Source organism: Lactuca sativa, chromosome 4 (assembly GCF_002870075.4).
Source record: "Lactuca sativa cultivar Salinas chromosome 4, Lsat_Salinas_v11, whole genome shotgun sequence".
Taxonomy (NCBI): domain Eukaryota; kingdom Viridiplantae; phylum Streptophyta; class Magnoliopsida; order Asterales; family Asteraceae; genus Lactuca; species Lactuca sativa.
The window spans coordinates 185308090-185380178 of record NC_056626.2 but is presented as its reverse complement, the minus strand read 5'-3'; the positions used below and the strand labels follow the sequence as shown (position 1 = coordinate 185380178).

General features: G+C 35.7%; 1 protein-coding gene across 1 annotated transcript; it reads left to right on the top strand.

Annotated features, from left to right (window-relative positions):
* Positions 1 to 31873: 31873 nt before the first annotated feature.
* LOC111886964 (golgin candidate 5) lies at positions 31874 to 61670 on the top strand. The gene is made up of 18 exons (XM_023883198.3): positions 31874 to 32030; positions 32204 to 33102; positions 33306 to 33377; positions 33625 to 33699; positions 45472 to 45586; positions 45701 to 45762; positions 45863 to 45910; positions 46795 to 47079; positions 47475 to 47534; positions 47638 to 47721; positions 47791 to 47856; positions 47945 to 48043; positions 48111 to 48329; positions 60236 to 60341; positions 60516 to 60733; positions 61231 to 61290; positions 61376 to 61489; positions 61590 to 61670. Exons 1-18 carry the CDS (start codon positions 31874 to 31876, stop codon positions 61668 to 61670), a joined length of 2820 nt encoding a protein of 939 aa, XP_023738966.3.
* The last annotated feature ends 10419 nt before the right edge of the window (positions 61671 to 72089 follow it).

The window sequence follows — 72089 nt, the reverse complement described above, 5'->3', positions numbered from 1 at the left end:
ACGATTTGGTTATACTTCACGATATGTTTCCTCTTGTTCCACACTCAAACATAGTTAGATGTATGTCTGTGCTTGTATAGATGCATATAAATAATGGTTGAAGGATTTAGGAAGGTTTGTCCGCCCTATTTCCTTTTCTTCGTTGAGATGTGGTCTGGTGGGATCGGATGTCCGTCCGAAGGTCGTTTGATTCATTAGTTATATATTATGTACACAAGCATATACATATAGGTTCACATTAGTCAGTTCAGTTATGAGTCTCTACCACTCGTTTAACACTTGTATTGGAAACCTACTACCCACTATTTGGGATGCATCTTCGGGACACGGCATTCTCCTTCGTCTAGTTGGTAACTAGAGTCTCCTATAGGGAGAGCGGACATTGTATGTATAGATCTATACGGGATTGACACCCCCGCACCCTGACTGCTAGCTAAAGTCCACGGCCTACCAAGCCTAGGGGTGACAAATGTCACATTTTATAGACGCTTGTAGGGCGTCAGGTACTCTAGTGTCGGTTAGTATGGTTACGAGTATCCCAGGTTACCTTGTAATTCATGGACTTAAGGTAATGGTATTTTACCAGCAATTTACACTGTATGCTGGGAACCCACTCTCAGAGTCACACTGTTTTTAGACCTTGCTAGTTGTATCTTTCATTTGATACTGTCTGGGGTCTGTATCCTCTGTTTTAGACCTTAGTAGCTGTATCTTTCATTTGATACTGTCTGGGGTCTGTATTCTTTGTTTTAGACCTTACTAGCTGTATCTTCCATTTGATACTGTCTGGGGTCTGAATCCTCTGTTTTTAGACCTTGCTAGTTGTACCTTTCATTTGGTACCGTCTGGGGTCTGTGTCTCTATTTGTTAGACTGAGTCAGGCATGTTGTTTGTTCGATACTCTCCTGGAGTCTATGATTCCTTTGCCTTAGCCAACAGTCTTCACTGCTCAGGCATATGTTATTTCCCTGATTTCTCTTGCTTTCTTTAACAATCAAATTCTGTATTTTGATAATGATAGAGATCAAGGGAAAACTACTTTTTAGCACATAAATCCGTCCAGTCTTGGTCGAAGACTGCTTTTATTAAAGATAATATAGGATTTTCTGGAAAAGACACTAATGTAATGGACACTCTAAAACTACCACTTTTATTAAAGTTATTTGAATAAAATGACACTAAATACTTATGAACTCACCAGCATTTGTAAAAATGCTGATACTCGCTTTTCAAATAACTTGTATTCTCAGGTCAGCATTAGACAGGTACATCCCCGAAGCTGTTGATGAAGATAGCTTAGTACCATGCTGTACTTATTATATTTACTTGTATTACCTTGATGTATTTTAATGTAAACCATGTAAAAATATTACTATTAATGCAATGTTTTGTTGTACTTTGATTACTATAATGCATGTGTTGTGATACTTGACATGACATCATCCACCCCAGAACGTTTCTGTCGTTCCGGTTTTGGGTTGTGACAAAACCTGACCTAAAATCAAATCAACCTAGACGAAAATCAAACGACCCCAACTTGGACTCTTCACAATAATCACCACTAACAAAATTACCCTAAACGATTAAATATTCGACTTCGTCCCCAGTATCCCATTTACTACATCCCATTTAAATTAAGACTTTGAATTTTATTCTCCCTGAACATTGAATTGCTTGGTACTCTCTACCACTGGAGCTTACTGCTAGAGTCGGTGGCTCGCTATTACATGAAAGCTTTGACTCCTAGTCTCATCGTTAAACATATAATCCATGCCCTATATTTCCTTGTCTTCTTCACAGACAACATCACATGATTCCAGTTAAACCTACCATCTGAAATCATTCCATCGTCCATTCTAATAGACTTCTGTCTGTCCAGATCTGGAGTTAGGGTTGCCGAAGAAAAGGCTAAATGAAGATGAGGAGGATCGAATAGCAGAGAAAAGTTGGAACCACCTTTCATCGTCAGCGGAACCACTAGATGATGATGAGTTCATTTCCTGTAATATCTAGCATCTAGGGTTTGATGGCAGCGGTTTAAGAGTCTCCGAACTCAAATCGGACTCGGATACAGAATAATTAGGTAGTTTCTTTGATTTTTATTAGGTTTAATTCATTTTCTTCAATTTTTATTTTTAGTAGTTACTTGCTTTTGTGTACAATCTACAAAATGGGTTGATTGAATTTCTGAAAAGGGTTTCATTAGTTTTCCATTTTTGGTTCATTATTCTTTTCCTTTGTTCTTTTTGTTTCCTCTGGAAATCGTTGAAGAACAGGATGCTAGTCTTTAAAGAAACCGTTGATTCTCTTTAATCAGATGACTTGGCTTCATTTCATACTTGCGATTTTGTAATTCTTTTCTGATTCTTGTCTTCTGGTATTCTTTTGCTCGATTGGGATTGAATTTGTGATCAATTCTTTTATTCAACTTGATTTGGTGAGAAATTTAAGAAAACGATTAGTTGATGAATGGTTTGTATTTTGAATAATACGATATATGTTGTGATTTTGTAAAAATAATTTGTATGTACAACCCTTGTGTTGCAAATCAATGTTTTGTTTGATATGTGTTTACTATTCTGTTTAATTTTGAATTTCGATGTTTGAATTTTGTATTCTTATATTCCAAAGGATAACGAAGGCTTGATCAATAGAAACTCCATATAAGAACACATGTTGATATTTGTTTGTTTTTTATTTTGATTTTGATTTTGGACTAAATGTATAATTTAAACCAAACTATAAAGACAATTTTTGTAATTTAAAGGAATGACCATGTTTCCTATTATAATTGGTACTCATCAATTAACATTAAGTATGCATTTTCAACTTTTATAACTTACTTTTATCAACAAAATAAAAAAAATACAAAAATTGATAACATTTTATGCTTTTTTCAATGATATCAAATTCAATAAAAAAAACTACCTTTTTTTCGTCAAATTCACAATGTCAATCTGAATTCACACGGTGTATCCGAAAAATAAATAATTTATTTTTTATCATTCACAATGTGAATATATGAATTTAGATATTTTAGTTTTTATTTATTTATTTATGATTAAGAATAAACTCTAAAACTTGAAAAAATATTTGGTTCCTTGGAGAACCATTAATAATGGTTCTCTATTGAACTTTTAGAAAACCAAATATTTTTTTTCAAGTTATAGAGTTTATTCTTTATTGGAAAAAAAATATATATATATATATCTAAAGTCATAGTTTACATTGTGAATGCTAAAAAATAAATTATATATTTCTCAGATTCACCGTGTAAATTCTGATTGACATTGTGAATCTGTACAGATTCACACTGTGAATTTGATGGAAAAAAAAAGTAAATTTTTTATCAAATTTGATATAAACGGAAAAAAGATAAAAAGTTATGAAGTTATGTTTTTTATTATAAAAAGTAAGTTTTAAAAATTGAAAAACAATTCGTGCCTTGGTTCCATGGTTAATATATATATATATATATATATATATATATATATATATATATATATATATATATATATATATATATATATATATATATATATATATATATATATATATATATATATGGTGAGGTTCAATAGACAACCATAATTAATATGGAACCAATGAACCAATCGTGAGCGTCGAAAATCACGAGTGTCGAAAATCGTAATAATCAACGACCAAAGAAATAGGTGTACATTTGTACATTGGACGCACCCACACCAGATTATACCAAAAAAATTTATCTTCTTACCAAAAAACCCAACTTTTTTTTTCGTTTTAATTTTTTTTAGGCCACATTTTTTATCGAAATAAAAAGTGAATATATCGTTGTTGTCGATTTTTCGTCCTCTTTCCATAGAGATACATGTTGATATATAAAAAATGATTTTTTTTGAAAAAAAAACCTACTTCATTTTATTAGTTTTTCAATATTTAAGTTTATTTTTATAAAAAAAAAAACTAAATATACTAAAAATATTAATTTTTTGTACTCTATTAATAAACATCAACACCGACTAAAAATAACATCGATTAGTGTAGATTTACACTGTGAATCTAAACTGTAAATGTTTCAATTTTGAACATTCACAATGTGAAAAGGTTGGATCAGCTCAGATTCACATTGTGAATTTGACTTACTATTATGTACACTGTGAATCTGAGAACGTTCACAATGTGAATCAAAACTGAAATATCGATTTCTTTTATTTTATTTTATTATTGTTTTAACATCAATATAAATCTATGTTTAACGAATACCAAAAAGTATGAATTTTGATATATTTATTAATTTTTTTTCTATAAAGAAATAGACATAGTTTTCAACAAACAAAGAAAATGAAGTAAGTTTTTTGAAAAAAAATCATTTATATATATATATATGAATATGGATCTCTATGGAAAGAGAACGAAAAATCACGAAGAATGGTATATTCGTTTTTTTTTTTTTTGGATAAAAAACTGGCCAAAAAAAATTAAACTAAAAAAAGAAGTGAGTTTTGTTATAATCCGGTGCATATGCGTCCATTGTAAAAGTCTACAAGCCTTCCTTTTTGCCGTTGATCGCTTTAAATTTCGACGCTTTGGATTGGTTCCTTGGTTCCTTTGCGCGGATAAACGGCTAGTGTGTGTGTGTGTATATATATATATATATATATATATATATATATATATATATATATATATATATATATATATATATATATATATATATATATATATATATTATTTGGATGTAGAAATGATTGTGAGCTAATCATTTCAAAAACCTAATTAGGGGTAGATTTGTAATCTTAGATGTTAATTAATAATATCAATTAACTAAATTAAATATTTATTCCTTGTAATTAAGGATACTTACCTATATTTTCTCTATTAACCTATGTTATCTTTCTCACCTCTTTCTTTAAAATCATCGGTCGAACATCCGCCCCATTTGTTACTACAGTCAATCGATCACCACATCTGATGAACCAAAGATCCAACATGCGATGTAGATCCTTCACGAAGAGATTAAGATGACCTCATTGATTTCAATAAACCATTTATTTGCTGGGAATAAACCATTATGCGTCATTTTTGCTTCTCAAAAATCGAAACATACCCATCTTCTTGCACTCGATTCAGGAGTGAATGCACAAGTGAATAAAGACGAGGTACAAGTGTGTGCGAATCATTTCTATCAACAGTTGCGATTACTTCTTCATCCATTAAAAATCATATGGTAGGCTTCACATACCCATCCAATAATCTAAGTTTCTCATAAGGGCACATTAAAAATCAATCCATTGACATTTGATTTGCGTTTTTATCAACTTTTTTTTTTCACATTTTTATACTTTAGAATGTAAATTGACTTCTCTTAGCCCTAATATTGTTTAAGAGGTATTCATATTGTTGATTTGAAGTCTATATAGTATGACTTACAATCAATCTAACTTTGCATCAAAACTCAACTGGTTGACCTTTTTCATTATTCAGATTTATCAGTATTTGATTTTTTTTTTCAGGTTCCATTGAAATATGGTGCAGATGATAAAAAAAAAAAGACACCACACCTTGTTACTCTTGATGGAGCTATAGAAAGGCTCGCATTTTTAAGTTTTTGGGCCACATGTTATTTTTCCTTCTTTTTCTCTAAATTGTCAAATCTTACATGTTAACTTTCCAAATGTTATCAACATAGACTTCTAGTGGAGACCCTCTTGAAGTCGATGTTATATATATATATATATATATATATATATATATATATATATATATATATATATATAGAGAGAGAGAGAGAGAGAGAGAGGTAAATTCAAATGTTTTTCATATCTATTGTATGCTAGAATGCACCAATAGGAATTTAGTATTAATTGTATGTATATTAAATGTTATCCATACTTATAACTCATTTTTATGGAAACTAATTAAATTTATCATTAATGTCAACAATAATATTCTTTCAGAATAATTTCATATCTAGAAGAATGAGAGTGTATTCTATTAGAATACACTCTCGTTCTTCATATTCTATACAACTTTATTGTATTTTAAGTGATTGAGTCTTGAAACAAAGTACGAACTCATATATAAAAACCTAGATGTAAATTCATTCTGAAAGAATGTTATTGCTGGCATTAACGACCGATTTAATTAGTTTCCATAAAAAGAGAATTATAATTATGGATATCATATAATATACATATAATTATGGAAATCATTTAATATCTATAATTATTTAATTTACTAAATTTCTATTGGTGCATTCTAGCACACAATAAATGTAAAAAACAAAATAACCTAGCCATATATATATATATATATATATATATATATATATATATATATATATATATATATATATAAGTTGAAATTTATGTGTTATTTGAGTGATTAAGTTGTAGAAAACTTGATTTTTTTTGTTTGAGATGTGTGGTGATAATCCTTGCTTTAGTAAATCTTTAAATCTTTTGCTACTATTGTACAGGTTTGACAAGTTTAACCAACTTTTTTTTTTTCTAAATCCATTTCTATCTCATTTTTCGGTTCCACAACGTTACATCAGTGGATTACTACTTCATCTCTACAAAATGGGTTGTGTTCTCTCTCTCCCATGCTTCTAGTGACGCCCCTCATCTACATAGAAATGCTATTGGATTATTGTTGCATCATAAGACTCTCAAGGTTCATCAAAATTTATGTTTATTCTATTCCTTTTTTTGATTTTTGCTTGATCTGTGGGTTTTATTTTTCAATTCAGCTCTAAAATTTTAAGTTTCTTGATTTGGGTACCATCAACTCCTTTTCTTTCTCTGTATGTTGCATTTCATCAACAAGTGTTCTATTCTTTAAGAATATTCTGCAGTTAATGTATTCTTCGATTAGAATAATTTGTAGAAAGTATTATATTATGCAGAAAGTATTATATCTGACCATGTGGTATGAATTCTATTAGAATTACTAAAGCTTGTTTTATTATTTTTCATATAAAAGCATTATGACAGAATGTTATTATTACATAACCTCATTTCATGGAAGTTATTCTCATAGAATGAGTGAAAGAAACATAGTGATCAAGGACACAAAGGTTGAATGTTGGTGTGTATAATGAAGATGCACAACGGTCACCAAAGAAAGCACTATTCATCATCATTATATTTTGGAAGAATAATCTACAATAGAATGATAAGACTATATGTAATAGTATATTTTGGTAGAATAATCTACAAATTGTGTTTGTTTATATATTAGTGGGTGTTTCATTATCATAGAATTAAATATAAAGTTTTTTATTTTTAAGAATTTGACAGAAAAAATATAACTTATACCCAAAAATTTGTTCTTCAAGAAGTAAGACTCTTTTATTTGTTTATGGCTTGCATTTTTATAGAATATCATTATAAAAGAATGTCATTCGGACATAATAAAAGTGGGTATGATTAAAAATTATGTTAGAATTATTTAAACTGAATTAATTTTACAAAAAATCAGAATTCAAAATTAAGATAATCAAATATCCGTTAAAATCCAAAAAATTTATTTATAAAATTTGTGTTTCCTAATTTTAAGGCAATGCAAATGTATAATATTGCCTTTTTTTAATTAAATTGTATTATTCTAATTTTTTTTAATTTAATAATACAAAAAAATCGTATTTTAAAATAACTAAAATGATTGGTCCATATTCAACCTTACATCTACACAATAATCGGTTAGAACACAATAACCTAAGGGCATCCACATTCCATTAAACTCTATAGAGTTCAATGGATTGTCACATCACTACATTTCATTTTTTATTCAACTTACTCTTTACCATTCACACTCAATTTAACCCAACAAAGTTTATTGGATTTCCACATGATCATTATTATATTTTTAAATATAATTATAAATTTAAAAATAGAACTTATAGTAGTTTAAAAAAAATACAATTCTTAAAAATATATTAATTAAAAATTATAAAACGTAAAACATTTAATACCTAAAAATATATTAATTAAAAAACACCAAACTTAAAAACATGAAACCTAAATAATATAATATTAAAAAATATGGTTAATTTTTTTTTTTTGGTTTAATTAAAAATAATAATATGAAAATATGATTACATATATACTTGTGATCTTAAAGCTCTTTTGACCTTTAAATTAACAAACGAAAAATGTTAGGGTCATGTAAGTGATCTTAAAGCTCTTATATGCTAAATGAAAACAGATGTCATCCCATAAACTACCATCAAATACTCGCATAACATTTTGAAAGTCCATTGTGTTGATATAAAAAGATAAGAAATGATGATATAGTACACAAATAATCATTTACAGCTAAACTTGAGACCATTCATCGATTTATGGGATGCAAGAAAATGTTTAAATCTTCTGATTAATGGGATGCACATAGTGTCATGGTTGAGATTTTGACCGAGATCTTGAACTTTTTTCCATCTCCGCCATCATGAGAGCCAGCCTCAAAAATGTCCATGAGAAACCATTCGAAAATTGAATTCCAACATCCGAGCTAGGAATGAAGACTTGAGTCTATCTGTGAAAGATATGCAGATTCCAACAGAATTCAACGGAATTGGGATTTTGAAACGTCAATATGATTGATTGCATTCTCGTAACTCCGACGATAACAAGTTGAACAATGAACAATAACAGTTGCCTTGATGCTCATGTAACTCCTGGAAAACCAGGATGCATCAAAACTACATGGTTTTGATTCAAAATGATACAGATGGAGAAAACTTAGATGCAACAAGAAGGTACAAATTAAAGGTAACTACTTAAGTTATAAGAAAAAGATGCAACTAACTCGTGTAGACAAGTGTATATAATTCCTATTGTCGGTCGGATTTCTATGGAGCCATCAAGATGAGTCCATATTCTTGCAGGTCAGATGGAGGAAAGAACTGTTGGACACACAGCGATGACACCAAGTTCCAATAAAATTAAATGACGTCATAATTCAAAATAAATTCAGTAAATTTCATGAAATTAAGTACCAAGTTTGTGATTACTCATCGGAACGACAAACGCTGCTGACAACGTGTAGGTGGCATTGCTATCGGAATATATGGGTGTGTAATTCATGGGAAATGTTGGTCCAAATGTCCGCAAAATCATTGCAATTGATAGAATTGAGGGTGGGAATTTGATGAAATCATCAACTTGATCAAATAAAGTTCCATAACCATATCTTTTGTGCAAGTTCGTTTTTAACTCTGGGTGGGTTTGAAGCTAGACTCTGAAAAAAAAAAAAAAAAAAAAAGATGAAAGACAATGACTAATCGTTCAATAAATTATGCAAATATACGAAAGTGACACTACAACTTGCAAGAATTATAGATTTTTACCATGAGAACTCAAATGCGGAAATGAAAATTGTACAAATACAACGTTAGACTTGATAGTAAAATAACGATGTTCAGTTTATTAAATGGTTAACTGGTCCCATCAAGACATCAGGTCATCACCCATGTAGATTTTGTAATCCTTCCTATATCCATAATTAATTTCTTATGCATGTAGGCTCTTATTGCAACAAAAATATTTCCCCAATTTTGATTTTGAGATTTTCTATTTGCTGGAAAGATATCACCATTCACCCATGTAGATTTTGCAATCCTTCCTATCTAAGACCTATTTACATTCAGGATTCTTTGGTTGGACAAAAAATCCTTAACCACCCGAGCAATATCCCCTACCAAAATGTTCCAAAATCTTTTCATAAACTAAAATTAGAACCCATCATAACCCAGAATTTTGTTTGACCCATACTCCCAAACTGACTTTTTTATTTTTTCCATCGTCAATGATTTCGTATTTTTTTTAAATCCACGTACGTTTTATAACAGAATCTTGCGACTCTTAAGGATTCTTCAGTTATAAAACATTATTTTAGACATTATAGGAACACAAATTAATTTAGACAAAATTATATAACTAAATGGTCCTTGTGGTTCACCAAAGTTAATAGACTCCGACTCAGTCCATATTAATTTTTTGTAGACATAGTTTTTATGGTTTCCAAATTTACATAAATAATGTTTTTTGCTCACACCGTCACACTTTTTGTTTGCTAGACCCTATCATGTGCCCCTAATTAGAGGTTAATTTGGTATTTTCAGGTTTATCATGGTTTGTGATGCTTAGTAAAACAGGGACTACTTGTGTAATTTTGTCTATTTCTATTAGTTTTGAATGAATATGTTTATAACTGAACTTTTATCATTATTAAATAAAAAAAATATTTTATATGAATTAAATAATAAAATTATTTTAAATTAAATGATTTAGTGGTGAAAAAGTGAAAACAATAAAAAACAACATATATTATCAAAATTTTGTAAAAACACATCACTCCACAAAATCATTGTATTATATATTTATAAAAAATGTTATCAATAAACATATCCAAACATTAGATGAATAAAGTAACCAAATTAAATAATACATTGATGTGGAATACAATGTCAGATTACTTATTAAGCTTTAAAATTAATAATAAATATTCTCCTTGTTTTTCAAAATTTGTGCATGTTTTAAGTTCTAATTCAAACCATCTAAATTCCATAGTCAATACATAGCTGCTAGAATCTCCTCAATTTCCTCACATGCACCACTAAATCCGTGAAAGATCATCCTCTGATCCCTGATTTATGATTCATAGAGGTCTAGAGGATCACCAGATATACAACAATTTCCTTATATTCTCACCTAAATGCCAACATGGCAATCAAGTATATTTCTTCCTATATCCAACAATTCCATTCCCTTCTCACTATTGGAATTAATAGGATCCAAAAAAACCAGCATAAACTTTGAATTTATGCTTTTGAGTTGGAATTTATGGCTCCAAAATCATAATCGTAATCCCATTTCCTGAAAGATATGAGATATTTGCTTGAAATATAAAGTTGATGGGAATCATTTATCAATCTAATACAACGATTCAACAAAAGAGTTTTAGAAACGATCCATTTAAATATTTTAGAGTAAATTACACGAACGGTCCCTATGGTTTTGAGTAATTTGCGTGTTTGGTCCCTAACTTATTTTTATAACTCGGAAAGTCGTTACTGTTTGTTTTTGTTATTAGACAATATAGTGTAAATACCTACATGGTTGGGTTTCACTTTCTCATCCTTAACATCTTGCAGGTACTTTGGGCAGTTTCGCTTTCAGTGCGACTTTTCATGCCAATAGAAGCATTCAGCCTCTTTAGGGTTGGCAGAAGGAGTGACATAACATCTTTTGGTTCCACTTGAAGATGATACATCAAGGGACTTTCCCTTGGTACCCTTCGAAGGGCTCTTCCTCTTTTTCCCTTTACCTTGCCCGATTGCCAAGACAGGGGCCGCGATAGTAGTAGGAGTGGTAACAATCGATTTACCTTTAAGACCGGTTTTGGCAGTCTTCAAAAGTCCTTGAAGTTTGCTGAGTGTAACTTCCTCCTTGTTCATGTGATATGTCATTCGGAATTGATCATAACAAGAAGGTAAGGGGTGCAATATGATGTTAATTGCCAACTCCTCAGGGAAGTTCACATTCAATTTCAACAAACGGTCCACATACCTTTCCATTTTCTATAAGTGGCCCGTGATGGGTTCACCATCCTTCATCCGGGTTGTTATCGTGGAGGAGATGATGTCATACCTCTCTTAACGAGCACTTTGATGGTAGCGGTCCATCAAGTCCTGGTGCATCTCAAAAGGGTAATATTCCTCATAGGACTTTTGCAGCTCAGTTGTCATCATGACCAACATGATACATGCCACTTTGGTGGCATCTCTCTCATGAGTCCGAAATTCAACGATCTCCTCAAGAGTAGCAGACGACTCATCAAGTCCCTTAAGCTCCTTGTCGAGGACATATTCCTTGTCCTCGTAACGAGAGACCATCCTGATGTTCCGGATCCAATCCATAAAGTTGGAACCATCGAAGATGACCCTCCCACAAAGGTTCATGAGAGAGAAGGAGTCAGTAGGGTTTGAGCCACAAGTAGCATTGTTGGCAGACATATAAAAAGAAAGAATGACAAGTTTCGATTAGATATACAGATAGTCCTTAATAAGCCACCCAAATGTAATATTAAGGATAGGACCCAACACAATATTTTATAACTTAGAAGAGGAACGCTGTAATCCAAACTATAAAATATTTTAAGGTAGGTGAATGATGATTCACCAATTTCCACCATGAAAAACGAAATAAATTATTAGGTTTTAATTGGTTTTGAAACTAATAGATTCTTTTGAGATTCCCTGAACTTTTCAATTTCATGTTTCAATCTCGAATGTGCCCTTCAAGTTTTGTGACTGGGATGCCGAGGATCACAGAACAAGGTGTGAATTAACCATGCAAATTACTTGGTACTCTTAATGTTTATCACCTAACCGATGTGTCGGTTAACCACACGCGCTCCACCGATCTATGATAAACCTTAAGCCACCCTTTTTCCTACCTTGTTAAGTCTAGGTTAGTGTGTCGGTTAACCACACACGCTCCACTAATGACTTAAGCAAAGTACAAAGTGTAATTTCATGGGTTAGTACCATATTCACATTTTCCTAAAGTAACTAAGATTGAGAATTTAAAAAACATTTAGTTACATTATAACCATCATAATTTTAATGAGGATTAAAGTCATTGTCCTACCCGTTCGGCTAACGACCCTCCACCAGTCAAGGAAGCGGTGGGTGAGAGTGGACACCCATTAAGCTGTCATTTTATAGGCAGCAACCTTATACCCCTCTTATAGACCGACTTCGTGAATGAGGCCTACTAACGGTAAAACGACTTGTTCTATATATATATATATATATATATATATATATATATATATATATATATATATATATATATGTATGTATATATATATATATATATATATATATATATATATATATATATTAACTTATAATATTATAAAATATAAGGGTTGAATTTTAACTTTTAAAATTCTAGGGGTTGGAACTAAAGTTTTTAAGGTGACTTTACATGTTCCAAAACTTGAGGGAAAGTTTTGTAACTTTCAAAACTTTTCAACTTCATAACTTATGAGTTATTGGTTTATTAAAATGAGAGACTCTTCATTTTATGTAACCTATGTGTTCATTAATGGACTTTAAAAGAAAGACTTTTGGTAATCCATAACTTGAGGACAAGTTATGGATTCCATTAAAACACATCAAGATCAAGAATTAAACTAACAAAATAATTCCTATGATCTAACAAACTCATAAGTTCATGAACATTCATATCAACAATTTCAAGGATCATAAACAATACATACAAAACTTGAAATTTTGATAATAACCATAGTAAATGGATTAGCATAACCCTTACACCATCTAAAACAAGTTTTATAAGACCAAAACAATTTAAAGTAATGTTTCTAGTCCATTTCCAGCAGCAAAACGCGAAAATATGCATTTAGGGCCTCCTACTCGTCGAGTGCAACAACCTACTCGACGAGTAGGATGAAATAACACATGGACTCGCTGAGTCCCCCCATGGGCTCCGCGAGTTTACTCAGCAGAATGCAGAAATCTTGAGTTTTTTCAACAATTTGCATCAAGTATCAAGAAAACAAGCCTAGGCTCTGATACCACTAAAGGGTTTTAAGGTGTAAATGCAACCCTAGAAACCTTGGATCTATGTTTTACTAAGATATATGCAAATTTGATTTTCCAAGGTTCTTAACCTAACTAGCATCGCATGGGGAACTTTGAAACATAAAAGCTAGTAGAAGAACATACCTTTCTTGTTGCTTGGATTCCTTGAGAACCTTGTGAGCCTAACACCTCAAATGTGATGCCTCAAATGTTTCACACAACACCACAACTCTTGGAATAACTTTGAGATAAGTACACTATCACTCAAAATCAGCTAGCCCTCTAGTTCTACACATAGTACTGATTTTGGTAGCCAATGGGGTCCTTTTATAGTTTTGTCACAAGTAGGGTTACAACATGTAAGCCCTAATTGACATGGATTTTCATATTCCATGATCCATGGGTTTAAAACCTCCATGGACTATCCATGGAGCACCTTATGGGTTTTAGCCCAATTCAATAAACCATGGATCATTAGCCCACTATAAAAGAATGAATGATTTACACAATCAACCCCATATATTTAATTAGTCTCCTTTTGATCACCAAATTAATTCTAAATTAATTCTTGATCAATACTAATTAAATAATATTATTAATATATTAGAACTTATAATATATTAATAAACCTTAAGTGTCCTTTCTCTCATTTAGTCAATCCAAGTGTTGCAATGCCATGCAACCCAAATGGACCATGCCAATCGGGTCAAGTACATCCCAGAAATAGTTATGAACTTAGACACCTAATCTAACATTGTCACACCCCAAAACCGAAACGGCGGAAACGTTCGGGGGTGGATGACGTCATGTCAAGTATCACAACACATGCATTATAGTAATCAAAGTACAACAACCATTGCATTAATAGTAATAGTTTTACATGGTTTACATTACAATACATCAAAGTAATACAAGTAATTATATAGGTGCAGCTTGGTACTAAACTGTCTTCGTCAGAAGCTCCGGGGATGTACCTGTCTAATGCTGACCTGAGAATACAAGTTATTTGAAAAGTGAGTATCAGCATTTTTACAAATGCTGGTGAGTTCATAAGTATTTAGTGTCATTTCATTCAAATAACTTTAATGAAAGTGGTAGTTTTAGAGTATCCATTAAGTTAGAGTCCTTTCGAGAAAATCCTATATTTTCTTTAATAAAAGCAGTCTTCTACCAAGACTGGACAAAGTTATGTGGTAAAAAGTAGTTTTCCCTTAATCGCTATCATTATCAAAATACAGAATTTGATTATTAAAGAAAGAAAGAGAAATCAGGGAATAACATATGCCTCAGCAGTGAAGACTGTTGACTAAGGCAAAAGGAATCTTAGACTCCAAGAGAGTATCGAACAAACTACATGCCTAGCTCAGTCTAACAAAGGGAGACACAGACCCCAGACGGTACCATATGAAAGGTACAACTGGCAAGGTCTAAACAGAGAATACAGACCCCAGACAATATCAAATGAAAGATACAGCTAGTAAGGTCTAAAACAAAGAATACAGACCCCAGACAGTATCAAATGAAAGATACAGCTAGTAAGGTCTAAAACAAAGAATACAGACCCCAAACAGTATCAAATGAAAGATATAGCTAGCAAGGTCTAAAAATAGTGTGACTTTGAGAGTGAGTTTCCAGCATACAATGTAGAATACAGTGTAAAATACCGTTACCTTAAGGCCATGAATTATAAGGTAACCTGGGATACTCGTAACCATACTAACCGACACTAGAGTACCTAATGCCTTACAGGCGTCAATATAAAATATGACATTTGTCACCCCTTGGCTTGGTAGGCCGTGGACTGTAGCTAGCAGTCAGGGTGCGGGGGTGTCAATCCCGTATAGATCTATACACACAATGTCCGCTCTCCCTACAGGAGACTCTGGTTACCAACTAGACGAAGGAGAAGGCCATGTCCCGAAGATGCATCCCAAATAGTGGGTAGTTGGTTTCCAATACAAGTACTAAACGAAGAAAAGGAAATAGGGCGAACAAGCCTTCCTGAGTCCTTCAACCATTATTTATATGCATCTATACAAGCATAGGCATACATCCAACTATGTTTGAGTGTGTAACAAGTGGAAACGTATCGTGAAGTATAACCAAATCGTGTTGTATAACCGAATCGTGATGTATAAACGTACAGTGTGAAATAACCGAATTGTGAAGTATAAACGTACAGTGTGGAATAACCGAATCGTGAAGCAAAAGTGTCATCAAGTATAAGTGTACCCCGAAGTGGAATCGTTAATAGGTATAAGTGAAACGGAAACGTAATCAAGTATTAGTGAAGAATAAGCATATCACTTGGTAAAAGCGTATCACATAGGAGTTTAAACTAAGTAGAAGTGAGGCAGCGGTATCTAACAAGTAAGAGTATACAACATGAAAGAAAACCTTGATGAAAAACCTTGGAAAAACCTTTATACTTAAGTAAATCGCAACTTGGTATTCTTTGGTAAAATAAGTTTGAAAACCTTTAGAAATTCTTTGGATACCTTTCATAAACCAGTTTGAAATGAACTTTGAATAAACAGTATAAGTAAGAGTTTTGAACAAGTGAAAACATTTTAGAAAACCATTTATAGTATCCTACTCGGTAAAACAGTTTACAGTGTGGTAAATCCTTGTGCATGCGGGTTATCAATTGTAACAGCCCAAAATCTCAAGTATTGTTAAATTGCATTTTGGGGGTGTTCTAAAGGGGAGACTCGACGAGTTGGAGCCAGACTCGCCGAGTAGGGTCGCAGGTTTGGTCGCGGGTTCACGACTGGACTCAACGAGTCCAGATATGGACTCGGCGAGTCGACGCTGTCAGCGGAAACCCTAGCCGTTCAGTATTGGGTCGTATATAAGGGTTATTATGCCGTTATTTCACGACTTTTGATCGATTGGGAAGAACCCTAGGCGACTGGGGCGGCTAGAACAAGCTTGAAGGCCATTGGTGACCTTGAAGGAATTGTTGTGCAAGGAGGAGAAGGGTTTTAGCTAAAGGAACTACAGGGAGTTCGAGTTCTGAAGTTTGGGGACATGGAAGGTACATCATTCAGGTAATAATTCGGATTACATTCTCCTGTGATTGATGTGTATATAGATTTAGGGTTTATGGAACCCATTTGGAGTCTAGATGGATTGTTGTGTTGTTATTCAACGTTTATAACCTTGTATTAGGACCCTTAGAGGTCCAGAAGGTCCCATGTTTGTATATTCGAGAATATATGTATCTCAGGAAACAGTTCGATCGACTGCATGGCGTAGACTCGCCGAGTCGGATGATCAGACTCGGCGAGTAGCTTGAAGATTTACTGGGACTCGCCGAGTTGTTCTTCAGGCTCGGCGAGTAGAGTCGGGGTGGCCCCGTGATTCTTCCACGAGGACCTCGTCGAGTCAAGAGGGATACTCGACGAGTAGAAAGGGATCATGCAGGAAGTGGTGAGGACGACTAGACTCGCCGAGTCGCCAGGGTACTCGCCGAGTCCAGTCGAGATGGCCATTGACCCGAGTTGACCTGTGTGTAACGTTTTAGGGTCAGTTAACGTGGAAGATAGAAGTATTAAAAGAGATATATAAGGAGACAGGGAGCTTGTAGCTCGGAGGATCAAGTGCAAGAGATTTCAGGAGTTGCTATCTTCCAGTGTCCGCGAGGTGAGTCTTCTCACTATACTGTACCCGGAAGGGTTTGACTGTGTGACCGGAAGGTCGGATATGTTATGTGATATGTATGCTATATGTGGTAAGTTAATTGTTATATGTGCTATGTATGATATGTGGGCCGGAAGGCAATATGTTATGGGCCGGAAGGCAATTATATTATGGGCCGGAAGGCGTTGTACTGAGGACCGGAAGGTCAGGGCCTGGAAAGGCGTATGTGCGTAAGTGTATATTGGGGAACTCACTAAGCTGCGTGCTTACAGTATTTATGTTATGTTGTTTCAGGTTCTTTCAGTAACGCGGAATGGCATCGGCTCGATTGTACACACCGAGGAAAGAGTTGTATTTTGGAGGATCCTGGTTGTCTATTCAAATGAAAATGGAACTATGTTTTGTAATTCGAATATGAATAAGATTTTAAACAAGTGTTTTAATATTAAATTGATTATTTAAAAGAAAAATTTTGCTTTGAAAATCCACGGTGTTACAATCACATGTGATTGATATGATAGCTGGCATGTTTAACTTGTATTCCCCCTATAAAACATGTAAAAGCATTTAAAAGGTTCATTCAGGGGTATGAACTCACCTGGTGTAAGTGGATCCGACGAAGGTGCCGGTTGGGTGCTCGGTGTCAAGTAAAGACTTGGACACACTTAGTGACCTATTTAACATATGATAACATATTTTCACATACAATTAGTACATTTAATACTAATTAGACAAGTATACGCTTCCTAAGTGCGAAAACACTTTTAATTAAGCGTTTGGGGTGTCCCGGGTAACATTTAAGGGTGTGAATGGCTTAGGAATGGAGTTTACTCTCCAAGAGTAAACTCTATACATAGTGTTTACGGCCTTGGGACAACTTCCCATGAGTTTACGGCCGTAAACTCATGGTGAGGGTGTTCTAGGATATTTAAAGGCTTTATATTGATCGTGGAATTTTGCTAGGTCCAAATCTAGAAGGTATGAATGGGTTTAAGTCATTTAAAGGGACCAAATGGGAGTTTACGGCCCATGAACCACCCCTATCGGAGTTCATGGCCGTGAACTCCTATACCCTTGGTTTTATTGAAGTTTAAGCCCTTGTTTCAACCCTAGCATTTTCTAGTGAAGGTATAAGGCCAATTAGGGGGTTTAAACCCTCATTTGGTGAGGTTTGGGGGAGTTTACGGTCTAAGCTTATGCTTGGGCCGTAAACTCTAAATTACCTCTCAATTATGATGTTCTACTTGTCCCAAACTCGATATGGAATTTCCCTAAGTCATATCTCAAGTCTAAATATGCATTGGAAGGTTTTTGGGGCATTTTTGCAAGGATAAGAGGTGTTTACGGCCTAAGCATGTGCTTGGGCCGTAAACTCTCTTTTATGCCCTAAAACTTTGTGTTTTGATGTTTAAACACTCCTAGATAAATTACCTAACTAGTATCCAAGCTCAAATAAGGAAGAATCGGGACTTTTGGCCACTTTTGGGGTGTTTACGGCCTAAGGAGGCTCTAAGGCTGTAAACTCCTTTTCCTTGTCCTTTTCATGAGATTTTTGAGCTATAATAACAATAATGCATGTTTAGAACAAGTTAGGGTTGAAGGTCTTACGTTTAGGAGCCGGAAATTGCGGTTTTGGAGTCGAAAACGAGTCTAGAGAGAGAAAGTAGTGAGAGAGAGAGAGGAGTTGGAGTGGTAAAAGATTTCTAAGGGGTGTTACAATCCCTTTATATAGGTCTCGGGTGTTGCACCCGGTATACGACTACCCGATGCTAAAGCTTAACGGGGCTTTTGGTCGCACTCGATTTAGTGGTCGTAATAATAAAAACTAACTTTTTCCAATTAAATGGAAATGTATATTACATGTTTTTATTTATCTTATCACGACGTTAACGACATAAAATATAAATAAATAAAACGTTTATTTATTTGGTGACCCCTAATTAACGGAACTTTTATAAAATGGAATATTCCGTTAACGGTAACGGGGTAATGTAACGGAATAAACTTTGGGTTGTCACAACATCACCCCGTTAGAGGGAATTTCGTCCCAAAATTCAGGTCTAGGCAAGGTAGTAGGCATGAATGACCGAGTAGAGGCAGGAGGGTACTTCCTATTTTGTTTGTCCTCGCATTCCTTAGTGAACTCTGGTTTGTGCTTGTCATTCCAACAACCTTCACCTACGGGATGCGGATTTCCGTCTCGTGTAGTTAGCGATTTCCGACTGGTGTATCTACGAGGTTAAGGTTCTCAATGGTTTCTGTCAAGATGAGTGGGATACGAAGAGTGACGTCGGGTAAACACATATCAAGTCTAAGAAGTGGATCGATCGGGTGTGAAGCTTGTGGAGTATCCGAAAGTAGTAGTGGTCTGACGAGGGTTGGACCAAATCTCCATGAGGATTCTCAGATGGTCCTAAGCTCTCGGAAGGGTAGATATTTTCAGTACTTAGAACATAGTGTACTTCTATGGCAAGATCATCACTGGCATGATCGCCATTCCTAAGTTCCTAACGTTCTCTCTCATACTTGTAGTGTAGTCCTTTAGGTTGGTTCTTAGGAAGCTCGGGTTGTCCTTGGTTTTGTGTTTCCTGTCAATTGGCTTTTAGAGGCTTTCTAGATCATCGGATGGGTTGCGCGTCTATGGTATCTGTTTGATGTAGAGTGTCTATCTCAAGCTCGTGCAAAATGAACCTGCACTAACGAATCTTGAGGTATGGAAACCCTCAGGGTCGGGGAGATAGGGTTTCACCAGACGAGTGTTGGACTATCTCGGGAGGTGGTTCTACTATTTCTGCATGAGATAGTATTCGTGGAACACCTAGTAGTCCAATGAATCTCTAAGACTTTGGTTTATTCTAGTGCGGAAAGTGCATGCTCCTGCATAACCCCTCGACTAACACCAAGGCTGGTGTCAAGTCTATAATATCTTCGGGATCTGGGTCATTAGGCTTAACGTAACTACATTCGCACTTTGATCAAGTATTCTTGGCTGCGGAGGTTATCCTGTGGTTCTCGGTATCCTAGTGTTCACTTCGGAGAATGTAGTCTATCGTCTACAAGGCGACGGTGACTTCCTCAATGACAGAGGGCGGAGGATGCTAGACACTACTCGTCGGTAACGGGGTGGACGAAGTGCCTGAGTAGTGCGAACATCTTCTGCAACTACTTTTCCGAAGTTCCTGAGTGTTTCCCGGTCTAGGTCAAATCTAGTGAGTATAGGGCTCCATTACTCGGAACTTTAATCCCTTTACTAACTGAGGGTGTTAGCTGTTATGTGGGCTTAACCGGTATGACAACAAATTTCGGATTTGTGGTCATTATAGTAGCTCAACCCGCAGTGGTTCTCTTGACTCCAGCTCCTATTTTATGGAATAGGATGAAGGGCTTTACTATGAGGTTCGTGGTAGAGCTCATACTTGGCTTAACCACTAATACTTGGTGTATGCAGGCCATATATAATTGAGGTCGGCAGGATGTTCAGTTGTGCGACTCCACCCCAGACCCACAACCCAACGAGGAACAGGGAGTAGGGAGGAAGCACACATCTTAAATCTTTTTTATCTCAACTATATACCACTTTTATGCATATACCTGGTTATAGTGGTCAGTCCCATGAGTTCTATCCTCTGGGTTCACGACCCTGATGTGCGAGGTGCGAAGGGTCTTTCTGGGGAATCTACGAAGTATGCTTCGGATGGTCATTGTTTTCTGGAGTATCTTGCAGTGTCTTTCGCTTCGGTTTCCATATGACTAAGAGGGGTCGATCAACAACGCGCGGTACCCTTCTCCTGGGTACTTCGGAAGGTTTGAGATAAGAGGAACGACTGGCGGATCGCATTAGGTTTAATCATTTGTGTTATGTTTTAGGTTTGGAAGAACCTTTATTTGCCGACATGGCTACGGAGAAAGTTCTTTTTACACAACACTAGGGATGTACACATGGTTTCACTACGTCAAACCATGATCGATAGAGTCGTCGAAATTTGCATACTTCGACATGACATAAAATGAGGGTCGATAGAGTCATGCGCCGAACAGGCACACAAGTTCTAGGCGTCTCGGGTTTCGTCCTATGTATCACTGCCGCGGATACTTGGACCAATACAGTCGACGCGGAACTATAGAGAGTCCTAAGTGTTTCTGAGTAGAGTACCTTTTCATGAATGGATTCTCACGAGGCATTTCTATAATCGCCTAACATATACTAGTCATGTATAGTTAAGGTGGGGAGGACTGTTGACTGAGCAACTCCGCCCTAAATCCACAACCAAACGAGGAACAAGAAACGAGGCGGCATTCACTCACTCTAGGTCTATCCATCTTAACTATACATGGCCGTAACATATATGTTTAGTCATTATAGTTTTTCCTGATGAATTTTAAATTTTATAACAGTGCTGCGGCTTTCGCCTTAATGGGGAAGATATTTACATTTTGAATTAGTATTTTAATGTTTTCGGTTTAGTTATCTGAGATCGAAAGACGTACCAAAAATCCACCGGGTTCCTTGATGCTTCTCCCTAAGCATTAGAGTTAGGCTCCTCCTGTTTCTTTGTTGTTTCCTTCTGTTGGGCAATCCTTCTTGAAGTGTCCAATCTCACCACATAAACGGCAAACTGGATTGGTCGTCACGTTGGTGATTGATGCAATACGCTCCACCGGAGTTCTGCATACGCGAGCAGTATGCCCCTTCATGTTGCACCTAGCACATAAGAGTTCCCGGCATATACCATGATGATGGTAGCTACACTTGCCGCAGTGGGGAAGGTTTCCTAGGTATGGTCTTTTTAAAGTCAGGAGGGAAGGATGGACAGGGGTATTGACTGCCTCAGCTCGTTGCCCTCCGGAAGGTCCTTGAGCCGAGGTACCTCCCTCCTCGATCTTGAGTTTTCTCTTTAGTGGAATCGGTTGAGGTTCTTGGGCGGCTGGGTATGCAGGGGTTGGTTGCTGTTGTCCATTGCTAGGATCGAGATTCCCGATAGGGCCCTTGCTAACATTGGCGTTGTTAGCATTCAGGTGAGCCATGACAGCTACTACGGCTTCCGAGACTGTATCTTGGAACGTAGCTTCATCGAATAAGAGAGTAGGTTTCTTGCTTGTGGACTGGTTATGCTTCTTTGGAGGCATGGCTTTTCTACACGGAAAGGAATACAAGAAAATGAGAGATGATGACTAACCCTGGACATATCTTTCCTGACTGTATTAGGCATAAATTTTTCCCGTGCCTCGGGTACTGGTTGTCTGAGTGTCGACCTACATCCTTATGATGTAGTCCTAGTAATCAAGGTAGGAGTGTGAGTATCGGAAAAAGGCCATAAGATGGGAGTCGTTCTTACTAAGTTACCTTTATACTGGGAAAGGTTTCACTCTCCGGCCTGGAAAGATTTGAGAACAGTTCGGAACGAAAACGGCGGAAAGAAAAGTTCATGAAGACTTATGGCTAAACATTCTCATTAGAGGTGCGGGGATCCGCTCTAATCGTGTTATTGGTAACGGGAAACGATGATTTACCTAACACATAGCGTGAGTAGTGTAGCCACTAACTCACTAAATTGTATTATTTTACGGGTTTATTAGTGTGATGAACACGAGGAAAAGACAATTCTCGGGTTCCATGTACTGGCTCCCTCTGTCTGCCTCGTATCTTTGGCTGGTATCGGCGTTGGTTTCCTTCGGGTAGTTACCTAGGGTTCTTTTCTCATGAAGACGCATTGAATTTCTACTCCACCTTACTTCCGAATCCGACTCCGGGTGTCATCACTTCATGATGGATGACTGGAAATCTCTGAAGTTTAGGCGAATTTCTCACCAATGTCCCTAAAAAGATATAGGCACTTGGTGAATTCAATAGTCTCAACCCCGTTCCTTTATTTCCGAATAGGAAACCTTCTCAATGAACCTCCTCTGGGTCTAAGTCAACTCTTTTGTCAAGCACTGAAGTGGATAGGGTTGTCTACAGGGTTCGTGCGAGAATGGAAATGTCTAAATAATCCTAAAGATTATTAACATTTCACTGGATGATCCATATCGAGTCCTGCTACAATTACACAGGGTATACAAATCATATATAGCTTAGATCCGATAGGCCTTCGAATAAGTGATACTACTCTATATCCACATCCCAACGAGGAAAAGGAAGTAGAGTGAAACCACACATTCTTAGCCTAAGGGATCCTTATTATATATATAACCTTGGGAGTACACTCTCTATAATTGTAGGTATATCAATAAGGATCTTTTTAGTTCTTCACACAAGGTTAGTTATGGATCCTAAAATACCCATATGGTATTTTAATTTCTTGTTTGGTTCTTATCTTCTGAATATGGTTCTGCGATTAGTGTGAATCTTTTAGTGTTCCAAAATACTCCTATAGTATTTTGACTTTATGTTTGGCTCTAGCATTCCTAGTTGGTAAGTTTCAGACCTGTTACACACCACTATCACTCCCAAGCACATGTTCATCGCATCTCGAATAAATGTAGTTGATCAGGTTACATTTATTCCAGATTACGATTACATAATTGCCTAGGTTTGACGACAATGCTCAACATCCGAAGACTTTTATTATTGTTCTTCTTGTGATACTTGTGTTCGGGTGTTTAGATTTTGGATGTTCTTATACTTTGGTAGAATATGGTTATATTTTAAAGTATAATTCTTGGTCAGAGTGTTTTATCCCTTTTGTATTTATAGGTTGTATATCTTTTATGAATTGATATACGTAGCTCACTATAAACAATGCTCTGATACCAATCTGTCACACCCCAAAACCGGAACGGCGGAAACGTTCTGGGGTGGATGACGTCATGTCAAGTATGACAACACATGCATTATAGTAATCAAAGTACAACAACCATTGCATTAATAGTAATAGTTTTACATGGTTTACATTACAATACATCAAAGTAATAGAAGTAATTATATAGGTGTAGCTTGGTACTAAACTGTCTTCGTCAGAAGCTCTGGGGATGTACCTGTCTAATGCTGACCTGAGAATACAAGTTATTTGAAAAGCGAGTATCAGCATTTTTACAAATGCTGGTGAGTTCATAAGTATTTAGTGTCATTTCATTCAAATAACTTTAATGAAAGTGGTAGTTTTAGAGTATCCATTAAGTTAGAGTCCTTTCGAGAAAATCCTATATTTTCTTTAATAAAAGCAGTCTTCTACCAAGACTGGACAAAGTTATGTGGTAAAAAGTAGTTTTCCCTTAATCGCTATCATTATCAAAATACAGAATTTGATTATTAAAGAAAGCAAGAGAAATCAGGGAATAACATATGCCTCAGCAGTGAAGACTGCTGACTAAGGCAAAAGGAATCTTAGACTCCAGGAGAGTATCGAACAAACTACACGCTTGGCTCAGTCTAACAAAGGGAGACACAGACCCCAGATGGTACCATATGAAAGGTACAACTGGCAAGGTCTAAACAGAGAATACAGACCCCAGACAATATCAAATGAAAGATACAGCTAGTAAGGTCTAAAACAAAGAATACAGACCCCAGACAGTATCAAATGAAAGATACAGGTAGTAAGGTCTAAAACAAAGAATACAAACCCCAGACAGTATCAAATGAAAGATACAGCTAGCAAGGTCTAAAAACAGTGTGACTTTGAGAGTGGGTTTCCAGCATACAGTGTAGAATATAGTGTAAAATACCGTTACCTTAAGACCATGAATTATAAGGTAACCTGGGATAATCGTAACCATACTAACTGAAACTAGAGTACCTGATGTCCTACAGGCGTCAATATAAAATATGACAATTGTCACCCCTTAGCTTGGTAGGCCGTGGACTGTAGCTAGCAGTCAGGGTGAGGGGGTGTCAATCCTGTATAGATCTATACACACAATGTCCGCTCTCCCTACAGGAGACTCTGGTTACCAACTAGACGATGGAGAAGGCCGTGTCACGAAGATGCATCCCAAATAGTGGGTAGTGGGTTTCTAATATAAGTGCTAAACGAGTGGTAGAGACTCATAACTGAATTGACTAATGTAAACCTATATGTCTATGCTTGTGTACATAATATATAACTAATGATCAAATGAACTTCGGACGGACATCCGATCCCACCAGACCACATCTCAACGAAGAAAAGAAAATAGGGCGAACAAGCCTTCCTGAGTCCTTTAACCATTATTTATATGCATGTATACAAGCATAGGCATACATCCAACTACGTTTGAGTGTGTAACAAGTGGAAACGTATCGTGAAGTATAACCAAATCGTGATGTATAACCAAATCGTGATGTATAAACGTACAGTGTGAAATAACCGAATTGTGAAGTATAAACGTACAGTGTGGAATAACCGCATCGTGAAGCAAAAGTGTCATCAAGTATAAGTGTACCCCGAAGTGGAATCGTTAATAGGTATAAGTGAAACGGAAACGTAATCATGTATAAGTGAAGAATAAGCATAACACTAGGTAAAAGCATATCACATAGGAGTTTAAACTAAGTAGAAGCGAGGCAGCGATATCTAACAAGTAAAAGTTTACAACATGAAAGAAAACCTTGATGAAAAACCTTGGAAAAACCTTTATACTTAAGTAAATCGCAACTTGGTATTCTTTGGTAAAATAAGTTTGAAAACCTTTAGAAATTCTTTGGAAACCTTTCATAAACCAGTTTGAAATGAAACTTTGAATAAACAGTATAAGTAAGAGTTTTGAACAAGTGAAAACATTTTAGAAAACCATTTATAGTATCCTACTCGGTAAAACAGTTTACAGTGTGGTAAATCCTTGTGCATGCGGGTTATCAATCACATGTGATTGATATGATAACTGGCATGTTTAACTTGTATTCCCCCCTATAAAACATGTAAAAGCATTTAAAAGGTTCATTCAGGGGTATGAACTCACCTGGTGTAAGTGGATCCGACGAAGGTGCCGGTTGGGTGCTCGGTGTCAAGTAAAGACTTGGACACACTTAGTGACCTATTTAACATATGATAACATATGTTCACATACAATTAGTACATTTAATACTAATTAGACAAGTATACGCTTCCTAAGTGCGAAAACACTTTTAATTAAGCGTTTGGGGTGTCCCGGGTAACATTTAAGGGTGTGAATGGCTTAGGAATGGAGTTTACTCTCCAAGAGTAAACTCTATACATAGTGTTTACGGCCCTGGGACAACTTCCCATGATTTTACGGTCGTAAACTCATGGCGAGGGTGTTCTAGGATGTTTAAAGGCTTTATATTGATAGTGGAATTTTGCTAGGTCCAAATCTAAAAGGTATGAATGGGTTTAAGTCATTTAAAGGGACCAAATGGGAGTTTACGGCCCATGAACCACCCCTATGGGAGTTCACGTCCGTGAACTCCTATACCCTTGGTTTTATTGAAGTTTAAGCCCTTGTTTCAACCCTAGCATTTTCTAGTGAAGGTATAAGGCGAATTAGGGGGTTTAAACCCTCATTTGGTGAGGTTTGGGGGAGTTTACGGTCTAAGCTTATGCTTGGGCCATAAACTCTAAATTACCCCTCAATTATGATGTTCTACTTGTCCCAAACTCGATATGGAATTTCCCTAAGTCATATCTCAAGTCTAAATATGCATTGGAAGGTTTTTGGGGCATTTTTGCAAGGATAAGAGGTGTTTACGGCCTAAGCATGTGCTTGGGCCGTAAACTCTCTTTTATGCCCTTAAACTTTGTGTTTTGATGTTTAAACACTCCTAGATAAATTCCCTAACTAGTATCCAAGATCAAATAAGGAAGAATCGGGACTTTTGACCACTTTTGGGGTGTTTACGGCCTAAGGAGGCTCTAAGGCTGTAAACTCCTTTTCCTTGTCCTTTTCATGAGATTTTTGAGCTATAATAACAATAATGCATGTTTAGAACAAGTTAGGGTTGAAGGTCTTACGTTTAGGAGCCGGAAATAGCGGTTTTGGAGTCGAAAACGAGTCTAGAGAGAGAAAGTAGTGAGAGAGAGGAGTTGGAGTGGTAAAAGGTTTCTAAGGGGTGTTACACTCCCTTTATATAGGTCTCGGGTGTTGCACCCGGTATACGACTACCCGATGCTAAAGCTTAACGAGGCTTTTGGTCGCACTCGATTTAGTGGTCGTAATAATAAAAACTAACTTTTTCCAATTAAATGGAAATGTATATTACGTGTTCTCCAATCTTGGTGACATGTGATGCTTTCCTATTCCCCATGATCAAGTTCATCTTCCCGTGCTCCACATCCCTACTTATTCTTAGACCTTGCAAATCAGAACAAATGTGAAAACCACATCCTGCATTAAGGACCCAAGAACTAGCATGTGATGAGTTTTTAGATTGAATAGGATAAATAATTGCGAAGGTGGGCTTTATCTTCCCATCCTTAATGTCCTACAAGTATTTAGGGCAGCTTCGTTTCCAATGCCCATTTTTTTATGACAATGGAAGCACTCTGCTTCCTTTGGATTGGATGAGGGAGCATCAGAACTACCTTTAGACCCACTAGAAGAGGATCCATCATGAGACTTTCCCTTGTGATTCTTTGAGGAAGCTTTCCTCTTCTTTCCCTTCCCATGTCCAATTGCCAGGACTAGAGCAGTAGTAGGAGTGGATACAACATACTTGCATTTTAAACTACTTTCAACAGTTCTCAGTAGGCCTTGAAGCTTTCTCAGAGTGACTTCCTCCTTGTTCATATGATAAGTCATTCTGAACTGATCATAACAAGGAGGCATGGAGTGTAGGATAGTGGCAATAGCAAACTCTTCGTTGAAATTGACATTAAACTTTAGCAAGCAGTCTACATATCTTTGCATCTTTTGCAAGTGGGCCGTGATGGAATCTCCATCCTTTATTTTTTTTGTTATCATGGAGGCAATGATTTCATACCTTTCTTGTCGAGCACTCTAATGGTACCTTTCCATCAAGTCTTGGTGCATCTCGAAAGGCCAGAAGTCCTCGTAGGACTTCTGAAGCTCAGAAGTCATAGTAGCTAGCATGATGCACGACACCTTTTTCGCGTCCATCTCATGAGCCCTATACCCAGCCAATTGCTCAGGAGTAACCATTTCTTCATCAATCTCCTTTAGCTATTTGTCGAGGACATATTCCTTTTCCTCGTATCGAATGGCCATGCGAATGTTACAAATCCAGTCATTGAAATTCGACCCATCGAAAATGACCTTCCCACATAAGTTCATGAGGGAGAAAGAGCCATAAGCATTTGAGTTTGAAGCAGACATCTAAAAAAGAAGGAAAAGGTTCAATAGATTGAAATTCCTTAATATAACACCCAAATGAAATATTAAGGCTAGGACCCAAATACAATATTTCACAATACGGAAGAGGGATGCCATAATCCAATTGCAAAATATTTGAAGGTATGTAAATGACGATTTACCAATTTCACCACCCAAAGCAAAAATGTTAAAGAATTAAGTTTCATGAAATTCCTAGTTCTTTGAGATTCATTGAACTTTTCAATGGCATGTTTAAATCTCGATTACGCCCTTCAAGTTTATCACCTAATCAATGTGTCGGTGAACCACAGATGCTCCATTGATCTATGACAAACATCGAGCCACCCTTGTTAGTCCAAATTAGTGTGCCGGTTAACCACACACGCTCCATTAACGACTTGGCAAGGTGCAAAGTGCAATTTCATGGAATATCACCATTTTCACATTTTTCCTAAAATAACTAAGATTGGGAATTTATGAAAAATATTTATTTACTTTTATAATTATCATTATATTTTTAATGAGAATTAATGTCCTATCCTAATTGTTCGGCTAACGACCCTCCACTAGTCAATGCAGCGGTGGGTGAGATTGGACACCCATTCAATCGCCATTTTATAGGTAATTTCCTTATACCCCCGTTATAGACCAGCTTCGTGAATGAGGCCTACTAACGGTAAGACTGATTGTCTTATATATATATATATATATATATATATATATATATATATATATATATATATATATATATATATATATATAAGTATTAAGTTATTAATATTATAATAGTATAAGGGTTGAATTTTAAACTTTTAAAACTCTAGGGTTTAGAATTTAAATATTTCAAAATTAAAACTTTTTAATCAATTTTTTTAATTCCAAAACTTGAGGGAAAATTTTGAAACTTTTCAAAACTCTCTTGGATCAATTTGAAAACAATTAAATTAATAATATAATTAACTATATCATAAAATTGACCTAATCTAATTTCATATAACACGATGATTCGAATCAAATTCTACAAATAATTATTATTTTCACAAAATCAAGTAATTATTTTAAAATTTGACAATCATCATTCAACTGGATGAGGATAATCATTACCTTATCAGAAAAATCGAATTTTATCAATCAAAACAGTTTGTGGTAATGATCCTAATCCAAATCTGGCCAAAAACTCAAAAAAAAAAAAACTGCAAACAGATGATCCAACTCATCGAGTCAGGCAATGGACTCGTCGAGTTGGCCTAACTCGTGGAGTTCCTTCCTAGGACTCGCCGAGTCAGCAAGCAGAGGCCAAAAATGAAAATTTTCCAACTTTGAAAACAATACAATTGGATCAATATAACACAAAACACCCTAGGCTCTGATACCACTGATGGGTTTTGAGCACAGTCACAATACTATGGTGCACATACAACCCTAATGCTTTGAATCTATGTTTTCTCAAGTTATACATGCAATTTTCATTTTTCCAAAGCATGAGCCCTAACGAGCATACAATTTAGAGATTTGCAACATAAAACAAGTTAGATGAATACCTCTTTGTTGTAGCTTGTAGAACTTGGTCTTCGAAGAGCTTAGTACATCAAGTGTGATACCTCAAATGAGTCACAAACACCAAAAGCAAGAGGAGGCTTATGAGAGAGAGAGAGGTTAGGAAGCACCTAAAATCGACTAGGGTTTCTTCTTGGAAGAGATAGACCGATTTTGGGAAGGCTAGGGGTTCAATTTATAGTGTGGAATCCTTAGGGTTTCTTACATAAAACCCTAATTTACTTAAACCTTTAAGTATTCAAATGATACATATGATAGACCCTTTGGACTAACTCTTCATGAACTCTCACATAGATTTAGCTTATCCCTAATCAACATGGATCATTAGCCCAAACTATAAGTATTACTGATTTACCTAATCAGTCCCTGTAAATTTAATCAGTCTCTTTTGATCACTAAATTAATTCCAAATTAATTCTTGATGAATACTGATTAAATAATATGCTTTCTCAATTAATATAGTATTCATATAATATATTAATAAATCACAAATAACCTCTTTCTCAATTATCTATCCTATCAAATTGCTCTGGTGAAGGCAACCTAAAAGGACCATGTTACTATCGGGTCAAGTACATACCAATTATATTTATAGGCTTAGACACCTAATCCAATATAAGAATGAAAAACAATTTCACATAGACCTACTTTATCAGAACCCCCCAGTCACCCTATCAGCACCAGAATTAAGGACATAAGTCCATACGTCGAAGAAGTGTTGAACTACAGTTCTAGATGATAAGTAATTTTAATGTATCTCGCAGGCTCCCTTGTTTATCTCACTGCTCAATCTATCCAAGTGTCGTATGGTCAGTCCAAATGTAACTATCTAAGTCCATATGAGTTGACACTGTCAAGTCCTTTCATTTGTCAACAGTGTCTAATCCCTTCATTTTGAATCCTTCGTGCCTACCAACACATTGAACATATAGTATAAACAATATAGCTTCAGCATTACACGTATTTTAGATTGCCCTTTAACGCTAAAATTCATATCACTTCCCAAAAGTTTATCAAAAGAAAAATGGAAGAAAATAAGAAATACTAAATAAAATTGAAAAGAAATTTCAGTCTTCATCGGTGTTGTTCGTTTGTCACTTGCATAGATGTAGGTGCGAGATTTTGGTAGCTTTTGCTGCCCTCCAGGTGCACCGGAAACATATAATCAAAAACGATGGGAAGACTAGGTTTGAAAAGCCATGTGGCAACGTATAGAGATAAGAGGAAGGCATGTGGTTCTCTGATCGGAAGAAGGTGATGGCGAGTTGGTACTTTAGCTGAAGCCGATGATCAGTAACCCACTAACCCGAAGAAGCCTAATGTAAGTCAATAGTATGTATAATAGAATAATTGTTTTTTTTTTCTTCTAATGGAATAATAATAATATTTTCGACTTTTTATTGGGTTTCCAACATTTAATCTTAACACATTTGTGATGCATTTTTGTGAATAACCTTTTCAAAACCTTTTATTTTTTTTATTTTTTATTTTTTAGGAACTCAATGGAATTTGGTTATGATTATGGACGGAGGAAGTATCATCTTCCAGAATGGCAAATCCATCAAATCAACAAAAGAGCTTCTTCATAATAATTCACACTAGCAAGCATCCGAAAACTTGCATCGTCAATCTACAGACGAAATCAAAAAAGTATGTACCCTAATTCATTATCCATAATCTCAATACGTCAGTCAAATACAAAAAACGCGTTGATCTGCCTAAATTGAGTTTCGTTTCATGTCTTAAGTTTCCTAAATCTGCAATACAATGTCGATGATTGTTGAATTATCGTTCAGTTTTTAGGGTTTCCGGACGCATTTGATCCATGTAGTTTTGAGGAAACTCGTAATACCTATCTAAGTTGTAGATTTTGATATGGCCTGGTTGCGCGGGAAGGTCGCGTTAGGGAGCTTCCCAGATTTAGCTGGAGCCGTTAACAAGATAAGCGAGAGCGTCAAGAACATCGAGAAGAATTTTGACAATGCTCTTGGTTTAGAAGACCAGCCTGGTGGTTCTACATCCGCCATTGATGGTACGTACTTGATGACCTCTCCTCAATTTGGAATTAGTTTATCAATTTAAATTATCGTCGTAATTCTCCATACAGAAGAACACATTGAATCTAACAGTTGTAACATTCGTTAATAGATGTTCAGGGAGAAATTTTATGCTTACAATCAATAATTTTACATGTTGAATCTTCAGAAAAAGATGAATCTTCAACCCATCCATCTTCTTCCAAACAAAAGGAAGGCATTGATGTTAAAGACTCAACTAACATTACCGAGGAACATATCTCTCCTGTTAGTGAAGAAATTTCACAGCTTGAAGAGCATCAACATCACCCTGTGGAAACGAACATAGCAATTCCTGAAGAAGTAGATAACAGTGGTGAAAAAGCCATAGATACAAACACAGTTATTTGTAAGCAAGCAGATGGTATTCTTGGGCTTCCTGAGGAAGAAGAAAACATTGCTAAAAAACATATAGAAATTGACACTGCAGCATCTTCCATTGCTGACAATCACCTTGAAGCAGAAGCTAACTCACAAGCAAAATCAAGTACCAATGATGCTGAGGATCAATCAGATTCTTTGGAGCATGTTCAAGATAGTGAAAGCTCAGAAATTGGTTCAACAAAAAATCTTGGATCAATAGATCAGTTAACAGATTCTGTAGACGAAGTTCAAACCATTTCACCTGATTTGCAGAAGAGTGACCACGAACTAAACGTACAAAACACAGTGACTACTCAAGAAGATGATTTAGTTGAGGGGGTGGATGCAACATATGATGGCCAATCTGCAATAGAGTCAGAGCCACATGAAATGATTAAAACTGTCCAAAAAGGTCAACCACATTTATTACCAAAAAATGCTTCTGAGAAGGTTCCAGAAGTAGTTCCTAAGGATAACAATGAAAATGCTAAAGTTAATACAGTGAATCAGCTTGTTGGTGGTGATGAGAGAGATGAAAAAGAACATCACACAATTTCGGGAAGCAGATTGTCTGACAATGAAGATTCCATTGTTGAAGTGGAGACATTGAAAAGTGAGATGAAGAAGATGGAGGATGCACTTCTGGGAGCTGCTAGACAAGCTCAGGTATATAAATGGTTGTCCACACGTGATTTATATTGGAAATTGATTTATGTTGATTTATTATTTTCAAACTTTTTATGTTGTCATCTATATTTTACATATTCTTAATTGGCTAAACTATGTGTAGGGTACTCTACTCTATTTCAAATTCTTAATAACTGTTCATATGTTTAATTGTACCCAATCATTATAGTTACCTGTTACAGGCAAAAGCTGATGAAATTTCGAAGCTGATGAATGAAAATGAGCAGCTGAAATTTATAATCGAGGATCAGAAGGTATGTACATGTTTATGCATGTCATCAGAAACACGGCGTTTCCAATAATTGATTATGTTATTATCTTAAAAGGGGCACTAAAAGAGACTTAAACAATGTGGGAAGATTGTGAAAAGCATGTGCCTAGAATAAACAAACTGTAATGTCCTACCTTGATGCATCTGCTGCCTGAAATTTAATTAGTCTCACTTCTCTTTTGTAATTTGTCGCTCTTTTCTTATATTCTGACTCTCACATTGGTATACAGAAAAAGTCAAATGAGGCTGGAATGGAGTCTCTACGAGAAGAGTGTCATCAAAGGGTCTCGACTCTTGAACGAAAGGTAACCTCTTTGCATTTTTCTAAATCTTGTTTAATCTTAAGACTTCCATTATCAGAAATACCGTATGAAAGTATTGGTAGAAAATCAGACCATGTATTATTTATTACTAGAAACGATTACATAGGAACTCTATATAAAGAGTTTAATATTTACATTTGAATACCCTATACTTATTATAAATGTAACTAAATAGTCTAACAATCCCCCGCAAGCCGAGGGCGGGGAACGACCTGCAACTTGGATTGTAAAAACTGAAATCTCTGAGTACATAAAGGCTTTGTAAAGACATCTGCGATCTGATCATTTGTAGATATGAACTTGACATGTAGTTGACCTCTTGCTACCTGTTCACGAACAAAGTGGAAATCTACTTCGACATGTGTAGTATGAGCATGGAACACAGGATTGGCTGATAGATATGTGGCTCCTATATTGTCATACCAAAGAGTAGGGGGAGATGGAATCGATATGCCAAGTTCACGTAAGAGGGATTTTAACCAAATTAGTTCCGCAACGGTATCAGCAAAGGCTTTGTACTCAGATTCAGTTGAAGACCTTGAATTTGTCTTTTGTTTACGAGCAGTCCAGGAGACAAGATTAGATCCCAAATAGATGGCAAATCACCTGTGGATCATTTGTCTACAGGACAACCAGCCAAACCAGAGAGTCAGAGTAAGCCTGAACCATTGAGGATGCAGAATCTTGCCAAAGAGCATCTGTGAAGGCCTGTAGTTGTTTACCGGATTGATGACGAATCTAGAGACCGAGATTGATTGTGCCTTTTAAGTAACGCAAAATATGTTTAACAGTAGACCAATGGTTTTCTGTTGGTGCATGCATGAACTGACAAACTCGATTCACAACAAAAGCAATATTCGGGTGTGATAAAGAAGCATACTGCAAAGCGCAAATAGTTTGGCGATACATTGTTGGATCCGAAAGAGGTGGGCTATCATCAATATGTAAGAACTGATAGGGACTCATCGGAGAGCAGGTTGGTTTGCAATCAGAGAGGCCAGACCGTTGAAGCATCTCGAGGACATATTTTTGTTGAGATAGCACAATATTCTTCTTGTCAGGAACAACCTCAATAACCAAAAAATAGTGAAGTGGACCCAGATCTTTAATGGAAAATGTGGAGCTGAGACGATGTATAATGTGATCAATGGTTGTCGGGTTGTCACCGGCAATAATAATATCGTCCACCCAAAAAAGAACATAAACGATAGGTCCATCAGAGTTGAGAATGAAAAGCGAAGGATCGGTTTTGGATCCTGAAAAACCAAGTTGAGTTAGGGTCGTGGACAACCGGTTAAACCACGCTCATGGAGCTTGCTTGAGCCTATAGAGAGATTTGTGAAGAAGACAAATATGATTCGGTTTGGTTGAGTCAATGAAGCTAGGAGGTTGTCTCATGTAGACAGTTTCTAGTAAGTCACCATGTAAAAACGTGTTTTTCACATCCAATTGTCGCAGAACCCAACTATTAGTCACAACAAGAGACAAAATTCTAGTAAGTCACCATGTAAAAACGTGTTTTTCAACACCCGGTTCTTAATTAAGTCCTTTGGCGACTAGGCGTGCTTTATGATGAGTAACATTGCCCAGTAGATCCTTTAACCTGTACTGCTTTACACCCACTTACAATCAATAAGATTACCATTTTTAACATAAGGAACTAAAGACCATGTGACATTCTTTTGAAGCGCTTGAAACTCCTCAGCCATGGCAAGATGCCACTCTGGAGATTTATTGACAACGGTAAATGAATTGTGTTCGTTTTGAGAGGAAGGGGCACGAGTTGAAATGTAAGCAAAAGGATCAAAGCGGGAGGTGCGAGTGGGATTTTGACGAAGATTAGGAGGTCGAGATCGAGGAGGAGGAGGTGAGGGCGGAGGAGATGAGTAAGAAGAAGATGCATGTGAGGTAGTGTTGGTAGAGGTGGAGTGCTTTGTGAAAATGGGATCAGTGACCTCGGTTGGGGTAACGTAGGAAAGATAGATGTATAAGGGTTTTGAGAAGGGTTAGTTGGTTGTGGCGGTGAAGCATGAAAAGGAAAGACATGTTCATTGAATCGGACATGTCGGGCTATGTATATTCTTTCGGTTGTAGGATCAAAGCAGCGATAACCATGGTGGATAGGGCTATAGCCAAGAAAAACCCAAGGTGTGGAGCGAAAATCAATCTTATGATGGTTATAAGGTCGAAGATAAGGAAAACAATGGCAACCGAAAACACGAAGAAAGGAATAGTCTGGTTTGCAATTATAGACAAGTTGAAAGACAGATTTGTTTGATGAGATTCTAGAAGGAAGACGATTTATGAGATAAATGGCAGCTTCGAAAGCAAAGTGCTAAAAACGTTAAGGAAGATAAGATAAGGCGAGAAGAGCAAGCCCATTTTCCACAACATGACGATGACGACGCTCAACAATTCTATTTTGTTCATCGGTGTGGGGACAAGAGCATCAGTGAATAATGCCAAGGTTTGTGAAGAAAGAAGTGAGAGGGTGAAATTCCCCTCCCTAATCGGTTTGTACACTTTTGAGTTTGGTATTGAATTGTCGTTCAACCATGATAGTGAAATTTGTAAAAGCAGAGTAAGCATCGGACTTATATGCACGTGGGTAAAAGCACATGTGTCGAGTGTAATGATCAACACATAAAAGAAAAAATCGATGACCATCAAAAGAAACTGTGGGGGAAGGACCTTAAATATCACAATATACTAAATCCAAGATTTTATTACTATGAAAAGTAGAGTTATGCAATTAAAGTTTAGAAGACTTGCTCAACTGACAAGAAGTACATAAAGTAGAACAAAGTATTGTAGAAATTAGTAAAGAGTAACTAGAAATAATAGAATTAAAAACATGTTTGTGTGGATGGCCGAGACATTGATGCCAGATGACAGAGGAAGCTTTGGTGGGTGTGAAGGCAAGCTTGAGAAGAGACTTGAGTTGAGGAAGACGAAGTGAGTAGAGCCCATTATCACTTGCACCCGAAAGGAGGATATTGTGTGTAGACTCGTTCTTCACAACAAAGAAAGAAGTGTGAAATTCAAAATAAGCGTCATTGTCACGACAAAACTGTTCAACAGATAAAAGGTTATTTTGAAGTTGAAGAACATTGAGAATATTTGTAAGATTTACATTTTTGTTAGGAGAAGAATTTTGAAGAACCAATGTGAAGGATAGGAAGAGGGTTACGGTCACCAACACAGAGTGAATCATTACCACGATAAGCTTCGGAGTTGTCAAAATTTGATAAGTCAGGAGTAGCATGTCTATTTGCACTGGTATCAGGAACCATGTTGATGCTGATGTGGAACCAGACTCTGAATAAGTGGCAACATTAGCTTGAGTGTTGGATTTGTTAGGCTGATTTGGACACTAAGATGGTAGATTTCCTATACCACAACGGTTATAGTGATCGTACACTGTGTTTTGAGTTGAAGCCCATTGAAACTGTTGTGTTTTAAGGTTGTTGTCACGGCCTCCGTTGTTCTGGTTACCTCGTGAATGTCAACGAAAGTTACCTCGACAGTTTTGGTTACCTTGGTTATTGAATGGCCAAGAGGCATAGTAAGCTTGTGGTTGTGTGTTTTGTGAGCCATCAGGGTTTAGTTCATACCCTGGTTGAGAGGCTAACAACTACAAATTGTTAAGTTGGGACTGAATAGCAGCAAGATCAGGTGAGGAGTTAGTGGGAGTACCTCCGGTTGTAGCAACGAATACTTGTGGTGATGTGGTAGTAGGTAAAGCGGCTGATTTGTTGATCTTGTAATCATGAGCAGACAAGAGACCATACAGATCATTGAAAGTAACCGGTGGTTGACGAGCCAGTAAGTTTGATTTCAAGCCATTATACTCATCGCGCAAACCAGAGATGGTAAGCATAACCAGATCCTTGTCCTTTAAAGATTCGCCAATATTGGCTAGAGCTGATGCATATTCCATTGCACGACTGAGATAGATAAGCGGAGTTTCGTCTCCTTTCATGGCTAGAGCCGATGCAATTGTGTTTTTAATGTGTACTCACCAGAGGCAGAATTCGGAGCATAGGCACGTTCTAACGAAAGCCAAAGGTTTCTAAAAGTCATACCTTGAACATGTTGAAAAGATGCCTCAAAGATGGTCGATAGGATCGGCATGTGAACATGAGCATCGTTGGCAATCCAATTAGAATAACTGGGGTTATCAGTTACTGCAGTCTCTGTTGTAATTTTCAGTTCAGGGCGTTGAATGGTGCCGTCTACATAACCAATAAGATGGTTGGTAGTTAAGAATGGTTCAAGCATCGCTTTCCAGAAACCATAGTTAGTAGGTGAGAGAGTGAAAGAGAATTTGTGGGTGTTATGGGTTGTTTTCTCTGCAGCAGTGAAGGCGACAATTGTAGCCATGTAGCTGTATTTATTACTGATCAGAAAGAGTAGAGAAAGATAGGCTGATTTGGACGATCGACCAAATTAGAGTTGGAGGCGGCAAGAGGTTTCCTCGCTCTCATACCAAATGTATTATTGATTAATAGAAACGATTACATAGGAACTCTATATAAAGAGTTTAGTATTTACATTTGAATACCCTATACTTATTATAAATGTAACTACATAGTCTAACATAAAACGATAGAAGGTTTTATAGTTTTTTGCTTTTAAATTAGCTAAGCATTAATACTATTCTAAATGCTGACTTTAGTTTCTTTTTTTGTATTGTTAAAATCCAACAACTTAAGTTAAAGACCCATTAGTCCTAAGTGACTTTCGCCCTATCAGCCTGATTGGGTGTATATACAAAATAATTGCCAAAGCTCTCTCTACTAGGATTAAAAGGGTTATTGGTTCAGTGATTGATGAGGTTCAAATTGCTTTCATCAAAGGGCGAAATATCCTTGATGGGCCGTTAATTATAAACGAGTTATCCGTGTTGGATAAAAAGACAAAAAAACAAGATGTTTCTTTTCAAGGTGGATTTTGACAAAGCTTTTGACTCCATTAATTGGAACTATTTGATGTCGGTCATGTCACAAATGGGTTTTGGTGACAAATGGATTTTTTGGATTATTGGATGTCTTTCTTCCTCTAGAGCTTCCGTCCTGATCAATGATCACTCCACGACTAAGGAGCTTCCTATCACAAGAGGTATTCATCAAGGCGATCCTCTTTCACCCTTTCTTTTCATAATTGCCATGGAGGGTCTCAATGTCGCCATGAGATTAGCATGCCAAAATTCCATTTTTCACGGTGTTAAAGTCCCTAATTCCGATCTTGACATTTCCCATTTATTTTATGCCGATGATGCCCTTTTCGTTAGGCAATGGGCTAGCTCTAACTTTGCCAATTTGGCACGTATACTTCGATGCTTTCATGCCACTTTAGGCCTTAAAGTCAACTTCCATAAGTCGATGGTGTATGGTATCGATGTATCAGATTTGGAAGTTGGTTGTGCTCAAATTTTTGGATGTGAAGTTGCCTCCCTCCTATTCAAGTATTTGGGGGTTCCGGTGGGAGCAAACATGCGGCTTAAGAGAAATTGGCAACCCATCATTGAACGGGTTCAAAACCGATTGTCTTCTTGGAAAGCCAAAAACCTATCCTTCGGAGGTAGACTAACTCTTGTCAAGTCAGTGCTCGGTAGCCTTCCAATTTATTTTTTCTCTTTTTTCAAAGCTCCAACCTCCATTATTGAGCATTTAGAGAGATTACGAATACGTTTTCTTTGGGGAGGTAGTGAGGAAAAGAACAAAGTCAATTGGGTTGTTTGGAAGGTTGTGCTTGTGCCAAAAGATATGGGGGGTTTAGAGGTCGGATCTTTAATGTCATTAAATTTGGCTCTTCTCATTAAATGGATTTGGAGATATAAAACTGATTCAACATGTTTATGGAGACAGGTTATATGCAGGATCCATAATCTCTCTGGAAAGCGGTTCCTCGTTTAGCTAAGAAAACTCTTCCTGGAGTTTGGTCCAACATTGTTTAGACGCTTTCCTCTTTAGATGAGTTGGGAATTCCATTGTCTTCCATGTTTGCCTTCCGTGTTGGGTCCGTGTCTGATACATTATTTTGACTTGATAATTGGACAGGGAATGGTGAATTTGCTTATAGATTCCCTCTGCTCTTTGAACTTGATAAAAAGAAATCTTGTCTCGCTTCCGATAGATGCAACCCTCATAATATGGATTGGGCTTGGAAAAAACTGCCCAGTAGTCCTCTTGAGTTCTCGGAGTTGGAATCTCTAAAGGAAATCATCGAGTCTTACTCGTTTTTTGTTGGGAGTGATTCCTAGAAATCCAAGCTTTCGGCGGATGGTTCCTTCTATGTGCATGATTTTAGATCTCTAATTGACTCCAAGGTGACTACTCCGATGTGCAACCCGACGAAATGGATTCGGTTGGTGCCGCTTAAGGTCATGGTGTTCGTTTGGCATGCTTGCATTGACCGTATTCCCTCTGCTGTTGCGCTTTCTCGAAGGGGTATTAGTCTCCCGTCCATCGCCTGTCAAATTTTCATTTCAGGGATTGATGAGGCTGACCACTTTCTCGTTGGGTGTCCCTTCGCCAAAGACGTTTTGGCTTGGATCTTCAACCGGTGCAACCTGCCCTTTCAGCAGTTCGATTCAGTTGGAGAGCTCATCTTGTATGCGGCATCTTTGGGGAATTGCCCTAAAAAACGTAAGATCTTGCTTGCTATTTTTTATGGGTACCTTTGGTATATTTGGCGGGCTAGAAGTGATATAGTCTTTAATAAGACTCACATTTCCACTTCTAAGCTGGAGGATATAATTCTCTCGACGGTATTTAGTTGGATTAAAAATAGAGGGAGTTTTGAGAATTGTAATTGGGTGAATTAGTGTTGTTACCCTCTAAACCTTTTGTAATTTGTTTGTTTTTTTGTCATGTCTTGTCACTTGATAGGCAGTGGTTTTAATAAAATTTCCGCCGGTTCCAAAAAAAGATTTTAAGTTACATTTTTGTGGAAATTTGACACAGTTTGACCAATAAAAAACCTAGTGATGTGGCACAAATTTGTCAAATTAGGTTTAGGGTATATAAATGCGACCCATGACCGGCCCCACCAACCAGTCATGGCCAACTTTATTAATTTAATCACAATTTATTTTTGAAATGATAATAATAAGAATATCTAATAATAATAATAACCCTCCTCAATTTTCACCCATGGACCCTCCATAAAGGACCCCATCAATGGAACCCTCTTTTTTCCTGCAATCGTAGCAATTTCTGTATCTGTTACAAATAGACATCTGGAAAGGGGGGGGGGGGGGGGTATGTTTAGGATGTAGTTGTTCATATTATGCACCACAAGCTTAAATTCATACTAAATTTTATGAAAGACGTGGTAATGTTTAGCAAATCACATAGCATGTCAGTTCCTCATCTTCTTTCAGGAATCTGTCTCAAAAGAGGCCTGGTAGAATCCTAATTAGTAGTAGACTAGTAGGGTAATAATATAATTATTGCAATATGAATGGCAACAACAACAATAATAATAATAATAATAATAATAATAATAATAATAATAATAATAATAAGATCATTGTTATTAATAAGACAGTAACTTATTATCATTAACATTACTGATTATAATAATGTATTTAATGAAAATAAATATTATATTAATAATTATAATTATGTTATTACTAATATTATTATTACTATTGAACTATTGATAGTTTGGTTATTATTATTGACAATAACAATAATTACTATTATTATTAACAGTAATAATGATCATTATTATAATATTATTAATAACATATCCTTAAAGTTACTATTGAAAATAGTAGTATAAGTAGTAAACAATAATAAGAAGATCAACAAGAATATTAATATTATTATTTTTTATTATTATTTAGAATAAAGATATAATATATTTTGTGTAATGCGGGGACGTGATTATAACAAGTATGTAGGAGTTAAAAAGATATATGAATAAAGAATAGCCAAATATTGCCTTCACTTTGTTGATTGTTGTGTGTGTAGCGTGTACATATGTACGTATACGCAGATATTGAGAAAACAAGAGGAAACTCAAACAAAATCACTAACTCCCGTATTCTATATTCTATATGGTCAAAGTCAGTTTGACTTTTCCTTATTTTGTTTGAAAATTAGAGAAAGCTCGTTAATGCTCCTTGGCAAGTTTATTACTACCTTTCAAATTTTACTGAGAAAATAAGATCATTGTTATTAATAAGACAGTAACTCATTTGGCGGGTGACAGAAGACGGTAAAGGTGGTTGTGTCCTTGTTTTGTTGTTCAATGGAAGAGTTCTCTCGGAACAATCATGATTAAAGTGGTCCTGGTTGTCAAATGAGAGAATAGGATGTCGATGGTTAAAGAAGGAGGTTCGATGACGTATCAAGTTCCGCTTTTGACTCCAACGGATTATACGGTGTGGACGGTCAAAGTCAAGTTGATTATGGATGCACATGACATATGCGAAGTGTGAACCGAGGGTGTTGTGGAAGAATCTCTCGGAATATGATTGATCAGCAAAGGTATGGTTGTCACGAAAAGAAGGGAATTGAAAAACAACATGGTGTAAACATTATGGCGGTGGAAGTTCAAATCAGGTGGCTTTGGATGTGGCCGGGGAAGAGGTCGGGATCCGGGAAAAGTCGAGATGGTAATGAATGTGTCCAACGGGATGCCATGGTACATGTTACATGTTTTGTCAACTATCAAAGGGATTGAGAGAAGACGTTGGATGTGACCGAGGTGAATGTCGGGTGTCCGGGAAAGTTCGAGTGGGTTCGAAAAGACGAGATGAAGAAGTTGATAGGAATGCAGATATACGAGATTCTGAATTAGGGGGGAAATTGTTGGATAATTCAGAATTTTGGGACAATTTTACACTAGGGCTATTTTAGGAAACATTCATTTTATGCAGTTTTTGTGTTAGAGTAGGAGTCTAGTTTTATTAGGATAAATAAGGTTAATGTTTAGGATGTTTAAGTTGAGTTTTCCAGCAATAAAGTTTTGTTTCTCAAAGTTTCTCTCGTGTTTTTTTCTTCCTGTTCCGATTTCATTCTTGGGCACCAAGGTATCATTAGCTTGATTTCTAACAGTAAGGTTACGATCAAATATAGAGCAATGATCACACCACTTAGGATTTCAAGAAGGCAAGAATACTCCACTCTAAGAGTGGTTGATGTAGTACTTTTGGCCATATTAGCTTTACTTTTTATATCTCCGACACATTAATTTTTAGCCGACATTTTTATGGAATACGAACATAAACTGCCATTCCCGTCACAAGTTTGTGAATCAACCTCCAATGGTTTTTCAAGTTTGTTTCCGGTAAGACACAGACCATCTGGATTAAATAATTGGAGTGGAATACCATAAATATTAACCCAAACCAGAAGGCGGTCATAAGTTTCCTTTTTAATGAACACATATGATTTCCATTTTTGAATGAATATTCGGGTTCCTTTGATCATCCAAGTACTCTTTTCAAGAACATGATTCATACTCTTTTCATTGTCAAATTAAAAAAAGAACACATCAATATATCGTAAACTCCATGTTCGTTCCACCCATCGAGGATACGATCTTTGACTACCATTAGAGAGAATTGGGAGTTATTCCTCAATAAAGTGACCGTATAATGTTTTTTCATAAGGAACACTTCCTTGAATCATGATTTGTGGGGGAATAAGAATGTAGTCATCATTTAATGTTTCAATCGTGTTGATGAAATCAAGTTTTAAAGATTTCGAAACATTTACATCTTTACGCCTTGTTCCCGAGTTCCACTTAAGGAGAGAAATGGGAGGATACGGAGGGAAAGTGAGGGGTGTCGAAGGAAAATCGTGTTCCCGAGTTTCATTAATGGAAGGAAAGTAAGGGGAGGGGAAGGATTTTAGAGTCATATTTTCCTTCCAAATTTTCCTCCCAAATTGGGCGGATTTGGGAAGAAAGTGAGGGGAAGGAAAATTTTAAGTTTTATTTTCTTTTTCCTCCTGACTCGGGAACACAAAAACTAAAAATTTTCGTTTCATTTTCTTTCATTTCCTTCGAACTCGGGAACACAGAATAATTAATATTTTCCTTCACCTCCCTTTCTTTCTGTCAAAATTTTCCTTCCCTTTCCTTTAATGAATTTACATAAAAACTCGGGAACAAGGCGTTAGTGTTCGTAGCTTCAAATACAACCTACTAGGCATTGGGATGACATGGCAACATGGTGGGTCCAATAGAAGGATATGGGCTACAACCCTTGAGGTCGTCGACAAAGGTGCATGCCGACTGCACAAAATGTGGGTTGTTTGGCCCAAAAGAAGTTGGTTTTGGGCTCCAGTAGAATGTAAATATCGTATATATTAGTTTTGGCCTAGTTGGCCCATGGTCCCATAGGGTTTCCTATGACTAGGGATCCTACCTCTATATATAGTTTTGTACCACCTCCTTGTAATGTACACAATCAATAAGGTATTTTCACCCTTAATATCTTTCTAATTTACATGGTATCGGAGCGAGGTTTAGGGTTGGATAAGTTTTTTTTGTTGAGAATACTTTTTTTTTCGAGGTTATTGTTCATCGACACTATTCACCCGAAAACTTTTATAGGTACTGTTCATCGAGTACTCATAGAGTACTATTTACTGGGTTTTTTTGGGATTGTGTTGCTTCTGAGTTTTTTTATTAGGTGAGAGTGCTGTTTCCTAGTTTTCTTTTTTTTTTTTTTTTTTTTGGCACCCTATGAGTGTACTTCTTTCGGTAGGATAACGGTGTTTACGTTCGGCCCGCCCATTTTGTTATGGAGTATACGGTCAAGACATCCGATGATGAGTACCGTTGTCAAGGAATAAGCGCCGAACTTGATTATTTAAAAATTCGGTTCCTCCGTCACTTTGAAACACCTTCAATTTGCAAGAAAATTGAGTCTTAACAAATTGCAAATTTTTTTTGAGGACCTCAAAGAATTCTGATTTGGTTGTTATTGGTTAAAACCATGAAAACCTTGAGTAGTCATCAACAAATAAAACATAGTAACGATAGCCATCTTTTGAAGTAACAGGAACGGGTCCCCACAAATCACAATGCACTAATCAAGGATATTAAGTGAGCATTTCACATTTGATTGAAATGGAAATCAATGTTGTTTTGAAAGCTCACGAGATGAATAAATGTGCGGTCTAGGTAAAATATGCAAGATGTAAACACCCATGTTTATTTAAAAGAGACAAAACATCAAAGTTAACATGTCCAAGGCGTTTATGCCATAATTCAAAAGAAGCCGTGGAAGAAGAAATAATAGTGGCCTCTTGTGTTTGAAAATTGGGGCGTTGCTAGAATGGCCTTGGTGACCGGCTCCTGAATAGCAAAATAAGAGCAAAAAAACAAGAAATCAACCGGGTAATCGTTAGTAAGTTTGTTGACAGATAGCAATTTTTTCTTGATATCTGGTACAATAAGGACATCCTTCAATTGCAAATGAGGGTTAACCGATAGTGTATGGGCATGAGTGACGGGAAGGACATTAACATTTCCAAAGGAAACTTGCTCATATACTTACATGATCTTTAGTGTAAGTCCATATACTTCATCTAACTATCGTATAATTCTCAATTATTACATATACTTACATGAACTCTCAACTTATAGCACTTAACCATAAATACTGAGTAAATTGGGCTAGCCCAATTTCTGTGAAGGGATATTTTACTTTTGACTATGTAGATGGTCCATATAACTAATATTTCTCATGTTTAGGTGCTATATATTAACTCAGCTTCAATGACTCAGGTTTATGCTCTTACAAGAGAAAGGGATACACTACGTAGAGAGCAAAATAAAAGAAGTGATGCCACTGCCCTTCTAAAGGAAAAGGATGACATAATCACCCAAGTTATGGAAGAGGGTAATGAAATAGCTAACTGCTAGAAAAGAGGTTTCCCAAGTTCTAGATGAAGCTTTCAAAGACCACATTTTCTATACTACAGATGATCATGTTGTTCCTTTTTCATTCATATAGGGGAAAAGCTTTCAAAGAAACAAGCTGTTCAAGAGTCTACAATAAGAAAACTACGGGCACAGGTATGTTATGTCATATACTATCTTTCCTTTGGACCCTGTAATGTAAATACTCAGCTGTACATTCTCTTATTATTTGAACATTGTTTTGCGAGATCCCTAGATTAGAGAGTTTGAAGATGAGAAGAAAGGATTTATAAGCAAGCTACAGGTAATTACTTCTTTACCCTGCGACTATATTTTTGTTAAGATAGGTTCCACAAAATATTTTACATACAAATGTTTGTGGTTTTGGTTCTACTATTTTGGCCCAACACCTTTTTTTCATTTGATAGAACTATCAAAAAACTTTTTTCTCCTTCATCCATTAATTTACATAACTAATCTTTTTAAATTTCTATACTTCATCGGCAACCCAACATTCTGTTAAAAAAATTATTATCTATTATTAAATTTTATTCTATTAAAGGTAACAAAAAAAAGGCTATTTAATTGCAACAAAAATTTAACTATTCTTTTTAAATATAAGAAAATAAACTAAAAATGGAATACAAAAAATACGATTTTTTTGGATTGTACATGAAAATATGACAATAGTACTCTCTATTTGAGGAGGGGACAAAATTACGAATTTCAGTGTATTTTTTTCTCTAAATAAAAATAAAATCTAATTTATAATCAAATATGTTTTCATTAAAAAAACAAAACAACCAATGCCCTACTCAACCATTCACCTTTTTCATTTTGTAAAAATTTGTTTTTGTCTTATCTATGACCTGATCATCAATAAAGTGATGAACATAGCAAAGTTTCTTGTCTTGAGCTTTTGACATACCATGATTTGAAAATTATATACATTATGAAGCTCCTTAAATGATAATAGCATTTCAGAACAATGTTAGGTTACTTTTACCATTGACAAGGATCACAACTATTCTATTTTTCTTTTCACAAAACCAGTAGAGTAAGATGAATAACAGATAGTTAATTCATCATACCCAAATTTTCTTCTTCTTTCTTTTTTCAATGTCCTGTCATATTTTTATCATTTATTCCCCATCATTAATTTTATGTAACATTTTCAATAACTTTCAGGCTGAAGAGAACAAAGTGGAAAGTTTAAAGAGTAACAAAGCAGCCACAGAGAAACTGCTGCAAGAAACAAGAGAGAAAAACCAGTCTGAACTTGAAACACAAAAGGAATACTATCTGAATGCATTAAGTGTAGCTAAGGAAGCAAAAGCAGTAGCAGAGGCACGAGTAAATGATGAAGTGAGAACTGAACTAGAGATTCGCCTAAAGGAAGCCGGGGAACGAGAATTTATGCTAATTCAAACTCTGGAAGAATTAAGACAAACTCTGTGCAGAAAGGAGCAACAGGTTTTAGCTTGAAATACTTTAGTTAATTTAGTCCACATTAATAGGAGGCTTTTTTAGTACAACTTTATGTATCTCCAAATGTTACCAATTTTCTAACACCTAAAAAAAACGTTTTGTAAGTTTAAATATAATATATACTATTTTACATTAAAGTAAACAAAAGAGCAATTTTTACATGTATTTAATAAACTAAGAAGAATAAAAGACAAAGAAAAAACAATGAAAAACCTCCTATATATATTTGATCTTGTAACTGCAGAAACCTGTGTGAACAAGTTGGGGTTTAAGATTGCTCTCCAAAAGGAGATTTGACTTTAGCCTAAGCTTATTTGACCAAAAAGCCCCTATTATGGATGCTCTGAAGTTTTCTAAAGTAATATATTTTCTCGTTGCAGGAAATTTATAGAGAAGATATGCTAAGGAGAGAAATTGATGACCTCCAAAAACGATATCAAGTATGTGTTCACAGTTTTTGTTTCTATAAATAAGGCACTACGTACACATTTTTTTCCTTCTTTTTGTTAGAAAACTAGTCATGTATGCTTTATTTCTTATCAGGCAAGTGAGCATAGATGTGAAGAGCTTGTTATGCAAGTTCCTGAATCAACAAGACCTCTTTTGAGGCAAATTGAAGCTATGCAGGTTTCTTTTGTTTTCCAACATTGTGCCTTTAGCTTCATTGTTTTTTCACTGACCTTCTTTTGGTAACAGGAAACAACTGCTAGAAAATTAGAAGCCTGGGCTGCTGTGGAGAGATCACTAAACATTCGGCTTCAGGTCCCATAAATAGCATATATATTGTTTTGATTTTTAGAGTATTAATAATTCTTTATTCCATAGGCTTCCCTGATAGCTAATGTTGCAGGATGCAGAGGCCAAAGCTAAAGCCTTAGAGGAAAAAAACCGTGCTGTTAATGAACGATTATCCCAAACATTATCTCGAATAAATGTTCTTGAAGCTCAGGTGCTTTAGTTGATTTGATTGAGCCATGAAAAAGTTGGTAGCTTATTATAATCATAACTTGTTGCAGATATCCTGTTTGAGATCTGAGCAAACACAACTAACTAGGTCTCTTGAGAAAGAAAGACAAAGAGCATCGGAAAGCAGGCAGGAGTACTTGGTTCTAAAAGAGGAAGCTGATACTCATAATTGTCATGCTAGTCAACTCGAAGAAGAGATGAGGTTACTCAAGAAGAAACATAAGCGAGAACTGCAAGAAGCATTGACACAACGCGAACTTCTTCAACAGGTATTGTAATTAACACCCTCTTTTCCCTGTATCAATTTGTTAGAATGTAAATATTGTACGTATTAGCTTAGGCCCACTTAGCCCATGGTCCTATACGGTTTCCTATGATTAGCATTCTCACCTCTATATATAGTCTTGTAAATTCTCCTTGTAAAGATGAACAATCAATAAGGTATTTTCACCTTCAATCTCTTTCTAGTTTACATGGTATGAGAGTACAGAGGTTTAGGGCTGGAGAATTTCTTGCGTTGCGCACAGTTTTTTTTCTTAATGGTATTGTTCATATTCACTATTCACTAACGTTGTTGATTGACCATATTCACTGAGTTTCTGCTATTGTGTCGCTTCCGAGTTTTCTGATTAGGACACCCTATGAGGTACTATTTTTTGGTGAGGTACTATTTCTTTTGCCGACACTACATGGAGTTCCGACCCAATCCTTAGAGAGATCAGAAAATGAGTAAGAATGGTTAAGAAATTCCTGTTTCTGTTTCTGGTTCTAATATTACACCTGAAATTGTTACTTCTGGTTCTACATCTGGTTTTGCATATATTATTGTTACTATATTTGTGGAAGAGTATGCTAGATTTTTGGGATATGAAAATTCACATTTGTCGGTTGTTGCTTTTGGTAAAACGGGAAACTCTAGTAAATGCTTGTTATCTTCTGCCTCCAAATGGGTCATCAGTTCAATGCTTTAGGTCACTTGACATGACAGGATCACATGATAGGTAACTATACTCATACATCTACATCCCACATTACCATTTTTGATGGGTCTACCACTCAAGCATATACCATCTGCTATTTTTGGTGGTGATATTCCATTTTTTGTTATGTTTCCACATAAACATTAGTTCCCTGTTGAACCAAATATATTTGGTTGTAGTTGTTTTGTTTGGGATTCTCGATCTCGGATCAACAAACTAAATCTAAAGTCCCTTAAGTGTGTTTTCCTTGGATATTATCGTTTTCACTATGAAATTTAATCCGAACAAATCTATAACTCGTCTAAAGGCACAATTGGTTTCTAAAGGATATGAATAGACTTATGGGATACACTACTCTGAGACATTTTCTCTTGTGGCTAAGGTATCATCCATCTGGTTGTTTATTTATTAGCTACTACTTATGGATGTGCCCTTCACCAACTGAATTGAAGAATACGTACTTGCATGGTCATTTACAAGAGGAAGTTTATATGGAGCAACCACCGGGTTTTGTTGCTCAAGGGGAGTATGGTAGAGTTTGTAAATTGTGTAAATCACTATATGGTTTAAAGCAATCCCCTCTCGTGTGGTTCAGATGTTTTAGTGTTGTGTTGACACATTTTGGTTTACAAAGAAGCTCTTATGATCATTCTATTTCTTTACTTCATCATCTTTCAGATGCATTATGTTAGTGGGTATGTTAATGACATGGTGATTACTATGAGTGATGGAATTGGGATCAAGAAGCTGAAAGGTGTCCTTGCATCTTGGTTTCAAACAAAGGAATTAGGTCCACTAAAATACTTTTTTGGGAATTAAGGTCTCTCGTACTTGAAAAGGGATATGTTTGTCTTAAGGGAAATATTGCTTGGATATTTTAAATGATTTTGGGAAGATTGAAACAAAATCTTATAAGCCGCTAATGATTCCAAATGTGAACTTGAAAGTAGAAGATGAAAATCCACTTGAGAACCTAGAGAAATACAGAAGAATTGTGAGAAAACTTAATTACCTGGCGACTACACGTCCATACATTGCTTTTTCGATGAGTGTCGTAAGTCAATTTATGTCATTTCCATGAACTTCTCATTAGGATGCGGTTAGCCATATTCTGAAGTACTTAAACGATGATCCTAATCATGGTATCATATATCACAATTACGGTCATCATGCCATTGAAGGGTTCACAGATGCGGACTACTATGGAATTAGGACCAAGGAACCATATACCTCGGTTGAATTTTTGATGGTATCAAATTTCATGGTGGCTTCTATCTTCAGGGAAACTACATTAATTTCATCTAGATTTATTTGATGACCTAAAACTTGGATTAGCCTCTATCTCCTCATCGAAAGGATCAACATGCAGAAGGTCTAACTTCGTTACATTGTGGGCTAGCAGGAATTGAGTAGAAAGGAATATGTTCCAAAAAAGTGACATGCCGGGAAACATATAACTTCTTACTTACAAGATCATAGCAATAGTATCCTTTCTGTCCAACACCATACCCAAAAAATACACAAATAGCAGATTTCGGCCCCAACTTGTTCCTCTCAACATGAGGACGAAGAACAAAACAAGTACATCCAAAAACTCATAAGGCAGAATAGTCTGGTAGGTGACCGTATAGCTTCTCAAAAGGAGACATTCCTGAATTCAATGAAGTATGGATACAATTAATCTCATAAAGAGCAGTTAAGAATGCTTCTCCCCAAAAGGCACTAGGGACCTATGCAGACAGGAGCAATGAGCGGGTTGTCAAAACAATATGATGGTGTTTTCGTTCTGCCATACCGTTTTGCTGAGGAGTGTCAGTACTCGATGACTGGTGTATGGTACCATCAGAAGCAAGTAACCGAGTAAAATCATTAGAGGTATATTCACCACCTAAATCAAACCTGAAGCACTTGATCACAGCCGATTGTTGAGTTTTAACAAGAGCTCTAAATCTGATGTAAATACCAAGGAAATCAGATTTGCGTTTCATAATATAAACCCAGGTATATCTTATATAATCATCTATAAAAGATACATAATAAGTTGACCCACCCTTTGTAGATATTGGTGCAAGACCCCACACATCAGAATGAATAATATCAAAATGAGCAGTAAAACAAGACATACTTTTATTGAAAGGTAAAGCATAGAATTTTTCCACTTTACAACTGCTACAATAAAAATATCACAAGTGTTCAAATGACCCAAAACACCACTAGATGCTAGAAAACTCGAGCGTGATACCGACACATGTCCCAAGCGAGAATGCCAAAGATAAAACTCAGACAACAACTGACTTAAACGAAAAGAAGACAAATCAATGTTGGAGGCAGCAATAATAAATACTTTAAGAACTTCCATGACATACAGTTCCCCCAACCCTACGACTGATTCCAATCACCTTCTAGGGGTGTTGATCGTGTATAATAAAGAAAGAATCAGAAAAGAACACCCAATTATTATACTTACATAACTGACCGACTGAAACAAGATTCAAAGTAAGTTTGGGAATGTAATAAACATTAGGGGGAGTGATATGAGAAATAGAGATAGAGCCAACACCCTCAACTAGAATAGATGTATTACTAGCAGACATAACAAAGATAGATGACACATGTGACAAAGAAGTAAATGATGACAAATGAGGAGTCATGTGACGGGTTGCACCATCTAAACTCTACAAAGCCGAGGGAATACTTGAGGTACCGGATGAAGTAGGACCAGAATGAGACATAGATGCAGACATGGTAGTGGGATTAGAGGCCAAATATTGTCTGAAACTCTCAAAAACCTTGGGATCCAGTGCAGATGGTGGCATGTTTCCTACAGATTCCGTGTCAACTGGTAGTGTAGCAGCTACAACAAATTGTGGAGGACGAGGTTTCCATAGAGGACTACCAAAGAAATGTGGTTAAAACTTCTGTTAACCAAAGCTATTATGTTGTGTTTTCTTGACTGAGGCTGACCAGATTCACCCTTTTTAACTAACAATGGACACTAAGCTTTGTAATGATTTTTCTGCACTCATCATAAGCAACCCTTGGAGTTTGTCGAGATTAATTAGAGGAAACAACAAGCACAGTAGGAGTGGAAGTAGGAATGGAGGTTGCTTTAAACCATTTATACGTGTGAGACTTGATACAAGTCTCTTCAGCAATCAGCTCATGAAGAACATAATCCACTTGAGGGAAGGGGGGGGGGGGAGGGGGTGCAATGAAGAATCATTCCACGTAGGCCTTCAAAAAATGAACCAAAAGTTGTTCTTCTCTCCTAGAAATATAAGGAATTAAAACGCAAGGCCATCAAAAACTGGACCAAACGTTGTTCTTTCCTCGTAGCAATATAAGACTGAAAATCTTTTAAATCTTTAGATTCGTTAAAAGCTAACTGATCCCACAAATCAGACATAGCAGCATAGAAATCTTGAATACTCTGCTCATTTTGTTGAAGGGCACGAATATCATATTCTAACTGATACTATTTAGCAAAGTTGGACTGAGTATACAGTCTCTCCAAGTGATTCCTAACTTCCTTTGCTGTGTCATATTTAGCCAACTTCATACCAATAGACTGTGTAACAGAATTTTTAATCCAAGTAATGACCTTGGAGTTATCAGTCTCCTAAGCATCAACAAACAAATCGAAATTCTTAGCTTGAGGCATTGAGGGTTTGAATATAGTCCTAGTGACATAGCCCCACATATTCTTCCCACGAAGGAAGTTCTTCATAACATAAATCTAGTACGTATAATTATTTCCATCTAGTCGGGTACTTATTGACCGGAGGGAATCATCCTTTCCGGTCATGTTGGAAATGGATAAATAACCACAAAAATAGATAAGCAATCTGAGAATGAGAACAACAACAAACCAGCGGAAGCAACCAATCTAACAACAAGAGATCGAACAACAACAACAACAAACTAACAGCAACAGCAAACGAATACCAACAAACAAACGAACATCAGCAGTGAAGAAGCTTTAAAAAGTTTGAAAACGAAACTGCTACAGTAACCGCTACAAAACCTTCTAACAACGTATCAAACCTCCGCTCTGATACCATGATAATATTGCCATATGATTATTGAAAGAGAGAAATTACAAGGTTCTCAATGAAAAACATAAAAGCTATAAAGAAGAAAGGGGAGAATAAATACTAGCTAAGACGAAACCTTAATAGGCTAAAGCCTAAAGGGCCCATAAACATGTGGGCTAATAACATATAGGCTAACGAACAAGGTTGTACATAGATATATCGAAATAGTAGTTTGAACAATCTCAATCAAAAGGGTGGCACAAGGGCGATACAAGTAATTCGGTATCCTATCCGTATGGAAAAGATCTTGATCAAGTGGCTTCTTCATTCTATATCACCAATTTCCCTAGTTACTTTGGTACGAAGTCTTTGTGGAAATTGTGTGAGGAACAGGTTAAAATCATTGATTCCTATATCGCTACGAAACAATCTAAATTAAGGAAAAAGTTTGGATTTGTACGCTTCTTGGGAATCGATAATGAGAAGGCTTTTGCAAAGAGGCTTTCCAAGATATGGATTGATAAATTCCATTTATTTGCCTCTGTAACCCAATTTCAGTGAGGAGGCCAGACAAACAAAAAACAAAAACAACCGACATTTATAATTAAGCAGGAATCGAATCTAAACCATATGAAGGTGGGTGTTTGGTCTTTTACATCAGCGCTCAATAATAGAGGTGAACAAGTGAAAGATATGAACAATGCACTTTCAAAGAAAAGGCTAATGCTTGTTCAAAACGATATGATTAAGTTTGAAGACACGTATGAGATTACACTAGATTACACTGGTCAGTGTATACGGTTGAGGGCAATCCAGTGCACTAGATTGCATTAGTCAAGGTCTGAGAGGTAGGTACAATAGTAAACATGCACAAGATATGAGAATGAAGGCTTTTCAGACTTTTGTATGAATCATGTGGGTGGCCTATGGACGTGGGTTGAATTCCCCAATAGTGAAGCATGTATGGCATCTAAACAAACCATTAATTTGAAAAACATGTTTGCAACTATAAAACCAGTTACGAAAAGTTTTATTGTTGATGTGAGGATGATTTGGATTGAGAATGATGGATTTCTCTTATGTGTATGGGGTTCTGGTTAGTGCGTTTGGAAAGTTCATGTTCTTTGAAGACGATCACAACGCAAAAATATGTGGTGTGCGGTTATGTATATGCACTAAACCAAAGTTTTTATCTTAGAAACGGTGGCATTATCTATAGAAGGATGAGGTTAATGATTTTGTGAATGAACAAGGATTTGATGATGATGATGATGATCTTCTTGATGAGCATGTACAAATACCTCTAGTAAAAAATGAGGTAAAGTCATCTTGTTTCCATGGGCAATGTGACGAGAAGGAGGAGTTGTGACATGGTAAAAGAAGTTAGTTAACTTGATGGAAAATTAACAGATGCGAAGAGCAGCCCAAAATAATAATAATAAAAAACAGCTTTAGATGCGGCTCAACACAATGAAAAACTAGATGTGCTTCGAGAAACCTCAACTAATTCAAGTTGCCCACCAGGTTTTGATCATTTGAAACTAGATCGAAAGAAGAAGAAGAAAGGATTCAAATTCAAAACAGAAGGTGGAAGGAAGAAGGAGACTAACTGTAGTAAGTGTTATACGTCATTTGAGAAATTTAATAAGAGAGATAGGCGTAGATTTTCACTGTTGCATGGTATCTAACGTTTGATTGTTGCATGGTATCCGACGTTTAATTGAGGTGGGTGGTGCCATGGGACATGACATTAGAGGCTGTCAAAAACTACTTAAAACGATATTTAGAGAGGCAGGGGAGATTGTGGGTGATCGATGAATATTATCTCCTTGAATATCTGAGGAACTGGGTAGAGGAATAAAAGGTCTTGGGAAAAGGAATTGTGTTTCAAATATGGGGTACAATTCCTTGGAATCCAAGAGAGGAAGATGGCAAGACTTGATGTTTTTAAGTTGAAGTCGATATGGGGTAACTATAGTTTCGATTACGCGTTTAACACATCAAGAGGTTAGTCATCGGGTATTGTTTCTCTTTGGGACCGCGTGTGTTTTGTCAAAGAAAACATTTAGTGTATGGAAAATTACGCCATTGTTAATGGATTGTACCATGTTTTTTTTATTAATATCTATGCTCCATAAGAGTCCACGACATAGTCACATGGAATGCGGTACGATCTGGTACGGGAACATGGATCGGGAACATGGTTCGCTAGCTTGGACGTATCGGGTATGAGGGGGGGGGGGGGGGGGGTAGGTTCATTTCGGTACGCCCGATATCTCCTGATACGGTGTATCATAGTATCCGGTACGGTGTACCATAATATCCAATATAATGTACCATGTTTAGAACATAATTTCAAGAACTGTTAACTTAGATTATAACATAAACACTTCAAATAAGATGTAATATTCCAGCAACTAACACTTCAAATTTCAAAACATAGAAATTGAAAGTAAATACCAGGAATTAAAAAACAACATTTTGAAAAAAAACAAAAAAATAGGAACATCAACACCTAAAAAACTTGAACTAATCCATCCTTTGCCTTTTTCCATTTCCATCTGCATCAATATCATCTCCCTCTAAGTTCTCCCACTGCAAGTCTTCATATGTTGTACTTGGCCCTTCCAAATTTGTATTTTCTGGATTCATATCCCATTTTTTGGTTGGACCTGCTTTGTAATTTTCAGAAAAACGTGACTGGAGTCGAATGTTTGAGTGGATAAACACCAACTTGTCTGCCCTTTTACAATTTAAACGATTTTTTTTTTCACATTGTGAATATAAGAGTAGGTACTCCAGTTTCTTTCTGCTGAGGAGCTACTAATGGGTTGTGAGAGAACTCTTATGGCAACATTAGCCAAGTTTGGAGTTTCTGAACCGTAACTTGACCACCAATCAATCGCGTCCATGGTTACCGCATCCATCTGTGATGATGCCAACGAATAAAGTCCTTTTCTCATGTGAAATGTTGCAAATTGCTCTCCCAACATCCGATATTCTTCTTGACTTTCAGATATTCTTTTAAACGCTTGCATGACTCCAAGTACCACTTCTTTATCTAAGTTGGGTGCTTTTCTAGCTATTCCACCAGGTGCTAACATTGAAAGATAACCTGCATCATAGAATCGTGGACATAAAGCAAATCCCAAACAATGTAATGGAATCGTCATCTTCTCCCACCGAGCAAGCAATATTTTTTCAACTTCAGGATAGTAGGAAGCATATTTGTTATTTGACATCACATCTTTAATTTCTCCTAACATGTTGTCCATTTTTTCCTATATTTCTCCCATTTTTGCTCCCTCGCCATCACAAAATTTCATCAACAAAAAAATAGGTTTTGTGATGGCTAAAATGCTCTCCACATCCTCCCAAAATTGTTCACTTCTAATAGTTTCAACAACCTTTGATCCAGTAATCCTAGTATTTTCATCTCCCTGTTTCACCCAATCTCTTCAACAATTAAGGGAGATGGTTGTAGACAAAGCTTCTCTACAATCCATTAACCTTTTCAATAACATATAATGAGATGCAAATCTCATCTTTGCCACCTTTAATAACTCGAGTGTTGAGTTATCTCTAAACATAGTCAAAGCATGATTGTGATTAAGAAAATATTTTACAACCACTTTTCCTCTTTTATATGTGGTCATCAACCAATAAAACGTATTTGCAAGATCTTTGAAAATCAAATTCAACGTATGCACACAACAAGGAGACCAGAAAATGTGTTTGTGTACCTTTTCTATTTCCTTCCCGGCAGCCTTGCAATTTGCAGCATTGTCTGCAACGACTTGTAGGACATTGCTTGGTCCTACTGTTTCGATGGCTCCAAGCAAATAGTTTGCTATTGCAACTCCAGTTTTCTCCACACCAGAAAAGTCTTTTGCATGATGTGGAAAACTTTAATAATTTTATTAACACGGCTGATTTGGTAGAGCTTCGAATGGAAGTCAAAAATTTTTATGTGGATGAATAAGACGGGCTCCAAGATGAGCAAATTAGATTGATTCTTTGTCATGGAACCTTGTTGGATGATTGCCCCAATCCTGCAGTCTTGGCTCTGGATCAAGATCGTAGATGGTAGATGGTAGATGGTCAGACTATGTTCCAATGTTACTACATTGTAAGGGAGGAGGGAGTCATTCCCTCCCAACCCACTGAACCCACTGCCACATCACTTTTTCTCTTTTATTTTTCTTCATCTTTCCGAACCCACAACACACAGAAATCCTATATTTTTGAACCCACTCAACCCACTCAATTAAAAAATATATATACAAAACAATCAAATGTAAAATCTTAATTAGCAATAGTGTTATCGGCGGTACCACTCCCGCTTCAACGAGTGGGTTGATTGGTTTCACTAACCCACTTCATCATCTCTTTCTACTTTCTCTTTCTTATTTTCTCTTGTACCATGTTTTTAAAACTTGTACCTTAGTTGTTTTGTATTTTTTTTAATTGAGTGGGTTTAAAAAGATAGCATTCCGTGTGTTGTGGGTTCGGAAAGATGAAGAAAAATAAAAGAGAAAAATTGATTTGACAGTGGGTTTGTTGGGTTGGGAGGGAACGACTCCCTCCTCCCTAAGAAATTTGATTATGGCCCAGTACCATTTCACTTTTATTATTCGTGGCTGCAAAAAATAGGATGTGATGAAATTATTCAAAAGTCTTGGATCGACTATCAAGGTGGGCAGGAACAGGTGTTAGATTCAAGAATAAAGCAAAGTTTATAAAAACCAACTTAAAGGTGCAGAATAAAGAGGTTAAAGTGGCAGAGGCTAAAAAGAAAAAGAATTGGCTGCTTTTACTAGTAGAGTTGAAATAAAGATGGATGCAAAGTTTGTCTCTCATATGGAAACTGAAGATAGACTGAAATGGATTCAGGAATTACCGGAGCTCAAACGTAATGATTCTTTGGAGCTTTTTCAGAAATCAAGAGTTACTTGGGATGTGGAAGGATATGAAAACATGAAATTCTTTCATGGTCTTATCAAACAAAGAAGGCCGCTACAAACAGTTCAAAGGGTGATACATAATAGTATTTGGTACACGCAAACTGATCGAGTCAAGGAGATTTTACTTAATTTTTATAAGACTAAGTTTGGTAGTTTTAAACCCCAAGTTGCTCTTAGTCCCAATCATAGGTACCCTCAGCTCTCTCCTACCAAAAGTCAAGAGTTGGAAGTTATAGTATCGCTACAAGAGATTAAGGAGGCGGTTTGGAGTTGTGTGAGCGATAAAGCACCGGGACCGGATGGGACCTTCAAAGTAATTAAAAGACATTGGGAGATCATCAAAGATGATTTTGTTGAGTTTATAAATGAGTTTTTTCACACATGATGTCTACCGGTAGGGTGTAATTCGGATTTTATAACACTTATTCCCAAGATCAAGAACTCGGTGATGGTTAAAGATTTTTGACCCATTTCACTTATTGGTATACACTATAAGACTTCATTTGGCCAAAATCCTTTACACCCGTAGGGCTAAAGTGGTGAATAAATCAGTAGGGGTTGAATAACCGGCTTTCGTCACATACAAATATTTGATGCCCCTTGATACTGAGGGAGATTATTGGATGGAAAAAAAAAAGATGTTGATATTTAGAGTTGATTTTGAAAAGCATATGACTCCCTTAGTTGGAAATTTTTTAATTATGTCTTAGATCAGTTCTATTTCGAGGTAAGTGAAGAGAATAGATACGTTCTTGTTTGAGAACAACTCGAGCTTCCATTCTTGTTAATGGGAGTCCAACATCAGAGTTTTCGCTACATCGGGTCTTCACCAAGATGACCCGTTATCTTCGTTCCTTTTTATTCTCGTGATGGAAGGTCTCAACGTTGCACTAAAAGAATTACCAGATAGGTTGATAAAAGGGGCAGGAATTGGTAATCCGGTAATTAGAATGTCTCACTTATTTTACGTCGATGATGTGATTTTTTATGTTTTAAATGAGTTTTACTTAGCTTCTGGGATGAAGTTAAACATCGATAAATCGAATATATATGGTATTGGCGTTGAGGCCGAAGAGTTGAAGAGTATGGTGAAATCAACTGGTTTGTACCGGGGATGCTACCTTTTAAATACCTTGGCCTTCTTATATAGGTTCAAGTATGGTCCTTAAAGTGAATTGGAGCACGGTTGTAATAACTCTAGTGGAGGTCGATTAATGCTAATCAAAGATGTATTGGGAAGCCTCAGGATTTACTACATGTCCATCTTCCGAGTCCCAGCAGCGGCTATTAATAACTTGGAAAGATTACGGGCTACTTTCTTCTGGGGAGGCGATGGGGAAAAAAAGAAAATGTCCTGGATTAAATGGGAAGCTATGTTGGTGAATTTAGAAAAATGAGTGTTAGGCATTGAAAGTTTGAAGGATTTTAATCAAGCTTTATTACAAAAATTAAGATGGAGGTTTAAAAATTATGAAGATGCCCTATGGGTTAAAGTGATAAAGGTTATTCAAGGCATTGAAGTTGGTTTCGGGGTTGATGGCAACTCGTGTAAGATCCAAGGTCTTTGGGCTATGGTCTAGAGTTGTCGGTTCACTAGACCACCTCCATGACAACAATATTATTCCTATATCAACGATAAAGTTTCAAGTTGGCATGCGTGATGAGGCTAGATTTTGGTTTGATCTGTAGTTGTGTGAACAACCATTAAAGGTTCGTTTCAATAGGCTCTTTAGATTGGATGCAAACGAAAAATGCCAGGTGCGGAGTAGAGTGACTTGAGGAGCAATTCCAAGACCTGCTCTTGATGTTAAATTCAGTTACTTTGAATGACACCACCCATGATGTTTGGTGGTGGAATTTAAATGTTATGGGAGAGTTGTCGGTGGCAACTACTAGAATTCACATCGATGATTTGATGCTGCATGCCTGATTCAGAGTATCGATACCAGATGGTGTAGTGGTGTCCCTAGAAGTGTACATATTTAGTTCTGTGTTGCTGTTCAAAAACAAACTTAATTATTCAAATAACATCTTTCAAAAAATACATATTCCTTGCACATTGTTTCACCAATAATATTTATAAATCCTACAAATAATTCTCCGAATCATTCATCTTCCAAAATAATATTTAGTTAAATAAATACAAATTTTACGATGTTGAATATGCTAACATAAATTACGTTGTTGATTATTACAGGAAATAGAACGTGAAAAAGCTGCACGTTTGGAACTAGAAAAAACACCCCGTCTTCAAGTTCCAACTTCCATAGCCAAAACCAAATCTATCCCCGAGAATGGTGAGAGTATCCCATATATATATATATATATATATATATATATATATATATATATATATATATATATATATATATATATATATATATATATATATATATATATATATATATATATATATATATATATATATATATTATTTCCTTTTTGTGTTCCTTAATATACTGAGACTTGATATACAGGGTTGACTCGCAGACTTTCAAGTCCTAGCAGTTTAAGTAGCATGGAGGAGAGTTTGTTTCTACAAGCATCTTTGGACTCATCTTATACTTTCTCTGAAAGAAGTCCAAGGGAGCCTACTAAACCTCCTTTTTATTTCAAGAGCATGAGTACCCCAAATGTTTTCCATGCCGCTCTACGCCAAAAGGAGGGTGAACTCCAATCTTACATGTCTAGATTGGTAAGCAAAAGGTGTTTTTTTTTCTTCCATGGAATAAAAAAGTGTAATTTAACCCCTTTTTATTCATAAAAACTTTAATGATCTCAATTTTTTAACAGTTTCATAATTAATTTAAACTATAGCTCTATTTTCTGAAAATAACTAGAAATTATTTTTTGTTATTATCTTATTTAAGTTTTGGTGAGCTTTTATTATGTTAATTTTTTTAGTTTTGTCAATAATAATTTTTTAAGTGTAAGTATTTAGAATAATGTCAAAACTATACCTTTCTTTTATATATAATATAGAAAATTCATGTGAAAGTTCATTCCATTTCTACAGCCCAACCAAATATATGGTCATGTAATGTAATACATTACATGACTACATTACATTCCATCCAACCAAATACGCCCTAAATTTACAGTTTTATTACCCGTTTCTGTATTCTCCTATCCGGTATGTACTATATCATCACCTTCAAGGTCTATGTGTCAATTCCATTCCATTCATTTTAGGTATCCATGGAATCCATTCGTGACTCTCTTAGTGAGGAATTGGTTAAAATGACCAAGGAGGTATGCTTTTTTATTTCCCCTCATAACAAAATAGAAAAAAAAATTACAATCCATTTCTTATCTGGTGTATTATTTTTTTATCTAGTGTGAAAAACTAAGGTCAGAAGTGGCTCTGCTTCCTAGCATTAAGGCCGAGCTAGAAGCGCTAAGAATCAGGCACTCTGCTGCACTAGAGTTAATGGGTGAACGAGATGAAGAGGTACAAACACTTGCAGTAACTATCAACTTAAGTATTTAACATGTTTATTTTATTAATTATACTTGAAAAAAATATTAAAATAACCTTTTGTTTTGTGTAGCTTGAAGAACTTCGTGCTGATATTGTGGACGTGAAGGAAATGTACAGAGAACAAGTTAACATGCTTGTAAATAAGGTATAATTTATATCTACAAGAAGAGTAATATACTAATCTACATGAAACAATTAAATCTTACTTGTTTGTTTGAATGAACATCCCTGCAGATACAGAAGGTTGAACCAAATCCTTTTGCCTAAGGAGAATGTGTAAGTGAATACATGTTTGTTTGGCTTTTTTTTTTTGTACAATTTATTTTTTATATATATCTTTGGTGTAATCTTATTTACTCAAAGGAAAGGTTATTTGATCAAAATTGGTGCTAGGTGAGTGGACCCAAAAAAATACACCAAAAATTTGTATATATATTAACACAAAAAAAGAGTGGAAAAGCTTTGAATTGGAGTTGCGTTCTAATAAACTTGACTCGTTATATGCTTTTAAGTTCATATTTGTACCAATGTTATAAAATTCTACTCGGTTAAGTATGAATCATGTTTGAGCTCAACTTATATGATAAATGTTTCATTGTTTGCTATCTTAATCTTCGTTTGGTATTATAAATATATACAAAAACCAAATTCTCATTTGTGAGTAGGGCTGTTAATCGGGTTAACCCGATCGGGTTTCGGGTTAAACGGGTCGGGTTAGTCGGGTTTTTCTAGAAAAACTATTCACCCGAAACCCGGCCCTAATAAGGTACGGGTTAGTTGGGTTCGGGTTAATCGGGTTTCGGGTTTGTAGGGTCGGGTTAGTCGGGTTGAAGTTGAAATGTAAGATGAACTTATGTTGTGCCATTTTAATACATAATCCACACGTATAGCGACTTAAAATGTAAAGTTGGTATTGGATATGAATTTTTGGAGTTTCTTTTACCATATTAGTAATGTAAACAGTGAATAAAATTCGTAAAATTGTTACAACACAACCGTATTGCATTAAGAAGAGAGGAAAGTTATGTTATTTTAAACATCTCTATACATAGTAATTTTACTATCTGGTTTGTTTAATTAAGAAATATGTATTAGTTGTAAAATCTCATGGGATCTTGAATTCATGTCATTCAACAAAGTAAAAAAAAATTGGTAATAAATTCTTAATCGGGTTATTCGGGTTGACCCGAAACCCGAATTGTTTTGAAAAAATCAACCCTAAACCCGACCCTAATAATAATTCGAGTTATTCGGGTTAACCCGAATAACCCAATTAAGAGTTCTGACTCTATTAAACCCAACCCTAATTACCTTATTCGGGTCGGGTCGGGTCGAGTTAATTGGGTTCAGGTTTTTTTTGACACCCCTATTTGTGAGTTATATATACTATAGCTAAAATTGTATGACTTTAGGCATAATGTACAAGTGTTTAATGTGGGAAGTTCAAGTTTAATCCCTCAATCTTGGATAATCCATCACTTGCAACCCCTACTTTGTATAATAAGTACTTGAAACCCTTCTATTTTGTAACATGATATTTTTAAACCTTTTACTTTTTGAAATATCACTTTCACCCCTTCATATTATAAATTTTTGTGTTTATCTACGTCCCCGTCAAATTCGTTGTAGCTAATAGTACAAGTGTTAACCCCTCTATTTTGTAAAATTATATTTTCCTTCCCTTACTTTTTAAAATATCACTTTCACCCACTCACTCTTCAACTTTGTAAAATGTCACTTTCATCTTTTTATTTTCTAAAATTTTGTGTTTATCTCCGTCCCCATAAAATTCATTGTAGCTAATAGTACAAGTGGCAAATCCCCTATTTTGTAAAATGATATTAATCATCTGTTTACTTTTTAAAATATCACTTTCACCCCCTCCACCTTCAACTTTGTAAAATATAACTTTCACCCCTTCATTTTCTATAGTTTTGAGCTAATAGTACAAGTGGTAATGCACAATATACAAACATATCAATGCGTACAGTGCAATTTTAATCTGTCAACTTTGTATAATCTGTCAATTTCAACCCCTTTATTTTGTAAAATGATGTTGTTCATTCCTTTACTTTTTAAAATATCACTTTCACTTGCTCCACCTTCAACTTTGTAAAATATCACTTTCACCCCTTCATTTTCTAAACTTTTGTGCTTATTTCGTAGTATATATAAATATGATTTTCTCTCTTCTACTTTGTAAAATGCATTTTCCACCCCTCCTTTTTAGAATGTTACTTTCACCCTATCAACACAGAAAATCACTATAGCTAATACTATAATTGTTAATGTATAATGTATAAGTATGTCAATGTAAAAAGTACAACTTTAATTCCCCAACTTTGTATAATCTGTTACTTGCAACCCCTCTATTTTGTAATATAATATTTTACATCCTTTTATTTTTTAAAATATCACTTTCACCCCCTCCACCTTCAACTTTGTAAAATGTCACTTTCACCCCTTCATCTTTCATCATCAACTTTGTATAATCTGTGACCTGTAACCCCTTTATTTTGTAAAATGATATCTTCCCTCCTCTACTTTCCTAATACAAAACAAAAAACACGTAAACCCGCAACAAAGCACGGGCTTAATTACTAGTTATATAGACATTAGTTAACTTTTTTTTATTTATGAAAAATTACTTCTTTATAAAATATATGAAAAAATAAGATATTGAAATTGATTTTGAATAACTACAAAAAATGTTACTAGAATCAAAGTTAATAATTTAAAGTGATAAATCTAGGAATCAAAATTAGAGAGATTTCAACTTAGTAATCATGTCTTAGATTTTAAAGTTCTAATTAGGAGATAATGAACACCGTTCTTTAACCGATGAATTAGAGATGTTAATGATGTGTTAATTTAGTGTTAAAAAAAGTATTTGAATGTTAGTAATCATCCAAAGCTATTAGGATTTAAAGGAAGTTAATATTGATTTGAATGAGTTTTGGAAGCTAAATGGATGAAAAAACTCAAAGTGGTGATGTTAGGAAGTTTCACCGACTCAATATGACTTTGCTTTGCACACATGATTTTTTTATCCACTCCAATTTGGTTGCTTCCATTACCTTTTATAAGCTTATAAATTATAGAAAATGGGTATTTTAGGTTTATATACTTTAGTTTAAGTATCTAAAAAGTAATTTGCAATTAATCATTCGATTTATTTGATCACCGGACATTTGATCATCACTAAGGGAAGTAGTACATCTACAACAAGCTAAGGTGGGCTCATTACAAAGAATACATGCATATAATATATTTTACACTTTGATTCTTCATAGTTTTAAGTACTATGTGAATTTATTAGATGAAAAATATAAATATTATTAGATGCATTCATGAATGATTTTCATAATACGTTTTGGATATAGAAACAAATCTATTGATTCGGAAATTGATTGCAATTACGATCATATACGTCCACATCGGATGGGTTGAGAATTGTGTGTGGTTTGAAAACTTGAAATTGACTTGGATATCTAAATGAGAATGTTGCAAACGTTATGAATGATTGTGAATGGTTTCCAAGAAAATCATCACATGCAAAAGTTGCAAAAGTGTGAATGTTGCAAATGTTATGAATGATTGTGTATGAAATCTAGCACCCGTTGTTGTTACTGGTGTGTTTTTTGCTATGTTATGATGACATTTTTTTAAAATTCTTTTAATGCTCGTGTTGAGTGGTATGTTTCAGTTAACTCTAATTCTATCTTAGTTGGACGACTAGTGAGTAAGTTGTGCGACCATCTCACTTGTTATTGCAAGGGCTTCATGTTACTCGGGGAGCATTGAAATCATTGGTGAGACATTGAAGAGTTTCTTTCAGTTGTTAGGGGACTATGCAGAATTAAATTACATAGGCTTAGAATTTTGACTTAGCCCTGCTGCTTGTTCTTGTCTAATAGCGTTCTAGGGTAGAGTTAATTATTCAAAGGAATATGTGATCCTATATTAGTTGTAGTCTTTGAGAATCAAGGATTATAGAGGAACCAAGTTGGCAAGCTGATGATGGATTCCATTCTACAACAGTTGATGAATTTGAACCATTTGTAGAGGATTATTCAGTTTTTGTTGAGTATGATGATGAGTATAATGTCCAAAAAGATTGTAAACATCAAGAAGAAGTAGATTTTCTAGAAGGTATGGTGAGTGATGATAGTAGAAAGGCTTTCTATTCTGAGAGTGGATATGGTTCTGAGGGCAGTGGAGATGATTTTGATGATAGTCACTACAATGTGGATGAGTCTAACATATAATTTAATGTTGATGTAGACAGGAGTGAATTCCATAGTGTTGTTGATGTAGCTAAACATGGAATCTTAAACAATCATTCAACAAATGAAGGGAATGAAATGATTGATAATAAGGTTGAAGTTATTGCCATTGATGATTATCAGTTTGTAGGATTTCGTGAAGATGATATGAAGAGAATTCTTAAGGAGTTGAGTAAGTCAAGCAGATGCTCACATGGAGAGGTTCATGTAAAACCATTTAAGGTGGTCCAAGTCTTCAAAAACCAAGCTTGATGTTAAAAACTTCATGAATTCACATGCTGTAGAAACAAGGAGGTCTTTATACCTAACAAAAAATGACAAAACCAAGCTTGATGGTGGTTTGCCCAAAAATAGGGCATGCAATCTTTCATTTAAAAGTGAAGGTTACAGGTGAAAGGACAAAATTACCCCTGTAATATAATATTGAAAAAAGAGTTAACGGCTAAATGGTAACGGAGTGAGCTGGAAGGACTAAACATTAAAAGTTTTGAAACCACAGGGACCATCCGTGAGGTTTATTTTAAATTAGGGACGAAACATCAGATTTTGTGAAACCACATGGACCATTTATGAAGTTTTGTATTTATTATATATAACTAGACTCAAAATGCATAAATTAAATGGATAATACTTGGAAAATTGACTCGCTTTATTTTAACAGAAATGACCCAGGAGATAAATTGTCACCGGTAGGATTTTTATTTGGTTAAGGTATTCACAAAGAAAAACTTATTATGTCCCTCACACTACATAATGTCGTGTTTTTCTCTCATGTTTTACTAGAACTGGGAAGCCACAAATACACTATAACATATTAGCTCAACTAAATCTTAGAGTTCTTCATGAATCATCCCACACAACACTAGCTTCACTAGATATAACATGATTTAATGAAACTTAAGATTATTTAATAAAATGGTTTTGCATTCTTACATGGATAGAGCATGTGAAGATTTTTAAAATGGTATTAGTGAAAGCTTCAATGTTATGATTGTTGATGCTAAAAGGTGCTACTACTACTAACAACGGTTGACATGATATTTCTAGATGTAATAGAGAGACCGACTACTCAACATAAGCTACAAGAAACCTAGGATCGTCTAATTTTCTTGGAAAGATCATTGAGAATTTGGAATTATTTGGTTCTTATGGTTTTACTATGCTCTTTTAATTAGTCTTTTTGAAACACATCCAAAACAAGGATATATTTTTTTTTTGGATTTTGTCCTTTTGAAACATGAAATGACCATTATATACATTTTTAAATATTTTTTTATAATTAAAAAATAGAAAATAGGCCAACACGGATACACACAAATGCACGCACATACACACATACACACACACACACTCTCTCTCTCTCTCTCCCCATCTCTCTTTGTCTCTCTCTCTCTCTCTCTCATATCCCTCTGCCGACTGAAATCCTACCACCTTCCATGAAAATTAGTAATGTTATGATCAATTGTACTACCATCATTGTCGTCTACAGAAACAAGTATATGGCATGGTGTTTCTTCAACTAGAGAAGACCGTAACTACACCACTTTAGTGTTATGAAGTTCATTCTCTTTAATTAACAACCAAATCCAATCGGACTTCAATATGTAGTTACAATTTTATGTTCATTGGGATTCTCCCAACAGGTCAAGCACACATCGTAATGTTCTTGTCTTAATGAGACATAAACATACACCATTCCCCTCGCTCTATTAGGTTTGAGGGACTAGATTCAAGAAAGGGTTCGATAATGCTAAGCAGGCTCAACAAACACCATGCCAAGAGCTCGACATGTTGAGTTTGAGAACACACACATACATACATACACACACCTTTACTCCTTTTTGATCGTTTTTAATACCTAAAATTTAAAATTTTACCAACTTTTTTTCCTATATAAATACCCACAACTACTATCAATCCTTACTACTTTCAAATATTCATATATCAAACCTTGAACCCTAATTCTACATCTCTTAATTCTATTTTAGCAAAATTGTTGATCCAGTGGAAAATATGTAATGAGAACATCGAACCAAATAAAAGAGACAACTTTCGCCCGGGCATGGGTCTTTTGTATCGAATAACCCTACCGTCAACAACAGACTCAATAAGGGAAGTTTTTGGATGAGAATCACCAAACATTTTCTCACTGTAATTAATCAAGGTAATTACCATTCTAAAGATCATGTTACACGAAAAGTAGAAGTTCACAAACAAAGTGCTATCAAATTTTAACAAATTGTTTAATAAATTGAGCAACAATTGACAAAATGTTGAAGATGATGTGAAAATGATGACGATGACATAATTTTTAAAAAAAAAAACTCTTCAAATCTTTCAATCAGAAATAAGAAAACCTTTCTAGTATTTGGAGTTTTGAAATGTTGTCAAAAGAGTCAAGTAATGTTATGTTTTTTTTAATATAGTGTTTTTTTAATGTAATGTTTTAATTTAATGTATTTCTCTAATGTAATTTAATGTTATGCTACCTTGTTTTAAGTTAATGATTTGACATCATAAACCATTCATTCCAAATGATGAAAAAACTGGAAAGTATGACAAATATGATGTGACGCTGTGTTAGGTCGTAAATTGTGGTTTATACTTTTCTTTTCATAAGATATTGGAGTTCTCGGTGTAGGACCGCAAACACCATGTTTTGGTGTTGTTTGGACCAAAATCACATGTGATTTTGGTTAGGCTTAATGTTGTTTTGTTTGGGTTTTGGGTCTGGGCTTTGTTATTAGGTTTAGGTATAAATAGTGTCATTTGAGCCTCGTAATCGGTGTGGGATGTTTTTGGGGGCTGCCATAAGCTTAGAACGAGATCTGGAGAGAAACAGAGAAAACCTTATGTAATCAACAGTCTTATGTACACGACTATTCATTTATAATAGTGTGCATTAAGATTAATCACCGTGTTCTTATTCCATATTATATCTTTCTTTATTCGTTTGATTGAGATTCTGCACCATCAAAGTGAATCGGATTAATACGTAGGAGAATTCGGGACTTACAAGTGGTATCAGAGCAACGATTGGAAGCAATCGGGTTATTGTAAGATATTTTTTAAGAGTTTTCTTGGATTTTTGGGTGTTTTTGAATTGTTTTGGATGAATTTTTGGTTGTTTGTTCTTCGTGTTCTTCATATTTTGGAGTCTTTAATCGAATTTGGCTCTAAAAATTTAGAAATTGTGTTTTTTGGCAAGTTTTGGGTATTTTTGGTCAATATTTGCGAGATCCCGGTGGTTGTCCTCAGTCATCGATCATACCCGAGAAGATCTCGGGGCCAGCAATGATTTCGGTTGGGGTTGCGAGGGTTCTTAGTCAGCAGCTTTCTCGGTCAGCAACAATTTCAGTCTACAGCTTCGGTTCTTGATGCAGATCTCGGCCTCGCAATTTTTTGGCCTGTGATTTCGATCAGACAACATTTCGGTCTCGCGTGCAAGACTTCTCGGGTGGGTTAAGAGGCTTTGTAGATTTCAGTCCGAAACCTCATTTTTGGTCAAAAAGTCATGTTTTTGGTCCAAAACCTTCGTTTTCGGTCTAGAAACTTTTGTTTTTGGTCAAGGTCGATTTTTTTGGACAAAAATTTTAACTTTCATCTTTGACTTTCAAATTTGACTTTTGACTTTTAAGTTTGACTTTTACGTTTGACTTTTCAAGTTTGTCTTTCAAGCTTAACTTTCGAGGTTATAAGTCAAAGGGCATTTTTTCTTGGTTTCACAATCAGTTCTATTTTTGGTAAATTATTTTTTTGCTGAATAATGAGTTCTTCAATCACCAAGGTTAATGAAGCTTCATGCTCTCAGTCTTGTGAAGGTAAATTTAAATTTTATCTTGATCAACATGAATTATTAATTAGGGAAATTGAGGACCTTAAATATGAACGATATACTATCAGAAAGGACCAAATACCCTTGAAAGAAAAATTAGAGGCCAAAACCAAGGACTTTAGAAAACTTCAAGAAGAATACAGCATAAAATGTGAACACTATTATTATGCTAAAGAAAAGATTGTCAGTCTAACTGCCAAGCTTGACACGTTGAAAAATAAATTTGAAAATGCAGACTTTAATTTTAAAAAAATTGATGTGTCAAGTAAGAAAGTTAAGTCCATGATAGAAAAACAATTAAAATTTAAAGATAATCAGAATAAGGTTCTAGGGTATCACAGTGTTCCACTTCCCTTCAATGATAACTATACCCCACCTGTAACGCCTGTAGATTAGGGCTAGTCAATTAGAGACGATAAGCATCAAAAATGACTTTTTGATGGAAGATTATTTAGAAGTATTAATATTAACTAATTTATAGTATATGTCACAAGGTTTCCATGCATATAAAGAACGCCAAAATCCGAGTTATAACGAAGAAGTTATGACCTATCGAAGTTTCGCGACAGAAACGGCATGACACAGCGCGACGTAAATAGTGAATTTACGTTAGAGCGATATTTGGCCTTAACAATCTAAATGAAATTTGTAGAATAAGTTAAACCGAGAGCGTTCATAAAAAGAACGTCTAAATCTGACTTTGTATGAGGAAGTTATGATTTTTCGAAGTTTCAGCATTAACAGTATGCAGCCCGAAACTCGAGATTGAGGTCGAGTGATATTTAGCCAAAACTTTCTAAATGAGAATTGAATATCTCATCAATAGTAGTCCAACGATAAAAAGACAGACGAAAACGGAGTTCAGATGAAGGAGTTATGAATTTTGAACGGAGTTTTCCTATCCCGGCGTACTAAAAATAGTATATTATTAATATATTAAAAATAAAGTCAAAATTGGCCTACAAAGTCTAAATTAAAGTTGTATATCTTGTTTTTACCTACGCATCCATATAAAGAACGTCAAAAACGGAGTTCGTATGCGAAAGTTATGAATTTCTGAAGTTCGGGGCGCGAAACCCCAAAACTGTCAGAGACCACGACGTGGCAAAAGTGGCCACGACGTGGGTGGGCTTCTGACGCCTTCTGTAGCCTGAAAGATCAAGTGGACGATGACGCATGCAATGGCGTTCAAGCCCACGACGTGGGAGAAGTGCCCACGACGTGGAAAATGAGAAAACAGCCCTATAAATAGATTTGAAGGGGCAGCCGTTTGTGGTTGCCAAATCTCTCTTCTCTCGCCCATATTACATCGTTTTACGTGCAATTTTAACCCCCCCAAAGCCCCGGTATCAACCCCGAGACCCAAAGCAAGTCCCGAAGCCCGAAGATCCCGAGAAGAAAAGAGTTTCCGAGCCGAAGCTCTGCCGGCGAGAAGTCCGTTGTGTGAAGAGATCACAGTTTCACCGAATGATACTACTTCTACAAGCCGTAGTGCTGCCCGATCATCTTCTGATCAGGTGAGTATGTGGTCACTTTCTTCTAACACATAAATATTAAGTATTTGCTATGAAATACGTGCTATGTGTATAATATATTCTTGTTTATTTGAGATGATTGTGGAATGGATGAATTATATAAGTTTTAATGAGTTAAACTATATATGTATTTTGTATCTAAAAATATGTTGGGTAGAACATGAGTAGATGAGGTTGTTGGTAGGTGATAAAAGGTGGGTTGGACCAGGAGATAAAAGGATAAAGAGATAAACTTGTTTTAGATCTATATGTATGGATCAGGTCAGGAGGTTAGTTTTAGATCCGAGAGTATGGATCAAATCAAGAGGTTAGTTTTAGATCCGAGAATATGGATTAGGTAAGGAGGTAAATTTTAGGTCCGGGAGTACGGATTATGTATTTTTGAATTATGTGTTCATACGATAAGGTATCATGCGTATAGTCCCTTTTAGGAACGTGATTTTTATACGTTTATTGATTAAAGTATGAAATATACATATGTATGTAAAGTATTTGTTATTGTCCGAAATACGAGTTAGATATATTTGATGATATACAACGTGCGAATCATTTATGGTTCAATATGTGTTAAGATGTGAATATATGATATTATTACTTAAAACCTTGTGTTAAGTATACACTAGTTAGCATTTCCTAAACGGAGATAGTATCAAAAATTGATTATAAACATCGTAGGTTTGCCTAGTGATGGGTTAAGACTTAAATAGGGATGTTTAGTTCAATTAAGTTTGGATATTGGGTAGCCTCTTATTAAGAGTATGTGTGTTGTGAGATTGATGATCGGTGGAGTACGTCCTACGTACAAAAGTACATTTTATGTACGAAGTCTTTTTCAAAGCTCTGTGTCTTGGGTGCTGCTTGTGCCAGGGTACTATTATGTTCTCGGGTACGATTCTTTCGCATACCAGAGTACT

What these genes read in the sequence shown, in the direction of transcription:
- LOC111886964 (XM_023883198.3), top strand. Translation starts at nt 31,874, where the DNA reads ATGGCCTGGTTGCGCGGGAAGGTCGCGTTAGGGAGCTTCCCAGATTTA. An exon ending in GGCAAATTGAAGCTATGCAG is followed by an intron (nt 47,722 to 47,790) that starts GTTTCTTTTGTT and finishes TTTTGGTAACAG; the next exon opens with GAAACAACTGCTAGAAAATT. An exon ending in AACGCGAACTTCTTCAACAG is followed by an intron (nt 48,330 to 60,235) that starts GTATTGTAATTA and finishes TGATTATTACAG; the next exon opens with GAAATAGAACGTGAAAAAGC.